Source organism: Lathamus discolor, chromosome 1, assembly GCF_037157495.1.
Source record: "Lathamus discolor isolate bLatDis1 chromosome 1, bLatDis1.hap1, whole genome shotgun sequence".
Taxonomy (NCBI): Eukaryota; Metazoa; Chordata; class Aves; order Psittaciformes; family Psittacidae; genus Lathamus; species Lathamus discolor.
Window position 1 is genome coordinate 141,419,311 of NC_088884.1, and position 72,089 is coordinate 141,491,399.

Below are 72,089 nucleotides of genomic sequence, written 5' to 3' on the forward strand. Positions count from 1 at the left end.
TTAAACATGCTGTGCAAAGCAGTGCAGCTGACAGAAGGCCTGGTGGCAGATGGCTTGCATTCAGAGCACTTGTTCAGGAGATGGAAGACCTAGGATTAAAACCCTGCTCCACATCAGGCAGAAGAGAAGGCATCTAAATCTGAATCTTCCACTTCCAGGGTTAGCTCTTTCGCCCCTGGGCTACTGGGCGTCCTGTCTGCCACCACATCCTCCTCCTCCTCTGTCTGTGTACAATCACTAACCTGGTTTAGCTTGACACTGATTGGAAGAAAGCATCTCCTTGACACCTGGACTCAGGCATCAGCACTCTGGAGGAAGCCTAGCTTAGTACTCATCCCTCTCCTGGCATTTCCTATGTCATGTTCAGCATCTCTGCACCTGTGCTGCATGACCATCTCGTTCTCATCATGTGGTGAATGAAGGAAGAGCTTGTGAAAGGCAGTGGGAGCCTGTGTGCCAAAGAATGAGAATGAAATCTACATACTACATGTTTATTCCTTAGTGAATTGCCTAAGTCACACAGGATGTCTCTGAAAGTGGAGGAAAATGCCAGAAGTTCTCACAGGTCCCATGCTCATGTCTGAACCAGTACCATCTGTCTCTTTTCTCTCTCTGGAAATCCATTTCTACCTTTGATGGTTTTCTTTGTTGATATAAGCAGCTCTCCATGCCTGGATTGTGAGTGTTTCCATTTGCCTTTGTAAGCCTTTGGGCAGGGTTTGTGTCTTCTTTGTTGTTCCACATGTGTGGTACTATCAGCATAACCTGATTTCAGCAGGACCTGATGGAGTCTTCCGGGATTTGTTGAGGTTCTTGCAGGATAGGGCCTTCGATAATAAGTGTATGTGGCTACTTACTCACTTGAAGTTGGCTGATTACCAGGCCCATCCTGTAATCTCCCGATCATCCCACATACCTTAATTTGGCAGAAGCAGAGCTATTGTTAACCTGTCAGAATTGCTCCTCACAACATCATGAACCTGAGATTTTTCATGAAACTTGGGCTTTTCTGTTCCTGAAGACAATCTTTCACAAATGAAAGGGCTACATTTCAGTCCGAAGATTTTTACTGTGGTAGAGAGATCTAATGAGATGGGAGATAAGGCGTATAGGGTAGGGCGTCTCAGGGAGGGGAGGATTAATGTCCCAGTGCCACAAGCAGTGATTTATTAAGTGAGCCATGGCTGCAGGGCCTGTGAATGTTGCGCATCCTCCTCATGTTCATCATATGTTTTTAAGTACTGTTTGTGAGCGACATCTCAGGAGAAAGGAACTCAGTATTAACGACACCTAACTTCTGGTGGTATGTAGAGCAGGGGAGAGAGAAAACTCCCTGTGGCTTCCTCCTTAACATCTGTTGCGAGCAGTGTTTTGGAGGGTGGCCTTGAACTCCAAGTGCTAACTAAAATCTGAGTAGAAAGATCAGTTTGGGTAGATTTTCTTTCTCAGGAAGTGACAGATGATGAGCGCTGATACGCAAAATCACTTCGTGTTTTGCCTGTGATAACTGGGATTCAGAACACACCGGTTGGCTGGAGACCTAAAGGCAGAAGCTTGCCACAGGAAAGTCCATAGTGTTGACAGTGAAAAATTAAAGCAGATTTTGCAACTAGTAGTGAGACATAGTTAGACGCTTTCTCACAAGCTTGAAATGGGCATGATGAATATAATTTTTCAGGCAAATTACCACCAAAATGCCAATGCTGGCTACTGGCTTTCTTTCAAAACTAACCAGCATTTTGGAGGGAAACACTAGGCCAAAAAGAATTTATCTTCTCTTTACTGCAAAGCTGAATACAGAAATACCAGCTGTCCCTTTCCAGCAGTCAGCATGTCAGTTTGTGGTATTCTGGGAATGTGAGTGCACTGCCTATACTGGCAGATGATGTAAGTGGAAAGAGGGATGTTGGCATTTGGCTCTGGTTGTGCCACAGGTACTGGCAAATATAAAGTGTGTGGAAGTGTATGGAGACAGTGAAAAAATACCAGCGTCTTGTGGACTCAAAGGAAAAAGAGTAGGGAGGGATAAAAAAAGTGAGAAGCGCCTGGAATTTATTGGCATTGGATTGGCCAGCAAAATAGATAAGATCTGGGCTACGTGTGACAAATGGGGCTTCTTGATATGCATTTTATCACCGAGTAGTGGCTGTCTGAAGTGCATGCAATTAAGAAGGTTTTTTTTAGTTATACGAAGAGCAAGAAGTATCCCAGTTACGCTGTTTCACCCTCTGAAGCTCTTCCGAAGGGGAAGCTAAGCTGTGTTTGCCACGGTAGGTGGAGGAGACGGGGCAGGGCTGGGCTGCCGCAGGCTTGGCGGAGGCAGAGGCAAGAGAAAGGGAGGAGCAGGGCCAGGGAGCCCCGGGGGAGCTGTGCGGAGCAGGGCCCGGCTGTTCCCCGAGGAGCAGCAGGGCGGGAAGGGTGACTCCTGCGGCCGGGTGCGGTCCCGCATCCTGAGCCAGCAACCCCAACGCTGGGCCGCGCCCTGGCCCTGCCCCCGGTGCCGGCAGCAGGCAGCGCTCCGGCCGGCTCCCCGGCCCCCGCCGCCGGCGGCTGCTGCGGCCGCGGCGCTGGCACTGCCCGCCGAGTGCCGGGGGTCGGTCCCGGGAGCTGCCGGTGTCACGGAGGAGACAGTGCGGTTCGACTGGTTTCATTTGGAAGGAGATCAAGAGCGGTTTCTTATCTGCGGGTTGGGGTGAAACAGCTTCTGTTCCATCGGGACGCGGAGGGGAAGTTAAACATTCAAAGCAAGCCATCCAGATAACGTGCATCCAGACATTCAGCGGAGCTGTTCTGAAGAGTGTCTAATCACTCACCGCTGGTGTTCGGTGGCTCCAGCAACTCTGGAAGATCTGGGAATACAGATTAACTTATGATACGTACAGTAAGGCCTATTATGAATCATGAGCAGAAGAATGAGCAGATGTTTAAAGAAAAATTAAAGGATGAAAATATAATTAATGCCAGTGAACATTGCTGTATGTGAAATCAATACTGCAAATCTTGTTTGCCACCTTTTTTGATGAGATGGCAAGTTAGTTTGATAAGGAGGATGGAAATGACAAAATTTGACTCAACATCACATGAGACAGCAATTAGGAAAGCTGAACAATATAAAATTAACATGGCACATGGCACACTGATTGAAAGCTGGCCAGCTGACAGGTCCTGGAATACAAATGGAGAATAGAATCATCACAGAATCATTTAGGTTGGAAGGCACCTTTGCAGCCCAAGTAACCCAGCCCCTTGCTCAAAGCAGTAACAGCTTCAAAGGCAGTCAAGTTACTGAGGATCTTGTCCAGTTTGGGATATCGCCACAGGTGGAGATTCCACAATCTCTTATTTAGTGTGAAAGTTCCTCTTCCTTAAACAGGTTTGTTTAAGCAGAGTTATTTATTTGATAAATGGTTCTTCTATCGGTGATGTTTAATACTTCTTCCAAACATATGGGAGAAAGCACAGAATTAGCGCAAATGAAGTTTGCGCAGGATGCAAATGCTGAATAAACTAGCAAATGTCAAAGGGGTAGTGTCAATATAATTCAAGTGACCTTGGATTGCTTGTTTTAACATGGTTGAATATAAAGTAATTGGAGAGAGAACAAAAATCTTAGGTCATTCAGATGGAATGGACAAATCCACACTGGGGAAGAGTGATGTTTGAGGGACATGGTAAACAGGGTGAATAACTGTCTAAGCATGAGTTGTTGGTGTGGGTCAGCAAGAAACAAACTTTTGTGACCCTTGAAGTTAAAAATATGAGGAAATTAGAGAAGCTTATGGAGTCTATGTCTACACTAATCAGTGAAGCGTGCCAGGTTCAGTTCTCTGTGAGGGCAAGTGGGGTAGCTTCCCTCCATGCACAAACTCAGTGCATCCTCCCCCAAACACAGTGGCCTCACTGCTTGCTTGAGCAACTTGTCTCATGCTATTCCTCAAACCATGCTCAGGCATTATCTGGTAGAGAGCTGGTTCACATATTCCCAAAATGTGTTGTGAAACTAACCATGATACAGTGTGAGCAAATGTGTGCCCATACTTGCACCTGTGTTTAGGTTTCTCATGCTCTTAGTTTTTTATTTAGCACAGGTTTACAATTGCTGGTGTTCAGTGTCAAGTCTGGACATTCACAAGGCAAGAAGAATGCTATCATGTTAGGAAGGGTGCAGTTGAAGTCCTAAGGAGTGGCAAAATGTGCTTCACAAAGTTCATACTTTACTGGGGAAAAGGTAAAGGAGGGTCCTGGTTGTAGTCTTGAGAACAGTGCTTTGAGAGTATTGTAATGAACTCCTCAGTGGATCAGGTATGTAGGAGGCTGTAATGGCCAGGACTTGAATCAAAACAAGCTTTGACAAGAAGGAAGTTCTCAGTTTCATAGTTCTAGTCTTTTTAAGTAGGTGTCTTCCTAGTAGACTTTCTGTAGTTTAAGATGGGATTCATGCAGCTCCTATGCGCTGTGCAATGTAGGAGGGCAGGTTAGATGAATCCAGTGGATTCATAATCTTTGAATTAATTAATGAGATTTTGAGATATGTATGACAGTTTGGCACTTCGATTCTGTTGTTCTGCCAAACAAGGGGACTGATAGAACTTCAAGGCTTTACCTTTCATCACGACCTATATACTGACTGGGAAGATTCCCAGCAGAGAAGTTAACACTTCTGCTTTTTGTATACTGCTACTGATAATTTTACCATTCTCATTTCATTGTATGTTATAGAGGCACTGTAGAATCTAATCATTATAGAAGATTTTTCTTCTTTGTAGCATACTTAGTGACATGGCTTTTTGGTCACTTATGCATTTATTTTTCTATCAATCCGTATCTTCTGGTTGGCAATTGTAGTGGGTATGTATGGCAAGGTTTTGGTGGGGAGGGGGCTACAGGGATGACTTTTGTGAGAAGCTGCTAGAAGCTTTCCCCATGTCCTAAAGACCTAATGCGAGCCAGCTCTAAGACGGACCCACCACTGGCTAAAGTGGTAGTGCCTCTAGGATAACGTATTTAAGCCAGGGAGAGGACTGAGAATGTGTGAGGAACAGCTCTGCAAGCACCAAGGTCAGTGGAGAAGGTGGGCAGGAGGTGCTCCAGGCTCAGGAGCAGAGATTCCCCTGCAGCTCATGGTGCAGCCCATGGTGAGGCAGCTGTTCCCCTGCAGCCCATGGGGGTCCATGGTGGAGCAGAAATCCACCTGCAGCCTATGGAGGACCCCATGCTGGAGCAGGGGGATGCCCAAAGGACGTTGTGACCATGTGGGAAGCCCACGTTGGAGCAGGTTTGCTGATAGGGCTTGTGACCCTGTGGGTGACCCATGCTGGAGCAGCCTGTTCCTGAAGGACTGCACGCCATGGAAGGGACCCACACTGAAGCAGTTCGTGAAGAACTGCAGCCCATGGGAAGGAGCCACGTTGGAGGAGTTTATGGAGGACTGTCTCCTGTGGGAGGGACTCCAATGCTGGAGCAGGCTGAGTGTGAGGAGCACTCCCCTGAGGAGGAAGGAGTGGCAGAGACAACATGTGAACTGACCACAAACCCTATTACCCATCCCTTTGTTCAAATTTGGTTTATTTCTTATTATTTATTTCTCTGATTTGATCAGTAATGAATTACACTAATTCTCCCCGAGTTGAGGCTGTTTTGCCCATGACAGTAACTGGTGAAGGATCTCTCCCTGTCCTCATCTTGACCTATGAGCCTTTCATTGTATTTTCTCTCCCCTGTGCAGCTGAGGAGGGGAATGACAGAGCAGCTTTGGTGGGCACCTGTGATCTAGTCAGGGTCAACCCACCACAGTAATAATTACTATCAGCTTCCTTTTGCCTTCATAGGAGCTAATTTAGTATCTGGCTTTACAGTTCCTTCCTAAGGGAAGGGATGTTTACCCTTGGCATTTTGGGACTGTGGCTTGTTGAACATAGAAAGTACAGTTTCTCAAGAATTTCCAGTTACCATTCACACATTTTTGTTTACGTTTTTACCTCATTTGATTTAGTTCATAACTATTTTCTACTTAGTGGCATTTGTCATTTTAAATCACAAGGTGAATAGATTGCTGGTTTGGACTTCACTGTCCTGGCATGTAACTCATGGCACATAATTCTTTTTGCCAAAAATACAGTTCTGTGACCAAACTATCTTCAAACAAATTCTAGTATAGATTTACCTTATATCAGATGTAATTAATTTTCAAATTATGAAATTATTATCTGTACTTTTGCATTTGTTTAGTGGCAATAGCAAATATTCAGCATGCTTCATTCAGATTGAAGATCTGGGTGATAATGTGGTTTTCTCCTCTGGCACCACACATAGCTTATTATGGATCTAGTCATCTAGCTAATTGATTTGATTTGACACTCTGCAAAACAGACCACCTGCTCATTCATCTTGAGCTTCAGAAGTGACAATATTAATTCATAAGCTTTCAAGATAATTTTCTTCCTTAGTGCCAGCAACTTGGACATTATTTGTAGGGGTACACCTTTAACAGGAGACAAAGAGAGCAGCTTGGCTGCAAAGAGCCTGCGGTGGCCAGGCTGAACACACAGATGAAATGGGCAGATCTTTGCCAAGCTCTTTAGCTGTGAGTGGTTTCTGAGCTGCATATGTGTAATGTTGTACCTTACATAACATGCGAGGCCATCTCCCCTATTCCTGTGCCTATACAGATCCTAACAATTCGCGTTAACATAGTCATCATGCCAGGCTCTGTAACACTGTCACGTTGCTCATAGTTGTGTAACTTCAGTCCCTCTCATCTATTATCCCGCTCTTGGTTCCGATGATTAGGCAATTATATTTTTCTTCTTTTTGTGTCCTTTGGCTTCATGACTAATTTTGTTCTCAACATCTTGATTTTGATGAGTGTTCTTTGGGTCTCCCTTTTCACTCACTCCTTTTTAGTTTGCTGCCTTCCTAACTCCTACAGCAGACTTGTCTCCTCAAAAGTTAGTTTTTCTGCAGGTGTGGAGGCCAGCTGAATGCCCAGCCACTTCTCCCTCTGTTCCACCATTTCAAGACCCTATAGTATTTTAAATCTTGAAAAATTAGGGAACTGTTTCCCGTCTATTCTCCTTTGGGCATGAGCCATTAAGGGTTTCTGAAAATGCATTCTCTGGTTTATCCATCTTTTGTACAACCTCCTGAATAGGCAGCAGGTCAGTCCCTTTAGGATGGGATAATGAGAATTGCTGGTAATTACTGCTTGCAAGTATAAACAATCATGCCCATGTGCTGAAGGGACTTAACTAATGCCAGCCAATTAAAAGCAATGAGGGGAAGATCACAGTTCCTGGGCTGGTGCAAACACTGGTAGCCAGTAAACACAACTCTTTGCCTGGAAGAACTTAGCTGACTAAGGATGCTTTTGCTAATGTTACATGACCTCTTTTGAATGTTTCAGCTCTTCAAAGGAGTCACGATCCACACTTTGAGAACCATTACTGGAGAATGATGAACTTCATGGGAGACTTGTCATTAGTAAGAGAAAACAAATCAAAGAGGTGCCTCAGTCCTTGTTAAGAAAATGGTATTTCTGAAATCCATCTGGATCATAAATCATCAAAGGACTTTCTGCAACAGACCCACTTGCCTCTTCATACACAGAAATGACAGTAATGTCCCATATATGCTGACAGAGCTCTCTCCCTTCCTGTAAAAGTATTAAAAATCATCTGCACAGTGTTAACGAAGTCCCAGTCTGATTCCCATTAGAGTCAATAGCAGGTCTTCTGTTAGGCTGAGGGATGCAGCAGCTTGCAATTTTTTAAGCATTGGGATCCCGCAGAGGAAGATACTCTTTATAGGTTAAATTATCTGCATGGAAAGCACATGAAAGTGCAAAAGGCTTTCCTTAGTCTTGCTGGAGGAAAAGAAGGCCAGGGCATGCTGCTGCTGGCACTAACAATTTTCGAGGATGGCATACTTAAAAGAGGAATTCTAGAGTGGAACTGCACATGACCATTTTCAGCAAAGCTTTTCAGATGCATCCCGCACCACTGACATCAATGGGACATTCACGGGACAGGATGGAGCTTTAGTGGTTTGTTGGCTGCAATTCTCTGTGACGTTTTCTGGGGCTGCCTGAGGTCAGTGCAGTAACTAAGGATAAAGAGCGGCAAAATTCAAGCACTAAATAGCAAAGTTAACTACATTTTACTTCAAAACCTTTTCATCTTGAAAATTTAGAGAAATGGTGCACTTACTGCAAGTGAAGTTTTTGCTCAACAAATGAATTCCTTGAACTGTTGCTAGGTGTGGTTCAAAACAGTCCTAATTCTACCAATATATCCTCTTAAATAACAATAAAACATGACTCTTCAAGGAATTAGAAATGTGTTTCAACACTGTCCATTCTGCTGGCATAGCTTTGTTGGTTTGTTATGCTTTGTATTTGTACTGTACATAGATACAAGGCTAATACTCATATAAAATTACTGTCTGCTATCAGAAAAGGCATTTAATACAAATCATATCAAAACTCTGCATCACATACTGTCAATCCTTAGTGATTTAATAAAACGTCCATTATCTACTATGCACAAGTTTAGAAGTCACATCCTATATGCATGTGCTTAACAATAAGTTATTTCATTATTTCACTGAATTGGTGAGGCTAATTACAACTTAAAATTGCAAATCATCTGTGGACCATTGGAGTCCTAAATTAAACATTCCCGTTAATTTAACTGTGTAAATCTATAAATTTAACACTACTACAACAGAGAAAAGACTGTAATATATGGCTCTTACAGAGAGTCTATAAATGCAGTTTTAGAAATGAATAGTTTGCTTTTTTTAAAACCAACAGAAACAAGGAGAATAAAATAGCATATTTTACAGAAAAATTATTAGGCAAGTAATCCTGTATTTAGTACTACATTTAGGCTTTTAATACATTAGCAAAAGGCAAAGGTTGTAACTATATTTTCAGTAGTTTATTTTGTTTCAATTAACAACAAATACTTGCTTCTAGGAAGTTTCAATTTGGACTAATTCACTAATTAATTAACCTTGGGGGTGGGCAGGGGTGTAGGTTTGAGAGCATTTTGGCACATATTAATCTATACAGTGGTACCAACCGCTATGCTCTTTCTGGATCACAGCTTCATATTTTGAGGTAGTTACAAAAAACAGCAGGAGACAAGATCGGATGAAGGGCTTTCCTAAACCTGGAATACCGAAAAGCAAGACAGTGCTATTTAAAAATAAACTTAGATGTGGCTTGCAGCTTGGTAGGCAGCTCCCACATTTCCAGGGAGCAGGAAGGGATTAATACTGTCACCCTGCAGGCGGGAAGGCAAGTTGCCACCCTTCACTCTATACCTGCCAGTGCAACCCAGGGAGGAAGGAGGGGAGGATGTTTGGATGGATGAAACAAAGAAGAAAAGAATCAGGGCTGGAACTGCACTGCTACGTGGATGGATAATGGATGATGTCTAGGGCAGAGATTACCCCAGGGGATGGCCCCAGGTTACGATCAGAGTTGTTAAAAAGAAACATGAAGAGTGGGCTGAGTCTGTTTATTTTTCTGGCAGCAGCTGGAGGAGTTTTAACATGATCTTCATTTATCTTTGGGCTTGCTGATTTTGACCATATCTGAGTAATTTAGCAGGTGTGCCCACCACTCCCCTGACTTGTTTTAAATCTTTTTTTCATGTAAATCCATTTATTCCAAGAGAGTTTTTAAAACTCTGTCTCTTGTTACTTGTGATTTCCCCAAGGCCGCTGGGGTGTGTGTGTCCTGCTTTGGATTCTTTGTGTACGTTTTATGGGTGCACACTCAAATAAATTTGGTTTATTATTCCTTACACAGCTTAGTGTGAAAAATGATGGCATGCTTAGGACATTTCAGGGAAGTTTTTGGTCATTTTGGGTGTTGTGCTGAGCTCTTGAATGATAAAAACAGGCGTCATCTGTGGCAATCTCCACAGAGGAGCTCTTCCCTTGTTATCTAGTTTTTCCTGTCTTAAGAGCGTTTCACAATGAACACTTAATGTGAACAAAAGCGATGCAATCAGGTAAACTGGGCTGCAAAAAGTCTAGGATTACAAGACAGTGATGGCATGGTTACATGGGCAGCTTGTGAGTAGCTCAGTTACTCTTGTTTCTTGTGGCAGACAGGGCTGTAGAGCACATAGACATTAAGGAGAAGTGGGTGCGTGCAAATGGGTGCAGCAAACCAACCAGAGATCTGAAGTGATATTTCTAGCCCAGTGTCCCAAAAGCCTTTTGAAAGTTTCCTTATTCTGGACTCTTTTTCTGGATTCCACAGCATTTCTTCTTCTCCCCTTGAAAGCTGCAGTTTAGCACCTTATTCCTCCCCAGCACTACAGGAGGATGGAAACACAGTTCCTCTCTTGACAACTGATCTGGATCCAGCCAGATATTAGGATAGATTCCAACCACCATTTCAGCTCAGCTGTTTTGCTCCTTCACTTCCAATAGTGTGGTATTGATATGACTCCAAATTGCTTTCCACCAGCCTTGTGCGTGGTTTCCCAAACAACGTTTGAGTGTGGCCATTAATTTTGTCTTGGTAATGAAAAGTGTGAGTAGGATCCTTTAAAATACATTCCTTTTTTTTTTTTTTTTCTCTGAAAATGTTGAAACGAGGCTTGCAGTATGTTTTTATGCCTTGTCAACTGCTTGTAATGTTACATTCCCCTGAGACTGGCTTCATATTTTAAAGTCTGTGTCTGGAGTGCCTTCTGGTTTTTACTACTCTGTGGGGACAGTAGCATCCCAGTGCTGCAGAGCGAGGTGCTTTGAACAAAGACAGTGACAGGCTGCAAGCCCAAAGTTAGGCAGCTTAATAACTATTCTATATGGTCATGGCTTGTGAAGTTCCTTTGATTTAATGACTATAGGCCAAAATCATATACCAGAGTATCTCCTCTGGAGATGTGCCCCCTGTGTGGGACTCTTGTACTTAATTTTTTACTTTTTAGAGATACATACTGAGCACATGCTGCATTGAGCAGAGCAGCATGAAAACGACTGAAAGAAGCATTCCATAACAAAACACATTCTGCAGTAAATCTGGTGAGAAATTATATTGGCCAACTTGCTGTGAGTAGATTTGACCTACTTGTATGGCTGCTTCAACTTGGACACTACTTTTTCTACTTATTGAACTTCTTTTTCAGATTTGTGTTCCATTCACATTCATAGCCATGCCCTGGGGTGTTTGCACAAACGATGTTTTAGACATGTAAATCTGACTAATAACATACCCACCCATGGCTGGCAACCAAGCTCAGCAGCCTGACACCAAGGGATGATCTAATCCCGGGAGGTATCTCTGGCCTGAAGGAAAGCAGGGAGGGAAGGGTGGCTTCTCCAGTGGGTGGCTCTTAACTTAGGGCTTTCTCATCAAGCAAAGCACTGAGAGAAGTGTGGTCCTTTCAACAGCCATGTCTGCTTTGTGAAACACCTCCTGTACCATGTCTGCCTGCAGTTCTAACACACAGTGAATATGCCTCCTCCGTCTGACACTGCTTTTTCTGGATTTCCAGAGGTCTCTTCCTTTTACACAAATTCATTCGGGTTTATGGATGGGCCAGTTTAGAAACTGAAATTTTATCTTTTCCAAAGATGGCTTTTTCCTGATGCTCTGCCAATTTGTTTACTGCTGATCAGCAATGACTACCTGAAGGGGGAACCGGTGATTTGCTCCAGCAGGCACCTGTGCCATTGTAGGAATTGTCCTCAGCCTCACTAGGTACTGCCAGCTTTGGCAAGGTGGTGTCTGTGGAAAGAAAACCTTGCCAAAAGGTGATCAAGCACATTGTATGTGCAAATCAGGATACCTCCATGAAAGTCAGCAGAGATAAAAATCTTGGGCCTCTGTTGTGTCATTTCACACCCTCTACTCCCCCTACCCCCAGATCAGCATCAGAACTAATAGAGAAAAAGCATATTTTTTGGTTCAGTTTCCTATTTTCAGATATGACTAATATGAATGTAGAAAGATGGGAGAATTTGGAACTCGTGAGAAAACCAGCATAGTCTCTTCCATCGTAATTGAAAAATCATGGCAATCAGGTGAAGTTCCCAACGACTGGAAAAAGGGAAATATAACCCCCATTTTCAAGAAGGGGAAAATAGAAGACCCAGGGAACTACAGACCAGTCAATCTCACCTCTGTGCCTGGCAGGATCATGAAGCAGATTCTGCTGGAAACTGTGCTAGGGCACATGAAAGACAGCAAGGTGGTTGGTGACAGCCAGCATGGATTCACTAAGGGGAAATCCTGCCTGACCAATTTGGTGGCATTCTATGATGGGGCTACGGAACTGATGGTCAAGGGTAGAGCAGTTGATGTCATCTACCTGGACTTGTGCAAAGCATTCGACACTGTCCCACACGACATCCTTGTCTCTAAATTGGAGAGATATCAATTTGATGGATGGACCACTCGGTGGATAAAGAACTGGCTGGCTGGCCGCACACAAAGAGTTGTGGTCAATGGCTCGATGTCCGGCTGGAGACCAGTAACAAGTAGTGTCCCTCAGAGATCGGTGTTGGGACCGGTCTTGTTTAACATCTTCTTCACTGACATGGACAGTGGGACTGAGTGCGCCCTCAGCAAGTTTGCCGATGACACCAAGCTGTGTGGTTCGGTTGATACGCTGGAGGGAAGGGATGCCATCCAGAGGGACCTCGACACGCTTGTGAGGTGGGCTGATGCCAACCTTATGAAGTTTAACCATGACAAGTGCAAGGTCCTACACCTGGGTCGGAGCAATCCCAGGCACAGCTACAGGTTGGGCAGAGAAGAGATTCAGAGCAGCCCTGAGGAGAAGGACTTGGGGGTGTTGGTCGATGAGAAAATGAACATGAGCCGGCTTCAGTGTGTGCTCTACTGCTCTTCCACTCTGCTCTCGTGAGACCTCACTTGGAGTATTGTGTACAGTTCTGGTGTGCTCAGTATAAGGACATGGAGCTGTTGGAGCAAGTCCAGAGGAGGCAATATGGATGATCAGGAGGCTGGAGCACCTCCTGTATGAAGACAGGCTGAGGAAGTTGGGGCTGTTCAGCCTGGAGAAGAGAAATGGGGCCTACAAGGATGCTGGGGAGGGACTCTTCATTAGGGACTGTAGTGCCAGGACAAGGGATAATGGGTTAAAGCTTAAACAGGGGAAGTTCAAGATAAATATAAGGAAGAAGTTCTTTACTGTAAGGGTGGTGAGACACTGGAATGGGTTGCCCAGATAAATGGTAAATGCTCCATCCCTGGCAGTGTTCAAGGCCAGGTTGGACAGAGCTTTGAATGACATGATTTAGTGTGAGGTGCCCCTGCCCTTTGCAGGGGTGTTGGAACTAGATCATCTTAAAGTCTTTTCCAACCCGAACCGTTCTATGATTCTATGATTCTTGGAAAAAACTCTTTCCTTGTCTCAATCAGCAATGGGTTGTCTTGTGACATGAGGCGAGTGTACAACCATCCAGTTTCTAAGAAGGCTCTTACCTAATGCAGTTCTGGATCCCTCACAGTTCAAGACAGGTTCAGGTCCTTTTAAAAATCCTGTCAGTCTTTTGCCTTAACGACTGAGCATCGCTACTGAAGTTGCACTGCAGTAGGTAAATGAATACAACTGCCTGTTTATTTTTTGTTTATGGATTGATGCTGCAGTATCCCAGGTGATATGTCCTAGAAAACTGCATAGCTCTGGGAACTTGGCCAGGGGTACAGTGAACTTTATTTCCTCAGCCATTTCCCTCCTTTTCTTGGTTTTCCCTTCATGTGCATTTCTTTTTGGGTTTATGCTCTGAGCAGCAGGCACTGGTGCTGGGTGGGAAGCTGGCCTATGGGATTATGGAGAGGAGGGCTTGGGTACAGCCTTTGCCTCCCTCCAGGGCTGCTGTAGGTACTCCCTCCAGTGCCTATCCCAACCTGCTGGCTGGGGTTTGGCAGGGAGAGGCCTCTGCTACATCCCATTCCTAGCAGGTATGCTCTCCCTTAGGGTTCCCGGTGCCTCTGGCTGTGCTAACAAGCCACCGCTTCCCCACTAGCAGGCAACACTAGCCTCAGCACTTTGCCTACCTCCTGTGCAGTAATGCGGAGGAGAAAAGGCTCCCTGGTTTATTTGCCTTTCTTGTGTATTATAGATGCTGTGACACTAAGCCAGACCTCATTTACATGTAACTCACTGCACTTGCCCCTTTAAATTATAAAGGCACACAACTGTGTATAAAATGGCTTAACATGTACCTGTAGTGTATAATTAGCATTGCATGGGCTCCTCATCTGTTTGTTGATGGGCTAGTACAAACAAGCGCAACCTTCCAAATGATGACACCAGGCATGGGCTCTGTCTGGAATCTGCCTCTGTCAGGCATCTAAGCCTCTGTCTGTCGGAGGTGAGGTGGACCGAAGCAAGCTCTTGTCGCCACTGTGATTAACACAGAGCCCCACACACCTGAGTGCTCCTAGGGATGTCTTGTTTTCCTTGCAGACATGTCTTACAGGCAGAGCCTTGGGGTTTTTATGCTGGCCCAGGGTTTCTAGCCAGTGGGTAGCCCTGCTGAGCACAGATTAGCTACCCGGCATGTGCACAGCCAGCCTGAAAGTCCTGGGGATTTCAGACAGTGTTGTTCTGCTTGTGTAAATGATAGCATGGTAAGTCTGGAGTGCCCAGGATTGTGGCTTTGCCATGCTCACTCATGTTATTCAATGAAGGCAAGCATGCATACTGTCAGATCTACTGAACATACACAGAACTGTGCAGTCAGTCTGGATGCTTCCTGAAATGATGGGTTTATAACACATGGTCTATAGAGCTCATTTACACATATCTCCATCTGGGAAATCCCAGAGTAAGGGTTATGGCAGCCTGACTATTAAATTAATTTAATTTTCTTTCCTTAAGGGCATCTCCATTTGCCAGCAGTCACGTTTTTATCCTCTGAAAAGAAATTCTAAAGTTATGCTTAGCTAACCCTAATTATTTGGCAATTTGTGTTTGCATCCTCCTTTGACCCGTCTTCTGATATGAGCCTGCTCTCAGGACTCAGGAGTACCACCAAGAACCCAAAGGCAAAGGCTTTTCTGGTTCTGTTCCTCATTCATATCTATTACTACACTTCTGTTTTTTTCTTGAATTTAGTGGACTGATTGGTGGCTGTCTGCGAGTCTAGCAGACCCAGACTCAGGTGGGATGCTGCTAGAAGTGGACACCTGATCCTGCCCTAAATGGGGAGTCACTTGTGAGGCCAAGCTTGCGTGGTGACCTCAAATGGTGTGGTGCCACCATGAACAACAATGTAAGGAAGCTCATCACCTCATCATACATGTGAGCCTGAGGAAATTGGACTGTTTCCAGTATTAAATATGACATGGGTGAATTCAAGGGTGTGTGTCATGTCACGCAACACAGAGCGTGAATCAGATCATATAGCAGTGGGAGGAAAAGCCGTTGTGGGTGCCTTTGAGAAGCAGCTCCTGGGGGACCTGTGTGCAAATGCAGTTCCAGGCTGAGGTGCAGCATGTGATGAAATTAGGTTGCCCAAGGGCAAAGTGGGCAGTCCTAGGTCTTCCTAAGTGTGTTGGGGTAGGTAGAGCGCCTTGTCTGCATGTCTGTGCATGTGCGGATGGGTACATAGATTTATATGGGCTGCAATGATTTGGAAGGGGCTGTGTGTGTGCATGATGTGGCAGGGGTCAGCCCTTGGTGAGTATGGGAGATACACAGCGAGAAATTCCTAGGTATGTCATGGGGATCTCAAGGAAAGTGGGATTCCTTCTTGCCAGAGGAGATGGGGCTTCCTGCTGAACAGCTTCACTGTCAGTGCAGGAAGGAAGGGGATGTGGTCGTCATAGGAGAGGTGGCACCTTCTCCCACCTGTCAGATGGAAATGGGGAGCTCAGCCTTTGTTTGTGCTGTGTGTTTAGATTTCTGGCTTAGCAGGCAGGCACTGTCCCTCACAGTCTGTCCTTGGCCAGGTAAGTCCAGATCTACGCCAGGGCACGCAGGTGCCTCTGCAATACTAATGAGCAATAACAGGAACAATATTCAGTGCTCTCTAAGGCAGCCGCTGGCTGCACAGTCAGGTGGGCTCACAGAAGAACAAGATGAGCGGGAGGGTAATTCTGTTTGTGTATGAAGGAAGGGTTGTGGGTGCCCACCACTCAGCCATTGTGAGCATGAACAGTTCCTGGAGGCAGCTGAATGAGATTTGACCAGTGACTAAATCACAGTATGGAGGTGTTTGTAGGCCAATGGGGGCAACTGTGAACTGGTTTCTAAGGGTCCGTGTAATAGGAGAAGTTTTTAAAACACTGGAGAGTTTTTATCTGAAAGCATGAGAGGGGGTGGAAGTTTGGCTGAGGAGCAAAAATGGAAGTAAGGAGGTTTAGGAGCCTGGTTGCTTGGACACAGTCAGGGTATCATTTCCTCCTCTGAGCTGTGGTTCTACAAAAACTAGTTAGCTTTATACATCTGAGATACCAGGTCAATTAGATTCATGATATACTTGAAGGGAGCATGAACTCTTGGCAGGAGGAACTCCAAGCCCTTACTTGCAATGGCCTTCAAGGGCAAGTAATTACACTTCGCTCAGTTTATGTGTCAATATTTCACAGAATTAATGAGATACCTCTCTACTGAGTGTAATGGTACTCTGCCCTTTAGGTTAACTCAGGGGAGGGCTGATTACCTCTCGTCCCCAAAGTTCAATACTATTAGAAGGGTCTTTATTTCTCTTCCAGCTAAACTGAAGTGGTGTGAATTCAGTGAATTACAATAAGCGAGACACTCCCTAGTGCTATTTTCACTCACTCTTTGGATTAGACCAAGTTGTCCTTTCCTTTGAAACGAAGGTAATCCATTTTTATGTGTTTGTTGCACTCTCTGTGCTACTAACATGAGAAAATCAATATCAGGGCAGTCAGTCATTTTGGTGTTGTGATTATTATGGCTAATACGCTATATTCTATCATTGAGGGAGTTTGGAGACGTGGATTCTTTAGATGCTGATGATAGAGGGCTCTTGAAATAAAAGGTGAAAAGCAAAACAGCAGAAATGAGGGAAAATAAGCCAGTTAAAGTCAGGTGCTGGCATTATTTGACATATTTTTTAGAAGTAATTTTTTGATCAAGCAGAGCATTTGGGCACTGCTGATAGCATTAATTCTGTTCTGTTCTTCAAACACACATATATTCATCCATCTTAAATTTTATTTTGCATCTATATGCACTGATCTGTTGTCAGGTTGAAGATGTGCTCATTAAAAGAACTAAAAATCCACCTAGCTCTCTGTGAAGGGCAACTGATAGCCTCAATTCACTGGAACCATCTGGAATGCCATTCCCCATCTTGCCATCTCAGAGGAAGCTTTGTTATCTTTAGAAATTTATCAGGCAAGGCGTAACTGACTTAATGGCTTTTAATCTAGATACTGAATGGTCCCTATCTGGGCCCTTTTTATTTTGATCTCACAGCCTGGGTGTGGGACCTTGTTTCCTTCTTGTAACCTGGTTTCTCCTGGGCTGGTGGGACATGTGTGACAAGGTGTGAGTCCCAGCTTGACCCAGGGGGCTGCCTACTCACCTCCTTTGTTGTAAAAAATAAAATCTGGTCACATTTCCCTGCATTATCTGCTCCCCAACAGTGATAACATTTCAGGGTGCTACAGGATGATGTACTGCACTGACTATTCCAGTTATGTCTGCTGTGTAATTGTAAGAGTCAAAAAAAACCCAAAAACCAAAAAATCTACACCTGAATTCAGAATTCCTTGGGTGGAGAAGCAGCCTGGAATTCAAGATTCTCATAAAACCAGTAAAGATGCCATCATGCATTTCAGTGGTGCTTCTTTACATAGCTGTTATTAATCAGCTCTGTCTTTTCCTTATTCTTTTTCATACACTCATTGTATTTTCCCTTCCCTTTCCTCACAGGTTTGCTCCCTACAGCTGTGGGAGCCGCACAACGAGGTAGAGTCAAGAGGAGGTTAAAACAGGGGAACGCTAGCATTACAGGTAGCACAAGAATTAGTTGTAACCCACCCCTGGGTATGAAGTTATGGGACATGATGAGTGTGAGTAGTGGCCCACCATGACAAAGTGGAGGAAGTAAGGAAAGAGATGGCAATAAAACTAGGAAATCTTGCAGTTTGGGTGGGTATGCTTGTTCTTGGATCAGTTAAAAGTCCTTTCAGAACTATAGTTACTAGTGACATACTACTCTGGTGGAAGAGGAGAACCTCCTGAAGGGTTTTGGAGAAAAAAAACATGGTAATTGCCATGATCTACCCATAGCAGGGAGTTCTTCCAGGAGTAACAGGTGAAATGGAAGTGCAAAGGCTGGTTGTCTTCAGCCAGTGACATATTCACAGGCCAAAACTATTGCTGTACAAAGCACTCTGCAGAAACCAAATTAGTATAGTGGCAACTTTCTTCTGTTTTGTGCAGAAAAAAACCCCACAGGGTATGATTCAATTCCTGTCTTGGATTAAAGCAGATGGCCCAGGTTTGAACCCGTATATCACTTTTTAAAAAAATCACAGTCACTCCTCTACATTTGTTTCTTCTTTCAGGAGACTGGAAACTGGGTGTGAATTCCAGGGAAAGGGTTAAGAGTATCAGGAGATTGTCAGCCATTGGTCTGCCTTTAAAACAAGGTGCTGGAGGGCATATCTTAACTTGACGTGTTGCATTGTTAATTTACAGTTTGGGTGTGGAGGGACCTGCCTTCCCTTCTTTGTAATCTACGCAGGTGTGCACAGGACTTCAAAGGCAGTTGCAGTGGAGCTTATGTCTGTGAGAAAGCCTCGCTGAACAAAAATGTGCTAAGAGATTTGAACCCCAGCTCCCTTGTGCAACTGCCTGCAAGTCTTGGATTTCTGCGGGATGGGGTTTTATCCGTTCTCTGCTGACCACCAGCCCCTTCTGCAGATTTTAGGTCTTTTGCTACAGTGAGATTGTTAAATGATCTTTACTGATCTGTTTGAAATCACACAAGAAAACTAGTCACTTGCTCTATTTTTTTTTTTATTCTGCTTCCACATCACTCCTGAAACACTCTGGATTTCTGCCAATGTTTTAATCAGCACTATTTTGAGGCATCTCAGAGGAGGGAGTTTAAACCCAAAACCAGTCACAGACTTTTCACACTGGGAATTCACTATTGATGATTTATCACACGAAACTGGGCAGCTAAAAGCTATTCTGCTGGTCTGGACTGGTTGGCTAAAGCTCTTTAAACTTAGAATAACTCATGCACAGAAACAGCCCATAGTGGGTGGTGCAGCATGAGTGCTCATGCTCCTCCAGACCCTGTGTGCAGTTATTTGTAGGAACTGGACGCACAGTTTTGCTCACACAGGCATTTACACACAGGTATCTAACCACTGACATTTCGCAGTGGAGCAGAGCAGAGGTCAGTCTACCCCATTTTCTCTCCTGCAAGCTGGAGAGAAGAGATTTCAGCTCTGTATTCAGAAATACTAAGCTTCCCCCCACCCCAGCCCCCATCTTTGACTTTAGCATAGAAAAGTTACAATGAAATTAAACATGTCAGTAAAATTGAGCCTCACAAGTATTTCATGATTAATTTAATGGCTCCAGTACTTCATTGTTGCTTATTGTTGTGGTCACAATTAAGGAAAGAATAACGTGATTGATTCCTTATGGCTCTGCTTTTTTTGGTGGTTTCTTTTACAGCTTTATCTGTCCATTTTATGTTTTCACTTATCAATTTTTATGGGCCTCCCCAAACAAAATTCAACATTGTTGTACAGGAGAGGGTACCAGAGCTGTGGTTGTGCAGCAGACAACATTACTCTCTGTCAGCAGTTTTTGACATTTGGCTTCGGTCTGATGCAGAATGAGACTTGTACCTTTCAAATGCTTTTGGGGAAATGCACAAGAGTAGCAGTGTCTGATGGCCAGGTAGGCTGGTACATTCTCATGCTCTGTATATGACTGGGGAGGCACAGGGCATCCGAAAACTGCCTGTGAAATGCTTCCCGGCTTCAGTTGTTGCTAATGCCTGGCTGCAGAAATAGCTGGGAGCTGGCAGCAATTGCCATTATTTTTAATTAAAATGTGTGTAGCTATAACAGTAAAATTCTGAGTTTGTAGAACAATTGTTTTATATAACTATATTTATATAGTCTTTCTGCAGTTCCTCTCATCTCCTGACTGCCAAAGACTAATGGAATACAGAATGGCCTGGGATTTTTTAATTTGCTTGTTTTTCAGAGGTCATGAATCTCTTGTAAAAAAGATATGCTAGTGTTTGCAGCCATCTTTTGGGACAGAAGAGGTCTGAACTGAACTTCTGGGTATTGCACATTCAAACACATGGGCTTTTTCTTGTCCAGGGAAGGAACTAAGTCCCATGATACTTGTATCCTGGGTGAATATTCAGTGTACCAAGCTATTAAGTCTCTCCTGTAGAAGCAGTTCCAGTTTGAATTAAATATTCATTAGGCAGAAAGAGGGAGGAGTTGCTCTTTCGCCAGCATTCAACCATAAAATGCCCCTGAAGCCTCTGCTGTTAACATTCACCCCATTACTTGTGAATGGGACTGACGAACAGAGTCCTTGATATACCCTTATATATCTTATATAACTTATATACCCCTGTATATCTTACATAGTATGCCGTATTCTTGTAATGGTGTTCTTACTGTCTTTGAATCTTTGGAGAGTTTACAGGCATTGCATTGTGCTAAATAGATTTGAGAATGTGGTTTCTGTGAGTGGGAGCTTAAATCAGTGACCAGCTTCTTGTGGAATTCTGTGGAAGCCTTAAAGGTGGTCAAGAGCTGAGTTTTAAGTGGAAACTTGGCATGGAAAACAGAGCCCATGCAGCTGAAATGACAGCCTCAGAGGATGCAGATGATATCACTGAACTGGTCCAGGAGAAGAAAAGACTGCCTAGAAAGACGGCTAAAGTAAAACTAAACTGTGGAGTTGGCTCCGTAGCTTGGTCTTTTGGGGGACTTCAGTTTATCACAAACTCTGCACATAAATGGAGCAGATGTCCAAGGTGTGAGAGATGGCAGCTGGCTGCCAGGGATGGGTGTGCACAGCCCACTGGGAGGGTCCCCAGGCTCCAGTTGTGCATGTTCTTATCTGTTACTGTCTGCTGGGGTGTCAGATGAACACAAGTTGTCCCTTTTTAAAGGAACAGTCCAGTGCGAAAGACTCTGTGACCTTTACAGAGAAAAATACTTGCAAGTCCCTGACTTTTTTAAGAGCTTCAGAAAAATTAATCTAGAACAAAACTCAGAAAGGTAAGAGGGGAGTTAAGAGGAAGGTATAGAAGAAAATAAATGTGGTGAGAGAAACCAAGAGAGAAAAGAACAAAAAGGAAATTGATTTTAGTAACTACAGGTCATTTACTCCCCAAATGTTACCCATTTATACCAGAGCTGTAAAGCTAATAGCCTTTTTGCTGAAACAGGTTACACGTTCTCCTGTCCAGTCATTGCTAACCGGCTTCTGAATGTGAGGACCAGACAGAATATGAAGCTACAATTAAAAATCAGAATAAATTTAATCATGGCAAGCAGAGACATTAACATTTGTTCTTGAGTTTGTAGCTGAGATGAAGAAAAAGCATGTGTCTTTCTCTTACTGTGCACTCAGAGATCCCAGAAGAGAAAGGGTCCTAGCTGAGGCAGCAGAGAGCAGCAAGAGACATAGTAAAGCCAGTGAGAAAAGGTTAACAAGGAAATTTATGGAGGGAGACAAACATGAAGCACTTTTTAAATGGGATTCTGGGCTGAAGAGAGAGCAGTACACTGTGAACGTGTCAGCAGAACTTTTCCATGCCTGCATATCCATACACATACCAGGGAGCACAGATTTTGGGGATTTGGGAAGGGAATTTCAGTATGAAAGTTGAGTGGAGATAAAGATGTAGATGGAGAACACTGGCAGAGATAGAGTCAACGTGACAGACTACAGGGTCTGGACAACAGGGGTGGGTGGATTGGTCCTGGGGAATCTGCCCTTTAGCTCATTTCCACTCTATTTGAAGGAATGCCCAGTGATGTGATGGGGCCCGCTGATCTCAGCAGTTCCAAGGACACTGAGCACATGTGGCCATGGCTGATTAGAGTATCTCAGAAGATGAGTGCATTATTTATTCCTCTGCTCACCAGCAGCTGCACACAGATCAAAGGGAGTCGAGCACATCTCCCCATGGAGCAATGTCTATCTTTCTTTGTAATTCCCTGGGCTGAACAGCACTTCGGGGTTAACATCCTGCTTGCCGACCTCTCGCGGGAGCTCCTCCATCTCTGCCTGTGTAGGCCACTGCTGTCTAGGCCCCCCCAGCTAGGATCAACCCAGGCACATCTGTACTTAAAAATAATTTACAGATGTTCATGACCCACGAGGTTTTCTGAAAGGTTTTGCAGACAAAAATCAGCAGTGGATGATGACAATTCATGGCATGATATTAAAGTTATAGACACAGTTTTCCACTGGGAAGCTAGGAAGATGATATGCTTCTAAAACATTTAACAAGACACTGTCCTCTTTGCTGTGACTAGCCTGCCTGCGGAATGTGTTTTCACAAGGTGCACAGCTACGTCAAATGGGAAACTTATTTTACTACTCAGTTTCATTTGTGTGACCCCTTTGACCATTTGGGAATTGGTTACGTGTGAAGATAGGAAACGCAAAATGGAGTGCATTAGAGGAACAGCCAAACCTGAGATCTTCTCCAGGCTTCCCTCATGGCTGTGGGTAATGTGGGACCTGATGGTTGGGAGCTCCAATGTTCAGCCTTGCTTTTGTTCATTGTGGCAGAATGTGGTATATTTTTGTTTCTGAGGGAGAATGTCTTGATGAAGGAGCAAAATCTTCCATCAGAGGCAACTAGGTTTAAGAAAAAAACAAAGCAACAACAAACCCCCCAAATGAATAATAGGATAATTACCCAAAGCTAATTTTCCATGGGGGACAATAAAATAAAATAAACCAGATTTTTTTTGGATCAATTTTAGGTACCACGAGTCAAAATGAACAGAATACTTCTCTGTTTTTCAGAATGTAATTTTCAGAAATTAGGTATCAATTAGGAGCCTAAAATCAGAATTAAGGACCTCAGTGTTTTGTCTGATATGGGTCTATAAATATAAAATCATAAACAGACAATTGCAGAGACACTCCTGACTCTGTGCTAGGGAAGCTCGTTTCCCCTTTATCTCTGCTGGCTTCACTGGTCTTACTGGACTTCAAGCATCCTGCAAAATGGCATGGTCAAACTGAAGCACTTTCAGAGAGCACACAGGTGCCTTGGCCACAGTTGTCTCACCACAGCCCTGGTCCCTACTGGTTGATTGAGCTCAATCTAATTCTAAGCCTTGTTTAAAAAGTAACCTCTGATTTACTGTATTTGTTTCCCGTGGACCCAGTATCTCCCCTGGCTTGCATGCTGCAATGTCCTTCCAGCGTGCTGATGGTTTTCACCCAGCTGTAGCTGGTGGCATGCTTACAGAGATGGAGGAATTAATCTGGTGCTTAGTTGTTGGCTCTGCCTTCTAATTCCTTTCTGTGAACTTGTCCATGACTTGGATTCATGCCACAGCCCAGTACAAATGGGAATGAAATATAATAGATTTCTCTTAAGAAAAATGCTTTATTCTAACATAACAGGCTGGCTTCTTAACTACCTCTGCATCCAACACTTTATGATTTAAGTGGAAATTGGGACTTGCTTCTAGTCCCAGCTCTTGGGAAATTTTTGTTTTAAAGGTTTTTATTATTATTAATCTCTAGCTTTCCTTCCATGCATTCTCTGGTTATCTTAGAGCTTTCTGTTGCTGGTAACTGTGAAGTCATGGTTACTCCAAAATTTGACTTTTTACTTGCCTCCATTTGTACCATGTTGGAAAATGAGATAAAAACTGCCTTTTCTCACAGCAAGAGACTGAATGGACTCCTTGGGATCTCTGTAACGTGCCCCTTTTGTTGTGGCATATGCAGGTATGCACTCACCTCCTGAGGACCCTGGGCCACAGATTCCTCCAGCCAGGACTGCTCAGCCAAGGAAAAGGTGAACTCATCATGGGCGTGCACACCTTAAAGAATGCCCAGGGAAAACATGGGACTATTGCAGTCTACATACCTGTCTACCAGCTCTAAGTACCTATCAGAACTAGCCAAGCAAAAACCACTTTAGACAGGTTTTTCCTATGGAATTCTGCACCTTGACGATAATAACATATGAAATATCAACAATCAACAATAGCAACAAATCACAGCAGCAACTCGTAAAGCTTATTCAAATGGAATGAAAAATAAAAGCAGTGCTGAATTATTGTTTTAAAATGCAGTAAACAGAAAGACATAGACATTTTTTATTATCCCAATGCTTCATTAAGCAAGGAAAAAAGAAAGCCCTGCATGATACTACTGCCTGGTTTTATTCCCCTGCTACCAGGTCAGGACCTGATGTTCTCTGCAAGACTTTGATTTGTAGTATGTTATGCTTCTCAGGTGAAGATGTTGTGTACCATGCAGTGAGCCAGTCTCCAGGAAGGTGGAAATCTCAGACATACACTGCCATAGAGCAGTGCTGAGTGTTTGCTTGTCTGGGGAATCTCCTAAGCAGTAACCTCTGAGTGTCAGGCATTTTTTTATTTGTTTAAATTCCACTAAATAGAAAATAGATATAAAAAATATTTTAGATGTGGAAACAGAACTTCAGTAAAAAAGCAGTAAGGAAAAGCAAAACCAGGGCAAAACCCACAGCTAGGGTATTTCTAACAGTCTGTAGTGCATCATTAACACTAGAAATGCATCCCCTTGACAGCAGAGCTATGGCTTCTTTACCTGCAAGTGACAAACGCCACCAGCTGTGTTACAGAAATAACAGGCAGGGGGAAAGGAAACGAGCTCAGGATGTTTTACTGGGATGTCTGGTTCCAGCGCTACTACAGTTACCACCGAGAGAGGATGATTAATTGAGCCTAGCACTAGCAGCTTGTATGGGAGGCAGCAGGGCTTTGGCAGTCTCAAGGGCAGCCTCCCAGAGTCCCAAAAAGCTATTCAAGGGGGAAAAAAAATGGCTTTGCCCTTTTGCGCCTGGAATCCGGATGTCTGGCAGAGGGGGCAGGGGCGGAAGGGAGTTGCAGCTCTGCATTGTCTTTCGCTGTTCACACTGTTGACACACCCTAGTAGCCTTCTGCTGTGCAGAACCCTTTCAGCTGCCTACCACTTTTGGCTAGAGGAAGGGCCGAATGCTTTCCCATGCAGCTTCCTGGCAGTCCACTCCCTCCTTACCCTTGCAACAGTAAAGCTTGGCATTAACGTTGAGTTTGATGGTGTCCCTGGTTTAGACATTTTCCTGGCTTGTTTTACTTGGGCAATCTCACCTTTGCACATCCTCATTGTGTACTACCAGTCTCCTGAGTGGTTTTGCTGTTGCAGGTGCTGGAGAGCTGCTAACCCACTACCCACTCATGCTTTCTCGTTCCTTCCATCCCCAGGAGACATGTCCTGCACCATCTTGGCCAATCGCAGCATCTCCTTCACAGTCCTCTTTGCTCCACCAGGTCCCTCACCAGCATCACTCCAGCCCTGCTCCAATTCCTGATGGTCACCAAGATGATCACTTCTACGTACATAGTTTCTGAGCCTTCAGGGCCTTCTGGACATGGGTTGCAAGCTGGGGAAGCCCTGAAGTTTTGTGTACATCTCAAGTCAAGGACAGAGCTCCCACACCATGGGTGAGTTGTGCATGAGAAGACAGCTGGGGGTCAGAGCTCTGCAGCTCCAGTGTCAGCATCTCACTGATGACCAACTTGAAACACATGGAGGCATATAGCAAGTCATGGGAGCATATAGCAGCACTGGTGGAAATTAGCTGATCTAGGTTTAGTTTTAAGCCATTGTTTGCTCAGAGTTTTCTAAGGAGTGGTTTCAAATATAATTCTTTGACCTCGGCTGTCGAAGGGCTCATGAGTTGCAGTAACCACTGCTTACAATCACATTTCCCCCTTGCTGAGCAAGGGTGTGGGGAACGGTTTCTAAATAGGTGCCATCAAAGTAAAAACACCATCATTCATTTTGAAAAGAAAAGCAGTGCTGCCCATGGCCCCTCAAACTCAGGCTGTGGCTCTGCGGCTGGCTGCTGGGGCTCGAGGTGGGTATCCCACAGTCAGACAAATCAGGCTTCTCACTGCAGGCACACCAAATCCCTGTGCTGCACATGTGATGAGCATTTTTTGACACCATCTCATGCCCTCTCCCTCTGTTCGCTTGCATTCATACATTTCGGTTGCAGTGGCACCACCACCATCCCACCCAGCCGTCTGCTGGGACTTGCAGGGGTGCTTGGCATCTTGGGTCTGCACAATGCAGTGACGGGGACACTGGCAGACATACTATAACACTTGCTTCTGAATGCATCCAGTCATTCAAACGAGACTCTTTGCTACCTAGTTGTGTAGGTTGCCCATTTTCCTTTTGGTTCTCTGTTATAGAGTTGCTCTGCAAAGTTTCAGTATCCCTTCACATCCTCACCTGTTTTTTCAGCCATTCACAACAGCAGTGAGCAGTGTTGACCTGTGGTTTTGAAGTCTTTGTGTAAATGCCTTTCTTTTTTTTTTCCCCAGCCTGTGATCTGTAATGCCATGAGGATATTTCTCTATGGAGCAGTTTCAATGCTCATGGCAGTTTCGATGACCAACTCCCTTTAGGAGTCATTATTTGTAGAAGTCCTGCTATAAGACACCCTCTTTTACCTCTTCTTTCTACATTTCCCATTTTATTTTAATGCGTTTTCAGGACACTCTTTTTCAGCAAACCAAACAGACCTGGTCCATAAATGAAAGGTGACCTTTATGCACAAGGAAGGAGTTCTTCTGAATTGCAGGAAGTAATAGACTATATGGGAAAAGCACCTCCTGCTCCTTTTATTTTTTTTATGTACAGTATTTCCCCCTAACTTCATGACTATGAAACACAGCTTTAAGTACCAGCTAGAAGCAGACTTCTGAGTATTTCATATTATTCAGCTTTACACAGTTCCCTGCCTTTGTCCTTAGACAAAAGGCTGCAGTCTATTAAATTCGTCTGCTCAATTTGAAATGAAGACCATATTAAATAGACTTCATTGTGCATTTCTATACATAGAAAGTACTTTGGGGATTATTGGAATGCCTGCTGCAGCCATCTACAGCTATTTGGTATAAGTAAATGCCTATTTAACCAGGCTTTGAAATGGAATATGACTGACAGAGTAACATTACTCTTTTCATATACCCACTTCCATTATTTCACCTATTCACCATGTTTTTTTCTAAAAGCCTTAAACTCTATACTAAGGCTTCCAAGATGTATTTTCCAGGCCAGTTCTTCTTTCTCACCATCTCCAATGCCATCCTGATTTCCTTTGCTCACACACTCCCACATCCAATAATCTGGCTCTTCCCTTACTACCACTCTGCATTACAGACATTCATTTACTTCTAGGCGTGCTATTTTTCTTCCTCCTGTGATTGTTGCCTCGGTGCCTGGCTAAACCAGCCCAGCTTCACCAGCCAAAACTTTATGGCAAGCATATCCTCTCCTTTTAGATAAAACAGCAGAAGCACTCCTCCCCCTCCCGGCCAGCAGGAAGGGGCTTTCATCTGTTCCCCCCTGCAAGAGCTGAATACCAGAAACTGACTGCTTAGCGCCTCTCCCTCCCTGCTGCTGGTAAAATTCGTGTCATCTCCTTTTCCACACTTCTAAGAGCCAAATAATGTTTGAGGAAACCCTTATCTTTCCGTTTTCCCAGTATCTGTGTTGTCACGGGTAGAGCATTTTGAAGTACTACCTCTGGAAAACCGGTATTTTCGGGTAAACAAGTATTATTCGGTTGCCTAACATTCTTTTCTGACCTAGTCCTCCCATTTGTTATTCATGATGTGAGCAGACAGAGAGGCATAAGATCAGGTTTCACAACAGGGGATATTTACCATATAGTCACTTGTGCTGCTTGTTTATCGGAAGCATGCCTAGTTTATCTAAGGGCTAGGATGTTTGATCCTTGATAAGATGCTGTGCTTTCTACTGACAATGAAATTTTCAGAAGAGAATCACATTCACAAAAAAAAACTCTAAGCCCCAAAATGGCTTAGTGAAAAACAAGGAATAAATCCTATGCTTTTCTAGTGTGAAAATTGAAGGCAAGCTTTTACTATCCAGCTGACACACACTTACATGCAAGCAACAGCAAACAAAAAACAACCAATGCAGGGAGGGAAATCTGTGGCAATACCACAAGCAGCAACTCTGACGCCTTCCAGAGGCACTGTGCCAATATAATGTGCTATAACTTTTCCAAAATTTTTCCTCCTTGACTTTTACCAAGTGGCATCCTGACCCACATACATCTGTACCCAGGTCAGATCAATGAGAACCACACATACCACTGGTCACTGATTTAAGTAAGTTTTCCTGACTCTTATTGTGTACTTTCATGAGGTACTAATGTGAGGAAACTGAGAGAAAGCACTAGTTGGCCTTGGTATAGCTCATTTTCTAACACATTTTCAAATCATCTTCTTAATGTATAGATGTAATAAACATTCTTTCCTGGGCTCATTTTCATGGCTTCATGTTCAAAACCTACCATTTCTAAATGCAAAATGCTCAGTGGCATAAACTTCCATTAACACAGTATGGAATGAAGCCCAGTGGGACAACAGAAAGTCAAGATCAGATTTATTTCTTTCATCATGAAATGATCACTTTACCAAAAAAAGCCCAACAAAACCAAAATATCATATGATATAGAACTGTTAAAAAATGTATTCATTATTATGTGCTAATAACATTGATCTGCAGAAACAATGCTGGAAAAGATAAAAAACTGTAACTGTGTTGTGGGGATGATTTCTTGCTTATGATTTACACTGTTATCTGTGAAATCAGAATAAAGTCCATTGCAATTGATTCCTCTTTCCAAGATACTGCCTGTTTCCAGGCTGTGAAAGACAGCTTTAGTGTAAAAAAAGGTTGACATTATTACAAGTCGCATAATTTCAGCCTCAAATTCAGTGTTACGAGAATCACTTTGAGTTGTTCAATTCATTTCAGACTAGAATAATAAGAAGCTGTAATGCTCAGCAAACTGAAAACACAAACGATCACTGAACTCCTCTGAACCAGAACATCTAAGAGTTGCTCTCACAAAAGTATTTTCCCATGGAGCAAAATGGAAGGAGAGAAAGAAAACACAAGGTCATCCAAACCTATTTTTCAATCTTTCAGTGATTATATTCTCAGACTTTCCTCTTTCACTCTGTGTCATTTCAATTCTATGTGGCTGAATGAGATAAGGCAGGACTTCATGAAAACGAGGAAACAAACAGTTTAAATGGAGAAAGCTGCCGTAGCAACACTGAAACAGTTCACATATTGATGGAATTTTTTCAGAGTTATTTGTGCACTATAGAAGTGTTCAATAGTTTGTTAAATACTAAACTTTGATTTTGTTGGTACTTCTGGTTCATCATTATTTCGTTTCAGAATTACCTTTAATGGTATTTAAAACATTTAAAATGTTTGAGGTAGTCAGACTCCAGCCAAAATGTTTTCATTAGCCAAAAGCATTTTGTCATAACAAAACATCCTGGGAGACTTTTGGTGGTTGATTGTATTCTCAATTTGCCAGAACTTAAAATAGGGTTTTCAAACTTACGTGATCTTAAATAAGTCACAAATGAGAGAAAAAGAAAGTCCTTTGCTTCTTTTATTCTACAGAGGGATGTTTATAGTAAAAGTTATGTGAACTGATGGGCTCCTGGAACTGACTTTGGCAGGGAGATGCCAATGATTCTGTGACTTGGGAAATTTACTTCTCAAGCTGATGCTTGGTGTCGCTGAAGTTCCTGAAGTTTAGGGAGGTGCATCTTTGGACCCAGCTGGTGGAAAGGTACCAATGTCAGTGGAAGGGCAGGGATGACCTCTTGCACTGAGAAAAGCTGAAGGCATTGCAGATGGCAGGGCCCAGAACCCCAGCTCTGGCAATGCTGCTGTCCAACCTGCACCCCTTTTCCCCTGTAGCTCATTTCTACAGGTGATACATACCTGTACTGAACCTTAGAATAAGGGAGCCATCATCCCTGCTCATTGCTATGCATAGAGATAGGATTTAAATATTTTATTCCCATCCCATAACTACTAGCTGCATTTCCCACATTTGTGTCACTTGGCCAGGATGCTTCTTGTGTGCCTGTTCATCCTGGCCTCTTGGTCACCACTCAAGATGTCATCCAGGACTGCAGCAATCAGAAAACATACAGCACATTAGTTTTGTAGCTGCAGAGAGACAAAATCAATAGCAAAAATATAGTGGCTCACCATATCATTAATGTCATTGGATTATAGAACAGATGATCTTTCATATGGTAGATGAACCAGAGCAGGCCACAGGGATATTTAAAAACGCATAGACTTTATAGTACTCTGGAGTACATATCCTTAGAAGAAGCAGCTGTGGATGTGAATGCACTCTACAGTGAACAGAACAATCAGGAGAAGTAAGGGAGAACTGCAGCACACACAGGGCTCAAATTCAAGGCAAAGCAGCTCTTTTTTGGTGATGATTTCCCGGACAGCCACTGTTTCATTTCTACAGCAGTGAAAAGGCACCACCCAACTAAGCAGCAGGTCTGTGTACCTTTGTAGTTCAAGGCCTTTAAGAGTTTCCTGTGGATTTATTGCAAAATAATATAATCCTAAATTGGTGTAACATTGCAGCTCTTGTCCTGCTCATATCTATATTCAGTGTGTTTCTTGCACTTCTAGCTAAAATGTCCACTGGCCAAACAACCTGACAGCCTTTAATTTAATGGGACTAGGACTGAGGCTGGAAGGATCTCTGCTCATCCAGATTTCCTCTAGCATGTGTAAAGTTACAGAAAGGACAAAGTCTCCAAAAGGGCAGAGTCACTCTTCATACTACCTCCTTTCCCTGCAGAAGAATGGGATGCAGCTCTCACCTTGGTTTTTTTTGATTTACTTGGGACTACTTTGCAGACACCTCTGTCTCTTGTGTCTTTTGCTTTGTCTGGGCTTTCTTCTTTTCTGTCACAATTGTGAAAACCAGTGGATATAATAATGAGAAATATCCAACCTTTCAAAAAGCAGAACTGTGTAACCCACAGACTGTCATAAGGACTCATGTGTGCACCCTGCTCTCCTTCCTCCTGTCTAAACATCCCATGAAGGGCTTATAAGCTGAGGGAGCAAAGGGTGCTTAAGAGTGTAGCTGTCCAGAACCATTCATTTGACAAAGTGCAAAGCAATATGCATGCAGTGATTAATGAGGAACATACATATCTTAGCACAACAAAATGGCATGGAAGCTCCTCTGATATCTAAAATGCCTCAGAAAAAGCTGGTTTAATTTATTGTAGGTTTTACACTGGTAAATTGTGGTTCTTTTGCACAGGGTTGTCCCTCTAATTCCTATTTATCTGTTCTGCTGAAAACTGTGACTGGAGTTTGACTTATTAGATATAGGAAAGTCTTTCATAGAGTAAAATGTCCAGTGTCACTTGGTACCAGACAGGAAAAACAGCAATTGTACTGAAGATAATTAAATATGTCTTTTAACAGACTGTTAGTTTATATTCTGTGCAGAACATTTTTAAAACGTTGACTTGGAACCCAAAACGGTTGAAACAAATTCCTCTGTGTACCAAAAGCTAAAAATTGACTGAATACATAAATTTTTTTAGGGAAAAAAATATAGGTGTATCCTTACTTCTTACTTCTGGCAGACCCTTAAATCCACAGAAAAGGAAGAAATCCATTCTTAAGCTTAGAAAGCTGGAAACACTGCGCTGTAGCACACTTTTCCTTTTTTCCAAGAGAGCACAGTGAACTCAGATGGTCGGGTTCTGAGCTTTAGGAGTAAAACTTGCAACACAAGAATCACAGGAAGGTTCACAAGGATAGGCTTCCCTTCCTTTTTCTCCATGACTTTTTGGGTGGTCTCAGAAATTATGTTCTTGTGTTTTCCCACCCATAGCAGATGGAACAGGGTGTTAAATCTTTAAGAAACAATTGTTCCCCTTAAAAATGCTTGCTGAGTATTTGAGTTGAACAAGAGGTCTGAGAAACAAACAAACAACTGATTAAAAGGCAAAACATATTCAGCTGCATTGATTAAAAATTACCAGTCATGTCATCATTGCATTTTTGAGAAATAATATGAAGTCACTCACAGATGATTTGGGGTCCAATTCGTAAAGTGGAAAATAAATTAGGACACAGAAGGTGTAAAAAAGGGGAATAAAATTAAATCTTTTGGTCCTTCAGTGTATGAACAGTAAAATAGTATATAACCTGAGCATATTCATAGAGGTAAAACACTTCTGCTTTTTGATCCTACTACAAAAATGGATTTTTTTTTCAGATTAATTTTTTTTTTTTTTCAGATTCATGTATGAAGACTGAACTGCAGTCCTGATTTGACTGAAGATATTGGGGAAATTGTACTGAATTCAGTGAACAGCCATATGAAATATTTAAAAAAATGTTAAAATAACTCTTACTTTTAAAAATTATGTATTTTGGGCCTTTCCAAAGGAAGCCATTGAGGGCTGCCTGTAGTTATATCTATTTTTCACATTATTTATGGAATGAAATAAAATACTACCTTTGACTGTCTCGCCCCAAATGATTTTCTTACTTTTTAGCTCTTACCCAGATTGTCCTCTCATGGTATTGCACATCAGCTACCGATTAATCACACAGCTCCAGTCACATCTGGGATTCTCTGCTCCCTAGTTAAAGAAGAGAAAATAATGTTATTCTGGGAATGGGAAGATGCAGGAATGTAAGCTCCCTTCCTGAAACCAACAGTGTCATCCCAGATTTATTTGAGTACAAAGGGAAGCAGGATTTATCCTGTGCTATTGTTTTATTTGTATGAGAATGGCATAAAAAAAGAGGTTTTCTGGCATACAGCAGGAAAGGGAGTTTTGATGCAACCCACAAGCATGTCACCACTGTATTTAGTAGCGCTGTGTAGGTGTTGGCACAAGAGACCTCCCTAGTGTCTCCAACGGATCTCCTGAGCCCCCTGTGGCATCCCTCTGGCCTCTGGATCCACTCCAGTCAGCACTCACCCCATGCACATCCTTCCCGTGGTGGACATGTGCCCACATGTCCTCTGCTGCTTGCTGGGGAACAAGCAAGGATGGAGGTTCCTTAAAGACTCTGCACAACTCCAGAAGCTAATTTGACATTTATAGGGTTAAACCCTGAGACAGGTCAAAATAGCTAACATCCCCTCAAAGATCTGAAGGTAAAGTGACATTAGCTGGCTGAAGATCTGGTCAGTAACTACTCAATAAACATTAAATAGAAATAAATGGTCGTTAAAATTTTAGCCACTGCTTGCTAGGTTCAGCCAAATCAGTCCTCCTTCTGCAAAATGAAGGCAGGAGCTTTGCCTTCCTCTCCGCTCACAGGAGGTGGTGAAGAGGCATGCATTATGGAACACAAAGCACCGGCATACCTGAGCTGTAGCAGCTCTCTGAGCCTCACGGGCAGAAGGAACATGCATACTCAATGAAATAGAGGGCTCAGCTGCAATTTGGGGCGGGGAGTAAATTTCTTTCTTTCCTCAAAATGCTTCCACAAGTTACATGGGAAAAATGTGGAACTTTCTTCTCAGGGTATAAACCAGTCTCTAGGCATTGCCTTTTCCTGATGTCCTGCCTGTTCCGTACCTGCCTGCAGATGGGACAGCTCTGAGTTCTGAACATTTTCCACCTTTTCTGATGCTGATGACTGGTGCACTGAGTGGTCCTGATTGGGCATGGCCAGTGCAATGCTCAGAGATCATTCTGTTTTCTTTTTGCTTGTGCAGAGTCGTTTGATGAGAACAATTTTGACTGTGTTCAAGAGTCCATGTTAACTCGCCTGTAAAACAAACTCAACGTATCATCACTAGACAGACCGATCGATAGATTCACATATGCGTATTTTTGCCGCAGGAAGTACCTGTGACTATGAAAAGAGACAGTTTAAGTAAGACACCATCTAGAGCAATGCCGTGCACTTTCTTCAGCACTTCAGTTTTTATTGAGAAGAGGAATTTCTGAAAATGGAAGTCCTACAGTGTTTTGGAGCTTGCACAGTGCCAATGCGACCTCTGATCTCTGTTAAGGCCAGGAAGTTCCTGGGTGCTTAAGCAGGAAAGAGAGCACAGAAATATGTCTCCAGCCCGTGCTGGTTTCATGCAAGGTGAATCCTATGGCTGATGGAGAACGAAGACTACAGACCTTGGATGGAACGCAAAGGAAGTGGTCGCAAAGAGGTGGATCACTGTGCCTCCGAAGGTGAACCAGCTTTTGTACTCTAGGCTTTTATCACAACATCACCCTGTGCCTGCACTAGGTCTGTACAGAGTTACACACCCCAAGAAAGAGTCTGTATGCCACATTACACCATCAGTCTGCAGACTGCCAGAGTTTGGTTAGGAAAGCTCTCACACACTTTCCAGTCCTTCCTGCATGTTGTTGGTTTTCCATTACTCTGCTTCTGGATGGCCCCAAAAACCACAAGAACTTCCTTTCTTGTAGTGTTTCATCACTTTGGCCTCAAAATGAAACTAACCAAAACGAAAAACAGCCGGATCAAAAAGAAATCTAGTAAACAAACAAACAGAAAAAAAAAAGGGCAAACCTCTAGAAACTCAGTTGTTTTTAATTCTGCATCTGGTTTTGGCCAAGATGTGCATTCACTATTAGTTCTTTTCTGCCCTGTTAGTTCAGAGGTTCTTCACAAAAAGAATCTGATTTGTTTTCAGTCCCTTACCAACCTCTGATCTGTACTTCTGTTCTACTGCTGTTCAGCAATTGCTTGGCTGCTATGCTACTGCTTACGTTGTGAGACCAAATCCCTAGTGATTCATGATTTAAACTCCAAGATTTTGGTCAGCACCTAGTAAAAAATTATGAGTTGTTTCTTTTCATTTAGGATCTGGAATACTTTTGTCGCTTAGGTTGATGTGAGTACAAAGAGGTGTCTTTTTTCTAAACCCACTGAAAAGCTTTGTGACTCTCCTGCCCCATTAACCACAGTTTAAATTTTAAGACAGGTAAAAGGTCAGCCCTAAAAACTTCACCGAACAGAGGCAAATGCTGTCAATCAATAATTAACAGTGTTCGCTGCCAGTAAGTCCAAATTCCTGTATACAGAACTCTTCTCTTGGCACATCAGGTTCATCAGCTTCCTTTTCAGTTTGACCTGCCGGCGAGGGATAGCAACAAAATAATAACAGACATTCTGCAGTTTTTTACATCGTGGGTAATTTTATGAATTACAGACATTAATTTTATGAAATACAGACACAACAGGAAGTAACTCAGAAAAAGCAGGAGTTTCAGAGCAGGACTGCTGGGAAGGGCCTCTGCCTAATTACTTTTAATACAGATTATTGAAAAGTAAGCTGTTCTGTGCCAAAGGAAGAGTGTTTGGGGACATGAGAGAGGAGGTGAATGACGGTGTGTGTGACTGGAGGCTGGGGAGTCCAAATGGGTTTATTCAAAGGAGAGGTACAGCCTGACAAGTTTTTTCCCCACACTGTTCCCTCCGTTAACCCCAGCCTGATGTGAAAGAGCCATTATTTCAGGTCTGCTCAGCGCTGAGCCTCTCCTGAAGGAGAGCTGAGACACAGCCCATGCGTGGGGTGCTCTGTGGGTGGATGCCGGCCAGGAGAGGTCCAGGCTGCGCCTTCCAGACCCCACTCAGGCAGGGCCTCGGGAGGGACTTTAGCACCGGCCCCACCATGAAGGCAGAGCGTGCTGTCCTCCTGGCCTCACAGTTCCTAATCTCTCGCTGCTTTATGTTTTCGGTTCTTTGTTTTCCTTGTCGTGCTGCCAGCCGGGCAGACAGTGCAGGCAGTCAAGGAGCAGCTGCCGGCCGGGGCCCTGGGGTTCACGTCACACAGGCAGAGCTGCCGGGGCAGAGCGAGCAAGCGGGTGAGATTAGGTGAAACATTAGCCACGTCCTCTTGGCTTCCCTCCAGAGCCTTTCAATTATTTCTTTATGTGCTGGTGGTGCTGTGCTTGTTTGGCATTTAAAAGGTATGCTCGGAGAGTATTTCACAACGAGCTGCCATTTTACAGTTCAAAACAGATGCGGGCTTATCACCCATGGAAATTTATGTCTCTGTGAACCCCTTCCTCTCCCCTCCCTCGGGGCTTACAGCAGAGCCACTCCAGGGAGATCAATCATGAGGACTCTGTAATAGGCTAAAAATAATGCAGGTTATAAAAGTCTGGAAGCTGTCGCTCATTTGGGGATTTAAAGATTCAAATGTCAGCCAATATCAATGACTCCAGGAGCTGGACAATAGCAGATAAAGGCCAAACAGTCTTCAAAGATGGTTAATGTGACCCAGAAGTCACTTACTTCGATGCCGGTCAAACTGTGTCTCCTCAGTTTCCCAGGATGCAAGGAACAGGAAATATTTGTGACTGTTCATCAGGAACAGAATTTCACCTCGGATACAGAAATACAGGGTTGGAAGGCAGAATGAACTGTGCCTATGTTGTTCCTGACAGATGCCAGTCTAACCAGTTCTTGAAGACTAGATGGAGACTCCACCAGTGCCCTGGGCAATCTGTTCCAGTGCTTTCTTATCCTTCCCATTGGAAAGTTCTCTTTATCCCAATGGGAGCATGGGCTGGGTTCCTTATCTACCTATAGGGAGTGGTATGTTGCAACTGCTGGTGACTTGCAGTGTCCTAATGACAGTACTTCATTTGGGTCAGGGTGGGGATGGTGAAAAGCACCCTTCAATAAAGCTTGGAGTGCAAATTCAGATGGATGAAATGTATTTTCTGCCCAGGTTAACAACCAAGAAAACAGAGAAATAAGTAAATGCAGGCATGAGCTTTCACAGTTGTGTAAGCGTTGCAGGATTATATCTTAATTTTGTGCTGGGATTTGTACTATTGCTGTCAAGGGAGGCTAGCGCACTGAAGATGACTCTAATGAAGTGCTATTTTTTAAAGGAATAGGAGATTGGAGTGCTCAGAGATCAAATATTTTATGTTTAATCTCGACTGGCTCTTTGTCAAATTTTGTTAGCTGAATTGTTATGCTAGTGCTCCGTTAACACTGTAAAAATGGGCAGAGGATTTTTGGGGATTTGTGAGGAATAGGTAATATTCTGACTAACTTCCAGGCAATTAGCACTGCTTTTCAGTTGATTTTGCTTTTGCATCTCCTGGCAGACATCATGCAAAGAGTAGCTGGAGAAGAAAGACATGCCTGCAATTTGACACACATGTAGCTTGCCAAGAGAGATCACTGCGGCATCTTCAGTGGATACATTCACAAAGGCATGAGACACATTCGGAACAGTAGTCCGAGGGGCCACTGCCTGCTTGTAGGGTTGGATCTCACTCAGCACTCTAAACCACAGAAGTGAAGAAACCTCAGCACTCTCCTATTTGTGGGAATGACCTTAATATCAAGAGTTATTTTTAAAAAGGCTGTATTTCTCCGCCCTCCCTGTGTGTGCAAGAGAGAAAGGCAGAGAGTGTTACCAGTTCTTTTAGATGGACAAAGAGTGCTACCCTCTTCTGTAAGAGCTCTCTGGACACCTGAGTAGAAAGTTTCCAGCTGGCTGTCAGACTCTTCATTTCTAATAAACTTATGCTAGATCTTACCAGTCGACATCTGCTCTCTTCTCTTGCTCAACAACTAGTTATGCAACCTGAGGGAAAAGAGCTATTAATTCCTGAATTTCCAAGCTCAGTTCTTGCACTGAAGACTTCTTATCCATCTCTCTTTCCCCCTCCTGCTGTTCCTCAGTTCTCCATACCAGGGTGGAGGAAGGCAATGCTGGAGATGCTTCACTTCACAGCCACTCCCTACAGACCTGATACTGAGGGATAGAGGGTGAAGTGGATGTGCAGGATCCTCGCTTTTCATTGACCAATACCCAGAAAAAAATCTTGTGGTACCTTTTGTATAACATGGATCAAAGGGCTTCCCTTCATTGGTTCCTGTTTGAACTATTGCTTTTCTTTGAGTAAACCAGCCAAGTTTAATTAAACTGTGCCCAGTGACAAAGAATCTAATCTTCTCTGCTGAAACCACATGCCTTATTTCTAAGGCAGATTGTCTAGACAGATGCGTGTGAGAGCCCACTTCCAAAGTTCTGCTCCAAATACAGGTACTCCTAGATTACACCTGTATGAGCCCTTTGCTTTGCTCTAGTGAAGAGCTTCAGCTTTTAGAAGCTCTTGCTGTAAGACACGTTTTCCACTCCTCAGTCTTTCAGTGAACTCTTTTCTGAAACCTCATTATCTATAAACATTCTTCTTGAATGGCACAAATGAGGCCAGGACACTTTTAAACAAAGACCAGTTACAGACTTTGTCCATAGCATCCAGAGTTCCCAGGTTCATATGCACGAGGATTCCTCTAGTCATTTTGTTGAAGCAAACCTTTCCTCCTGCTGGGTTATCTGCTTCACCCACCCTGCAGACTCGCTGTTCCTAAGGGCTCTATTAACCTATGGGGGTGCCCTACAAGATTTGTCCTCTGATGAATGAGTTTACTTTTGGCTGTGCTAAAGTTCATATCAAAAATTGGTTGCTTGTGTGCAGCTTGCCAAGCATATCCCATTGCTCCTTTTCAGGGACCTGATGTCTTCATTATTGACCACTCCATCATTTCATGTGACCCCTGGTCTGCCCCTGCTCACAGGGCTATCTGTGCATTTCACATCAGATAAAGTATGTAGGAGGACTAGCGTCAAAGGCCCTCCTGTCCCACCTGTGCTCAGGAATCACAGGGCCAAGTCACATTTCTTAGACTTATGTGGGCTACCTAGTAGATACAAGAGAGCTGTGGAGGAGGACCTCTAACTCAACTCTCCTACTTAATGGACAAGTGGTAAATTTGCCTAGGCCTGCCTACCAGTGGCCTGTAGGCTAATGTCAGCTCTGGTGACATTGTCATCTGTCTCATTGTTCCTGGAGGAGATGGGGAGTATCACTGGAGCTGTTCCTGTAGGGAGCCTTTGTAAATCACCACATGAAACCTCATCCCACCATAGACTGGAGAGCAGCCTCCACCCCCATCTCCCCAGTCCTTCACCACAGCAGTGCAAAAACCTTGTTTGGTGGCTGATGATGGATGAGGGCAGAGACAGCTGTTTGCTTCAGGGGACACTTCCTGCTCCTGTGTGTTGTGTCAGTAGAATTAGGTCCCAAAACTGATAAAAGTGAACTGCTGGTTATTTTAGAAAATACTGGGCTCCCCACAAAGCATATGACCCTGTCTGTGGTGTTCTGCATGAAACTCAATGCTGAGGTGTGTTCAGAGTGCAGCTGCTTGACTGAGCCCTTCAGAAGACCTTGGTGATGGGATGCCTATTCTGGAGTGCCATTCAGCTGTGGGCATGAAGTACTGAGAGCTCAGCATGTGTGAGATGGTGGTGAACCTGGGCTGCACAGGAGCCCAGCAGCACTGAGGTCTGATAGTGTGGTACCACCTGAGATCGAGAAATATCAGACTTGGTTTGAGAATATCTCAAACAGCTTGAGCACTCCCTTTTATTTTGCCTCCCACTAGACACTTGTATTCTTTACTGGACCTAGCCATGGTGATTTTGACTGCAGACCACATGTATTGTTTCCATCCACACAGGGACTCTACTTGCTCAGTTCTGCCACTGTCTAGTCCCCTTCAGACACTTCTCATCAAAGCAAGCTTTTCCTCAAAGAGGTCCTACTATTTGAAAAAGTTTAACTGGTCATAAACACAATGCGCCAGGTTCTGATCTCATTTACTTCTGTGGCCTTAATAGTTTCTCTTACTTGTACTGATGCACATGAGAACAGATCCTCTCCCATTTAATTTGTGCTACTGCCTATTTGCTAAGTGCTAACTGCATAGTTGGCTCAGTTCAGAACGCAAAGGACAAAACAACTAATGCATAAGAGAGAGCTGTTACCTCCCAGATGCTGCTGCCTGGGCCGTTCACACACTGCTGTAGTCTTGGCAGTGGCTGGCTCCTCCCACGGTGCTCCTACACGAGCACCAAAATTACTGAGAGAACTTTTTCTCTAAACACCTTGCTAACCTCTAGGTGTCTTGCTGACTTGCATGTAATCAGATTTAAATGTCAACACGATGTTAATATTTAACAATTATCACCAGGAGCTTCTCACACCTCTTCTTTAGAAGATACAAAGAAGCCCAATGCCTACCTATTCCTAAAGCTCTATCACCAGTTTGAAGCAGATTCAGGTGATATGCTGGATCTTTATCAGTTAGTATCACCTGCAGCAGCTCCTGCACAGGATTGCCCTAACATATGCTTTCCCTGGACACCTTCCAGATTTTTACCATTGCGAGCCAGAGAGAACTTGTATTGTGCGAAAAAAAGAAATAGAAAAACAAAACCAAGGATAAAAAATAGCTCAAATAATTTTAATTTCTGTTTTAATTCCAAAAAACACATGAGGCCCCTGACATTTCCCACATGCAACTCTTCTCTCTGAAGCACAAAGATGATATATTTTAAACGGTACTGTTAATGGCATTGTATGTTGCTACTGGATAATGGTCTGCTGTGGAGAGATAATTGTTGAGGCAGAGAAGATAAACACTGAGGCAAAGCCAAAATGTTTATTTTCTAAGCACCAGACTGTAATGCAGGCAAAACATACAATGTCATTATTGTTGTTGGTAATGCATTGGAAGCCTGAACATGCCCCATAACAAAGTCTTGTTTGGGCCCCAAGTGGGAAATGCACCCAGGCTGATGCAAATGCTGATGCCAGAGGGCAGCTGTTGACAGTATCATGGGCAATACCATGAAGTATATACCTCTCTGCTGGTGTCTGCCCTTCCGTAGTCCAAGAAGGTGGCAGAAGTGCTGCCTGAAGACCTAACTACTCACATTTGAAGCACCAGGAAGAACAGATTTCTTCTTTGTTGGTTCAGTGAGAAACTAAAAGCATTTGCTGATTCTTCAGCTTTGCTTGCGGTAATGAAACCATGGGAGATAGGACCAGCCTGTCATCAGACTGTTATTTTATGGTTTTCAAATATAATTTTACAGATACCTGTGAATAAGTCATGCACATGTTTGGCTCTGAACACTGGTGAAGTACAGGTCCATACAAGCACATGGGCAGCTTCAAGCAGAAGCAGGGCCTGGTACCATGCGGTAACGGAGGATGGGCTACACCTGGGCAGCGTGTGCAGCTGCCTCTACGTGTTTGGGCACATGCTGGTGCAGGTTTTCCTTTGTGCATGGCCTGTGGAGGCTGAGAGCCATGGCTGCGTTGGCTTGTAGGAGGGGATCCCAGCAGGTGTTGGGTGCCCTTTCAGCCTAGCGATATCCACCCTGCGCCTTGCAGCCGTGCTGAGCCAGGTCCCAGCCTTGCTGTTGGCAGCAGTCACTGGTTTGGGCACCTTGATAAAGGCAGAAAGATGGCTCTTTTCTACCCTTCTGCCCAGGGATGGGTGCAGGTCCCAGGTGTATGAAGATAATTAAACACCTAGCTCCTATTAATTGTATTGGTCATCAAGTACCTAAATACACTCATGGGCCTGGGCAACTCCCTCAACCCGTTCAGAGAGGGCAGCAACATCCTTGAATGTTATATGATCTGAATGTATTGTTTTCAGATAGGCTGTAAAGCAAATGTGTTCACCCACAGAAAATACCAGATGCCACTCTATTGTACAGAATGGAAAGACAATATAAACTTTTCACAATTATTCTACTTCTCAAGACTGTAACCTAGATCCTTTTAAAATATAACTGAAAATTAGACACTAATGTACATATCTTATGTGTGTGACCTGATTTTCAAAGGCATTGACCATCCAAGGTTGTGTATCAGTATCAACTGAAAGAATACAAACTTCTGGGGTCTCCATCCCTTAGAGAAAATAAACCATTTTCAAGCAATCCAGCCTTTCCATGTACATACTGATGTCTTTAAAAAAAACCCCAAACACAAAAACAAAATGAAAAGTAAAAAAATAATTTAGTTCTTCATTATTTGAACTATGATGGATTCCTCCATTACATCTCTGTCATTGGCACTTTACTTGATAAACCCAAATCATGGCATTGTCCTGAACTGCAGATTTGTTTCATCCTGCTACTGTGGATTTAGCTGCTGTGTAGCACTGTGTAGTTCACTGCAGACTGCTGTGCTCCGCAGTGATGTGCTGCATCTCTCTTTCTGACTCTTTTGTGGGTTTCCAGCAGTAAACCAGGCACTGAGGGAGATGGTGATCCCCAGGGCTTACCCAAATGTACCATGGTGGTGCAGCCAGGTGTCCTCGCAGGACTGACATGGAGGGGTTTGACACAGCACAGACCTGCCTGTGGGGTATAGTCAGTCTTACCGGGAGCTACGGATTCATCTTAATTGTTTGCAAGGCTTTTTACAATGTCTGTATATAAAAAGATGGCAACCACAGAAATGCCAAGGGAACATGATGTGATTCATGCTTTTACAAGTGCTATGAGGTAAGCTGACCTGATTACAGAATGGTGTATTTCTAGCTTTTCCTTCAGTTTTGGAAAACTCCCACAAGAGTTGTAATTTTGATTTCACTTCTTCACCAAGGAGGCCGTATCTGACAGGTAGATATTAATTGTTATTCCTTGTATCTTGATAATGTTAAAAGTCTCCAACAAGATCAACAACAGCCACTGTATGCTCATATACTTACAATCATGTTTGTCCTAGATTGTCCCAGACTAGCTACAACTGTCAAAGAAAACTGAGTGAAGGGACATGATGTACAAGCAGAAAAAATATTGAGAGTTTACAATTGTCAGGTTGTTCTCATGATTTTGTCATTAAACTATTTCTATAACTATTCATATGTTAAAAGAACAAATTCACAAGACATATAGCATAAAAATGAAAGTTGTATGGGAATTTCTGGTAGTTACCTGAGTTTCATACCTTATGACTGCTTGTACTATGTTATCTTCCGAATCATCTTTGCCTGTCATGTATTTGACAATACATGTTTTGTCAAGTCAAACAGGCTTCCTTAGAAAGAAACAGATGATAGTATTATTGCCCAAGTAGGATTCCGTGTTTTTATTGCTGAGGTAGTCAAAGCTGTTTCAGGATCTTACAAAATAGAGTTCACACGATGTTTTTCAGAAATTAACTTTAACTTGTTTATATGAGTAAATGCATTTTCAAATAAAGACATAAAGGCAAGTTGGTTTGCTTTTGAGAAATCTCGGGATTGTCTTAATGCCAACTGCGTCAATGCAATCCAGTAGACTTGAAAAGGAAAACTGTAATTACTGGATTACATGGTGCTATAATATTCAGTATTATGGTAATGAGGGATGTATTAAAGATGCTATTGGACTGAGGAACTCTGCCTTCTAGACTCTACTTCACAGAGACTTTAATTGGGTATTTAGCAGAAGGCAGTTGGATACATATTACTCAGGTAAGCAGTCTGACAACATTTTGTCTAATCTTTTCTGCTTCCAAACCCCAAAAAGTAGATGTGAGTCTTGCCCTCTACTTCTGAACTGCATAGATGGAAAAAATATGAGAAAAAACAGTTGTCATTTTGGTGTGACCAAATGTAAATTGTGTGACTGTAATATAAACTGTTTTGATCTGTCAGTGTTTTAAAAACCGTTCTTCAAGCAGGACAAATGTGGTGATAACTTTTTCAGTCACTCCTTGGACAACACTGATTTCTCTCTTGGATAGCTGAAGATCGCATACAGCAGAAGGAACATGCTAGCTGTAAGTCTCTAACAGGGGCACCACTCCACTTTTTTCTTTCAAAGCTTTATTGATTTAAAGGATATTTCAATAGTCATTGGCCTGTTCAGAATATTTGCTGTTCACACATGCACCCTGACTTTCCCATAGTTGATATGGGCAGTGTATTCAGTTCTACACAGCCTCCACAGACACAGGTATGATAACCATGCTTTGTAGCAGTGGTGGGCATGCATGCTATGATGTGGTCTGCCAGCAACCCCATGGGGGTGGGCTTTCTGCAGCAGTCACTTTTGGTGGGATACCAGCTGGCACATTTGTTTTTATTATTGTTGGAAAAACAAGGTCAAGTACAGTTGAAGCAGGCAGTTCTTTGGTTTGCGGTGGTCTTTAGCTCCTTGGAAAGTTAATTTTGCAGATCCAGAGCTCTAAAATGCTCTAACTTCTGCCCAAAACCTCTTACCATAGCGATTTCTGTACCCCAGAGGACTGTGGCTGAAAGCGATGAAACTGATCATACTCTTCACTCTACAAACTTCTGTGGCCTTTCATAGTGGCCACGAAGGTTCTCAAAGTGCTTCAGCTATGCTTGAGATGTCATGGATGGCTAGGGCAGAGAGTAGGGACAGGTCAGATTCATTCATAGCAACCTGTGTTCCGCTGCAGTCTTCTGTAATGTCTGGAGCTTGGTATCATGACAAGTGGGGTGAAGAGGATCACCTCCCAAAACCCCATCATGGAGGGTGTCGGGTGGAGATTTCTCACTAGGGACGGAGTGTGCCAAACACTATGGACAGAAGCTGCTCTGTGTGATTATTGTCAGTCGGGAGTTGAGACACCACCAGGTTACAGACTGACTTATCCAATAGTGAGCTTGTGCCATTGCTTTTACCATTGGCTGCACAGTTGCTACAAACTTCAAAACCAAAAAAGTTTTCCTCCATTTATCAGAGACTTCTCTTTTAGTGCAAGTCAGCCTCAGATACCTGTTCTCGTACACACAGAGGCTGCTGATTACAGCCAAGGTCAATAGGCATTTTGATGTTGATTTCAGTAAGTATATGTTTGAGTACCCTTTGCATATGCTATTGTGCTTTTTCTTCATCAAGGCTTGGATACAATGCTTGCTAGGTTTGAAAAAAGTGTATTAATTATGAGAAACACTGAGCCCAGCCCAAACATCAAAAGGGCTTGTAAGTGCTCACCTTCCCACTGGAGGTTTGCTTGATGAACACAGTGATCTGTGCCATGCTATGCATGATCATATTCTTTGTCCTTCTGCTGGTTTGCATATACGCAATAGATCTGAAATCATTACAATTCCCATGACAGTTCCACACATTCCTAATTGCAAAATTCATGCTTCAGTTAAAAAAATTTAATTCATACTAGAGATGTTTTCATTGGAACATTTTGAGCTTCAAGGAGAAGGAATGGAAAGAAGCATGGACTAGAGGTGGCAAAAGTAGAAGGAAAAAAAGGACTTTTATGTCTTTGTTTTCCAGCAGAAGACAATTCATTGATATTTACTAGAAGAATTAATAACATATTTTAAATTAATTTTCACAATCTTGACAATAGCAGTATTCACCAAGTGGAGGGGTAGTCCCCATTTCTACCAAATTCAAGCCTACTGACAGTACATTTCTCACCTACCTGTTGAGAAAATTCTGGGCACAAGCCTTTTTGCTCTGTGTTTCCTAGGGGGTTGGAAAAATCACTGAAATAAGTGAAAGAAGTGACGCTGAGGTGTGGAAAAATCTCAAGTCTCCTCTTGATCTCATGTTTGAGCCCATTCTCCTGAGGGAAAGTTCAGAAGGAGACTGAAATCAAGGGATTATGTCTCTTTAGAAAATGCAACTTGCTGAAAATACTGCTATGCATTGTTGACACTCTTTTAAGCACTAGCAGGGGGCAACGATTTGGACCCATTTGTCTCTCTTTAAATGAAATTATTAGTAGGACTGTGCTAGCATTAGCTGATGAATTCTTCTAAGCAACATCAACTGGTGGCAATGACAGCATTCCAGAAGGCTTATTTAAAATATAGAGTGCATTGTGTAATTCTTTTTATTTGTCTGTTGCACAATCTATTTGCTGATACTTATTTCTTTCCCTCCCTCTCTCTCCCCCCTAGGCTATCAAACAAAGCTGCCCAACCTTACACTCATCCATCAACCTTGAGTTATTAAAAGAATAACTGCAGAACATTTACAAGTGGATGGGATGGAGTGCTGGCTGCTTTTCAAGAGCACAGAGTCAGTGCTACAAAAACTTTGCAAGATGGCAAATTTTCTCATGCTTCCTGTTCCTTGCTTTGCTAGGACCTGCTAAAAGGAATGGTTTCTTGAATTTAAGGTAACTGATCTAGGTTGATGCCAAAGCTGTTAATCATATCTAGTACCAGATCATGATTTTATCTGAGTAAAATATCTTGGTTTCTTTTTTTTTTTTTTTTTTTTGGTTACTATTTCTTATGAATTCTTTAGGATATATTGGAGGGAAGGAGGGGATCAGAATAAGTGCAGACATCTGAGGGCTAGTGTTATATAACTTTCTCAAGGATAGGCTTAAAAATAATGCATGAGAAAAAAGGTGAAGAGATGTTGTAAGTGTCTCAGACCAGAAATGAAGGTAAAATGGATCATACTAAGGGACTCTTCGTCACTGATTAAAAGACAGAGGTTGCGATGGGATGAAGTTTCTATGTAATAATCTAAGAATCTGATCAGCAATTTAGGCTGTGCACATAGACGTCTAAACTGGTGCAGTACATTTTACTCCCACCGCGTGAGGAGCTGGGAAATACTGTGCAGAGGCTCCATGCAAGCCAGCGCTGAACCAGACGCGATGTAGCCCTGAACACTGCCAGCTGAACATGAGTATTCAGCCTTTCAGTCCCTCTTGGCATATATGCAGGGTACTTTGTTGTGCTGTGTGGACTTGCCAAATCAGATCAGTACTAGCTTGGGAATCTCTGCATCATGTTCTCTGCGATGTAAATGTACCCTTGGAAATAAAGCTAATCTGTTTGACTTCTAGAGGGGTAGGAGAATGCTTCCTGGCTAGCCAGCATTGCTCTAATTAAGTGTAACTGTGGGAAGAACAAAACATGTGAGTCTGTATAGTGGCTTTCCAGACAATAATATCCCAGCGGGCAGTGAAAAGCAGAGCCCTTTGAGCATCCTGTACTCTGTTCAGTGAAAAGCTTCATGCTCTACTTTGCTGGTTTAGAGGCTTGCAAATCCAGAGATCAGCAGACAGTTAAGAACTTGTTCCCAAAAGGAGGCAGTCAGCTGTAAGGAGCTGCCACTCAATGAAGTGAGGAAAGGCTCTGGAGTCCAGAAAAGCAGCCACCACAGTCAGCCTTTGTGGGAGGCACACAGACAAGCTCATATAGATAGGTCTTTTGTTGTGGGTCCATTTTCTTTGCCTTGCCTTTGTTCTAAACAGATCAGGCTCAGCTTTAGCAAGGCTGTTTGGTGGTGGACACCGCTCTACTCCTGGAGGCAGAAGAACTGAAGATGAGTCAGGACCATGAAGTCATCCTGGCTGACCACAGGGAACTGGAGCCTGGGAGAATCATGGGGCTCTGCAGCAGGAAACATCTAAGCTGGGGACCTGACACCAGGAGAAGAGGCATCTGAGAGATCAGGAATGTAATTTACACAATTATAATGACAAAGTTTATAGGCTTGGATTTTTAAGTTCTTGGGGTTTGTGTCAGTTTAGAAATTGCCCACAAAGTTCTGTTTACAGTTCCTGGTAAATTTGGCATGTCAGAGGGCATTTAATATCAGGAAAAGTAGCATAGTTACACTACTAAAATATGACTAATTTTCAGCAGCTCCCACACTGTCTCTGTGTTGTCCACTCAATAGCAACACTGCTTGGTGACTCCACCCTTCATGCACAGCAATTAGATGGCTTTTCATAGAATCATAGAATAGTTAGGGTTGGAAAGGATCTTAAGATCATCTAGTTCCAACCCCCCTGCCATGGGCAGGGACACCTCACACCCCAGGCTTCATCCAGCCTGGCCTTGAACACTGCCAGGGATGGAGCATTCACAACCTCCCTGGGCAACCCATTCCAGTGCCTCATCACCCTAACAGTAAAGAATTTACCACTCTTCATGTTGTGAAGGTACTCAGCAGCAGCAGCACAGAGAGTAATGTTAGGGAGCATTTACCAAAGTTGTTGTTTGTGAAGAAATGCCATGAATTGAGCTACAAATACATGAAACACAGAGGGTAAATTCCTGTGATAGCCTCTACACAGGAGGGAAGCTGAATGAAAACCGATTCCTCCCCTTCTAGCTGTCCTCTTCTCCCTTTTGTCAGTTCATTTCATATCTGCCCTCTGACTTTTCTTCGTAGTGCATGTTGCTGTGATGTACACCACACCTGATACTAGCCAGCCTTAGCACCCCCTTGCCTTAACATCTGGCTCTCGTTGCCTTCTCACACTCAATGACTTGTATTTTCACCCAGAGACCCTATCTCATTAATTAGGCTTCTCTGCTTCCCCTCCTGCCTGATGTGCCCTTCAACTCTGTCTCAACACTTTTAACAAAATCCCTGGTTATCAACCTGATACTCATCAAGCATACTTCCCCGCCTCTTGTTTAAGTCTCCTTCAGCACTGTCCTTATCCTTTGCTTTACTATTTGATTCTTCCCTTACTCCCAGGCGTGAATTCCCTTAAAGCCTTCTTTGCTCTTGATCTACCTCTTCAATGCTTCTTTCTGAGCTTCTGTGTTGCACTTGGCATCATGAGTGCTCACTATAACCCTGATCATGATCTGAGGAGCAATGTTGCCACATGAAGAAGCCCTGAACTTTTGTAGGAGTTCACCCCAGTTTTAGGGGCAATTTTCACTCTCCTGCTGGTACATCTGGTTCAGAGAAAAATCAAGTACCAGTTGTCTACTTTCAGATCTTCTACGTTATTTCAGTTCTATCCCTAAGCAAATATTCCTGCCTTTTCCCTTAAAATACTTAGCAAGTACACCTATTACATTGATTCTTCTGCTCACTCTTTGATTCCTTGGGCAAAAAATCTGCCCAAGCAGTCTAAGAAAAATTCCTCACCCCCTACCTTCCTATTAACCCTCCCTAGATTAGCACCAACCCAGGGACCAGCTTCTTAGACCTCATTTCTTTGCACTCTGTTAAAGTTCAAAAAACACTCTCTAACAAATTACTCCTTGTGCTTCCTCTTTTGTCACTGTTGTCTCAAAAGCTGTCCTACATATAGGTGCCTAGAAAGGCATAGAGGCTTGTTCTTTTCAGGACAAGCTGTGCCAGGCCAGAAGAGTGCAGCACATATTGTTTCAACCTTTGAAATTCTTAGTATATCAAAAGAAACATAGAATAATTGGAAAAATCCTTTAAGATCATCAAGTCCAACTGTTAACTTAGGTTAATAACGATCTTATGCTGATGCTATTTTCTGTTCATTTGTATTTTAGCTCTCGCAATAGTTTTTCCCATCTTCTCCTTCCCTATGAGGTCCAAAGACATTACCAGTTTGCCAAGAGCTGTGGTGGAGGCTAATCTGGGTCATGCAACTTTCACTCATGTATCTAGGCCATCCAGTCCTAATTTATTTTAGGTAATGAGTTTAAGATAAATCTCCAAGCCATTAAAAAGATGGTATCAGTTACTGCTGTGTTGTTTTCTCTGTGAACAAAATTCCTAGGAGCATTGACTTCCAGGCAGATAGGAGTTGTTGTTGGTCTGTTTTGATATTGTCTCATAGACTAAAGCAGTCACTTTCCATGACAAACCAGGAATGGTTGCAAGAATTTCCCACAGAAGAACCATTCACATAAAATACTTGCATCAGGCATCTGTAAGAAATTAAAAATCCTGTTGTATGATACTGAAAAACTTCAACAACCTTCTGCTGAAAGTTGTTTAGAAGAAAACAAAGTTTTAATCCTCTTTCTCTCCTCCCCCCCCCCCCCCCCCCCCCCCGTTTTTAATGTGAATTTAATTGTGTTAGAAGGAGCAAAATGAGAACATGATGAGAGAATGACCCAGTGCTTTTTCTGAGAGTGCAAAACCCCTCTTGCTGTACATGGTTGGTGAGCACAATCCATCCTCAAAGAGCTGCTTTCTACAGGTCACCATCACGAGCTAAGTGCATTAGAGCCATGAAACACTTGAATGTAAAAACGTGTATCTTGATTTAGCATCATCAGTCTCCCGAAGTGCCTGGCATTGGCAGAACAGCTCTTTTAAAACTGTGGACCAACTGTTTCGCTAGTGTAAATCAGCATGGGACATTGTGAAGTGGATAAACATTGGTACTACTTAAAGGTTGTTTTAAAGAGATCAGTGAGTAACTAATGTTTAACACACCCACTGGAAGTGAATAAAATAAGAATCTAGTTTGCAGAAAAAAATGTAAATTATACAGGGGAAAAAAAAAAAATTAGTGGCTAAGCACCAGGCAGGTTATGTTCCTCCACTTGGAGGTTTGTAAGAACAGATTAGACCAGCGTCTGTCACACATGGATGGATTCGGCTATGGTGGAGGGGCTGAACTGGGTGTGCTCTGGAGCTCTCTTCAGTGATTGCACTGCACAAAGAAATGGACCTCATTACTGAAGCACAAATGAGATTAGCAAAACAACTTTGGCTCCTTGCTTCCTGCTCAAGACAGGACAGAAGATTTGCAAATCGGTTCAGTCCTGTGTGTGAACCTCCATGTTATTCAGCCAAAGTTTCTTAGCCTGCACTTGATTTCTGAGCCCATTTGGGAGAGAAGACAGGCAGCGCACTCAAATCATTCTATCAAATTCACTAGCAAATGTTAAATCATTCCAGTAAAATTTTAATGTTCTTTTTCCTGCTCAAATGAGCTGTAACAGCCATTTAAATTTGTAGTTAACTATACTGTGTATCTAGTTATTACTGTATAGATGTATAAAATATAGTTATAAAACTGTATACTGTAGTTACCTATTAAGTAACTATAACAGCTATGTGTGGGTTTTTTTCAGAAGGTGTTTTACAGACTTCAAGCAATGGAAAAGCTCCATTTGAGTTAATGGAAAATGTGTCAGAATTGAAGTGAGAATATCAGTGTATTCTGACATAAATTAGTTTCAAGTGTAAGTGGTGGGCACAGCAGAGATGTAACAGTATCATGTAACTAGAATTTTCAGCATACACTCTTCCAGTGGATTTTGCTAAGCTACAGTAAAAAAAGATACTCTTCCATCTCAGTCTGTCCTCTGACATTTGTTCTAAGAGGTTATGAGTATCTCAGTAGTGCATGAGGCAGATTTTAATGGCTCTTCTATCAGATAGATAGATAGTCTGTCTTCTGTGGGGTTCTGTGATGGCTTGCCCAGTCTCCTGCTTTGTGTGCAGTTTAAGGATCAATATGAGAAGAGGGACAGGACAATTGTACTTCGAGAAAAACACTGCAGTTTCTTCAGATCCCTATGTTGTTCAGGCCACCTGAGTGGAACAGTTTTGAGGCAGGAAAATGCTTTACCATGTAGTGCAGTTAGGGCTGAGACATAGTTTGCATAAGGGTGTTTCTCGAATTACTCCTGTGGGATGGGTTGTGCAGGCACCTGCAACCTCAGAGCAGTTTTCAAGGCTAAGCCCCATGGCCTGACACTGGACAGATGGGGAGACCACACTCTGTGCACAAGGGAGAAAGCAGGCCAGGTCCCTTGTGAAGCCTAGAGGGAAGCCTCCCACTAATCCAGTAGTGATCAAGGCCAGGCATGAGTACCAACACACATTAAACCAATGTGTCTGCATGCCGTGTAAAAGCCAGAGGAAGTCCAATGAGTGGGTAACAGCACCCATCGTAAGCACCCAGAAAACATAATGTAGATTCTTGGTTTCATAGGAAGGCACTTGAGCCTGTGTTATCGGAGGTTTTCAAAAGGATCCCATTGAAAGATGACCCTGACTTTTTTCTGCTAGTTGTAGTCTGACAGGGTAGAGTACAGTAGATTGTCATGTCCTGGCCTTCAATGGTAAAGGAAAACTATTCATGGTACTTCAACAATGAAAAATAACAGGAGAGAAGCACATGGAGATTAAGGGTATTTTTAAAAATAGGATACTGAAAGATGAAACTGTGAAATAGGAGTCTGGGTGTGAGAAAAGACTGCAGCTGATTTTCAATAAAATGATTGTTTTTCTGAAATTTTATTTTTTTCAAGTCAAAATATTTCCAAAGCCAAATCAATTTTGCCAAGAAGAGTGACAAAGTAATTGACAAGTACATTATGCTCTGTGACAAGATGATTAGGTAATTTCTGAGACTAATATCCTGACTCATTCCCTGCTTTGTTGTAATACAAGTGTCCAAGGATGGCAGGATTTGTGAATGAGCAGCATAAAAGAAACTTGAATAGGTGATACTGGAAGACCAGTCTTTTACTGCCAATCCACATGTGCCTTCCAAAGTAGAAAAGCAAGAGGCTTAGTCTGTAAATTGCTGTCCCAGTACACTTTTCACAGAAGAGTTATTTGAAAAGCGTTATTTTCATTTCTGAAGAACAAAAGCAGAAATCAGATTTCAACACTTAAACATGGTCACAAACAAGTTAGGTGGCACTTTTGGCCCATGCTAGTCTTGTCATGGGATTGCAGTAATGCTTCATTGGAACAAGTCTGGAGACAGTAATAAAGTAAGTGATAGCACATGGTGTGTACAGGAGAAGGCAAAGGCTTAGCTAAGGTAGAGACAGTGGGGTCAGAAGCTGGTGAACTTAGGGGATAGGGTTTTGCTCAGTCTAGACCTGAAGTTATTTCTACTCGTTTGAGAGATCTATTAGCTCCTTGGAGTCACTCTGAAGCAGTCTGTAGATCTTGTGGGCTACTTTAGCAGCTGGGGTGCCAGGACTGCCTCTGGTCACACAAACACAGAGGGCCTGGGAAGTACCAGTCCTGCCCCATACATGCAGATCAACTCTGCTGGGGAACTGTATGGAGAGAAAATGCCAGCTGAAAAAGGTGCATGGACAGTATGGCTGAAGGGCACCATGGCAGGAGAGAGGGTTTAGCAGGAGAGAGAAGACTCTGGCATGGTGCCCTAAATGTGCTTCAAGCAGAGCACAGGATGTGGGCACGAAAGCCTCAAGAGGCTGTAGGTGTGCAGGCTGGCTGTGTGTGCCACAGGGCCTGAGGGTCAGAAAGGCACGTCGTGTGGGCACCTGTCTCTGGGGCAGTGATCCAAGAAGGGCCTGTGCAGCTGCTCCTGAAGCTCCAGGCTGCCTGCGCTCACAGGGAGGTCCTGGCATGCCCTGGTGAGCCCATGCATCAGCCTCACTGCTCAGCCAGCAGAGCGCAGCCTGCGTGGCTCCGTGTCTGGGTGCCAAGAAGGGCTGGATGCAGGAAGCTGCAGCTCTCCGCCCCGCTCCCTGGAGACCTGTCCCACTGCATGTTCCCAGAGCACACCTAACGCCTACAGACAGCGTTCAGCTGCCCATGGAGCCCAGCAGGACTGAGCTCCTTGAAAACATGCCTCAGCTATGATGGAGGAGGCAATGGAGATGGCACTACTGTGTGGGGTTTTTAGTTAACAGCATGGTGGGTAGGGTGCCTGCCAAGGGAAACATCAATATCACGTCTTCCTCAGCCTGGAGAAGCTCAAACATACATTTCCCAAGACAGCAGCCTAATAAGCAGGCCAGCTGTGGGAGGGGAAGAAACTCGGTTTGTTGTTGAAGCTGGGTCTTGGCAGAATAAGTTGTACATGACTCAAAGGTCCATGAAGGGAGCATCCAGGGGACTGCAGCCTGCAGGGGCTACAGCAGAGCTAGGAAGGGAATAAACTTGGCACATCCCATCTCCATGGCTGTTTCTCCATCTGAGCCCGTGCAAAAGACACTCCAGCACCAGATGTGAAGATTGCCTTTCTTAGAAGAAGACATTTCACCACAGCGCTGGGCTCCTTCATGTCCCTCAACCTTACTTCAGAATTGTTATTTCTTGGTGGTTTCAATATTTGCAATGCTTGAACCTGCTCAGATTAGCACCCCCAAGTCCTTCTCCACAGGGCGCTCTGAATCTCTTCTCCACCCAACATGTAGCTGTGCCTGGGATTGCTCCAACCCAGGTGTAGGACCTTGCACTTGTCATGGTTGAACTTCATGAGGTTGGCATCAGCCCAGCTCACAAGCGTGTCAAGGTCCCTCTGGATGGCATCCCTTCCCTCCAGCATATCAACCGGACCACACAGCTTGGTGTCATCGGCAAACTTGCTGAGGGCACACTCAATCCCACTGTCCATGTCAGTGACGAAGATGTTGAACAAGGGTAAAGCTGTTGACGTCATCTACCTGGACTTGTGCAAAGCGTTTGACGCTGTCCCACACAATATCCTTCTCTCTAAATTGGAGAGATATCAATTTGATGGATGGACCACTCGGTGGATAAAGAACTGGCTGGCTGGCCGCACACAAAGAGTTGTGGTCAATGGCTCGATGTCCGGCTGGAGACCAGTAACAAGTAGTGTCCCTCAGAGATCGGTGTTGGGACCGGTCTTGTTTAACATCTTCTTCACTGACATGGACAGTGGGACTGAGTGCGCCCTCAGCAAGTTTGCCGATGACACAAAGCTGTGTGGTTCAGTTGATATGCTGGAGGGAAGGGATGCCATCCAGAGGGACCTTGACACGCTTGTGAGGTGGGCTGATGCCAACCTCATGAAGTTCAACCACTACAAGTGCAAGGTCCTACACCTGGGTCAGAGCAATCCCAGGCACAGCTACAGACTGGGCAAAGAAGAGATTCAGAGCAGCCCTGCAGAGAAGGACTTGGGGGTGCTGGTTGATGAGAAAATGAACATGAGCTGGCAGTGTGCGCTCGCAGCCCAGAAAGCCAACCTTATCCTGGGCTGCATCAAAAGGAGCGTGACCAGCAGGTCGAAGGAGGTGATCCTGCCCCTCTACTCTGCTCTCGTGAGACCTCACCTGGAGTATTGTGTGCAGTTCTGGTGTCCTCAACATAAAAAGGACATGGAACTGCTGGAACAAGTCCAGAGAAGGGCCACGAGGATGATCAGGGGACTGGAGCACCTCCCGTATGAAGACAGGCTGAGGAAGTTGGGGCTGTTCAGCCTGGAGAAGAGAAGGCTGCGTGGAGACCTCATAGCAGCCTTCCAGTACCTGAAGGGGGCCTATAGGGATGCTGGGAGGGACTCTTTGTCAGGGACTGTAGTGACAGGACAAGGGGTAATGGGTTAAAACTTAAACAGGGGAAGTTTAGATTGGATATAAGGAGGAAATTCTTTCCTGTAAGGGTGGTGAGGCACTGGAATGGGTTGCCCAGGGAGGTTGTGAGTGCTCCATCCCTGGCGGTGTTCAAGGCCAGGTTGAATGAAGCCTTGGGTGGGATGGTTTAGTGTGAGGTGTCCCTGCCCATGGCAGGGGGGTTGGAACTAGATGATCTTGAGGTCCTTTCCAACCCTAACTATTCTATGATTCTATGATTCTATGAACTAGACCGGTCCCAACACCGATCCCTGAGGGACACCACTCGTTACTGGTCTCCAGCTGGACACTGAGCCATTGACCACAACTCTTTGTGTGCAGCCATCCAGCCAGTTCTTTATCCACCGAGTGGTCCATCCATCAAGTTGATATCTCTCCAATTTAGAGACAAGGATGTCATGTGGGACAGTGTCGAATGCTTTGCACAAGTCCAGGTAGATGACATCAATTGCTCTACCCCTGTCCCTCAGTTCTGTAGCCCCATCATAGAAGGCCACCAAATCGGTCAGGCAGGATTTCCCCTTAGTGAAGCCATGCTGGCTGTCACCAAGCACCTTGTTGTTTTTCATGCGCCTTAGCATGCCTTCCAGGAGAATGTGCTCAAGATTTTGCCAGGCACAGAGGTGATACTGACTGCTCTGTAATTCCCTGGGTCTTCCATTTTCCCCTTCTTGAAAATGAGGGTTATATTTCCTTTTTTCCAGTCATCGGGAACTTCACCCGACTGCCATGATTTTTCAAATATGATGGGCAAATATGATGGATCAGCATCGCTGTGAACATTTCTGGTCTTGTTTCTAGCCAGAATTTTCTTTGACACATCTTGTGATAATTGCCATTGTCCTTTCACTGTGCACCTCTGGGGAAAGCCTGGCGCTGTCTTACCTTAGGTAGCTGATGGCAGGAATTAGGTGCCCTGTTGCCAGGGTTTGGCACTGGCGCAGCTCCCTGTTCAGCACTGCCATTCAGAGGTGCCTAACCCTCCCTGCACACTGCAGTTCAGCAGCTAGCACGGCATCCTGCAGTTGGTCTGGGGGGACAACCCTACAGCTGTGTGTTGGATTCACATTGTGGTGAGCTAACTATATCATATCCCACTGAATTTTCACCTTTGGTGTCTGTTCCCTTGCAGTTTCGCCAATTCTTGTTTAAATCTGCAACATTGCCTTAGTAAAGAACCATACAGAGTGGCCAGTTACTATTTTTTGTTGAAAGAAAGAGATGCTTTAAAGCAGGTAGTGTTGAACAGTTATGAATACTCTTCTACACCACAAATGTTTCCAAATATAAGGAGATACTCAGGAATGAATGTACAGGAAAAGAGATTCTGTTTATTATGTTGTCATCTTATATAGCTAAACCATTTACTGCCTTGTTTGCACTGAGATACAGATCATTTGTAGGTAGCAGCTGTGCACCAGCTGCTTGTGTAGTTGCCTTTATAAAAATTATGGAGGGAATACACACGCTGCAATGTGGAAAAGAAGTTTCTCCTATTGAGCAAAGGTGCAAAAGACGTGCTGGACATTGTCCCTCTATGACACATTCAGAGACACTCATCAAATATGGTGTAAATGGGACTAGTCAGTTCCATTTCCTCTAATTGGGTTACCTGTTTGGTAAAAGGATTATGGTTCAGGAGTCTCTGAGCTGGCTGCATGTAGGGCTGGAGCAGGTCCAGAAAGGCTTTGACTGAGCCTGAGCAAATGAGCCCCAGTAAACTCATGTCTGCTCTTTGTGTGTACTAAAGTGGTGTTATGCAGGGGCAGCTTAGGTCTGTTGAGGGCTGACTACTAACCAGGACCTGCTGTGTTAGGATGCCTCAGCCCCCAGCTCTTGGGCTGGCGAAACCTGCAGCCATTTGGCTGGCTTGAACCTGTCAGTTCATGCATTTACACACTGTTACTTTTGAGCTAAAATCCCTTTTCATTAAAATTCAGTTAAATTTAATCCTTTTCCATTAAACTTCCTATTTAAAATAATTCATGATTATCCATCCCTGTGGAGCCCCAAACAGAAGCTGCTATATCTCACATCTCTGCTACTGTGAAGTTTTCCAGCTGCCCCACGTCTAGGCAGCTACTCACCTTCTGCAGAGTGCTCGACCAGACCTTGTCCTCCCATTCACTGCAAGGTTAAAAGCCAGTTTCTCTGCCAGGTGGGGCTGCCAACACTCACTCCTGGATGATTATCACCAGTTTCTGATACTTTGAAGAATAAGCTGTATTTGGTGTAATATCAAAAACAAAGTGAAAAATCACAAAGGACCAGAGATTACCAGGAATGCAAAAATGACTGGGCCAGAAAACCCTTGTATACGCATGGCTGAGAGTTACACGCTGGTGGTGAAAGCAAGACAATACAGTCTTCATGACAGCAAATCCATCAGTAACGTAAAGTGCTTCTGCCTGTTTGTTTTTTAACTCTCTCTTACATGGGTTAACTTGCTAATGTTTGCTTTAATTGTTTTCTGCAGGATTTATCAACAGTGGATTAAAGACTAGATTATAGGGCATGCAGTTTTGGTTTGCTTCTTGTGGTATCCAGTGCCTGCTCTATAGTTGTTTGCAAGACCAGGTCTACCTAACAATATATACAAGCACTTGACAGCAATCTTTTCTTCAGACTTTCTGTCTGAGATGATTCAGCACTGAAAGATGCAGTCTCTAATACTGCATTTTTCTTCTTGAGCCAGAACTTTATAACTCTTCAAAGAAACCTTACCCAGTATTAATACAATACACAATTACAAATGCTTTTACCTCACATACTGTGCTGAATGCATTCATAATGTTAAATGTGGTGCTTTGAGCTGTTGCTTGGACCTGTGTGGTTCCCTAAAGACATCAACCCTGCTGTCAGAGACAGTGATGACCTGGTAGAAGATCTGACAACAGAACCTACAATCCTCATTTACTGTCACGCCCCTCCTGGCCCTGACCACTTAAACTTGTGCGGATGAACCAGAAGCCTGTTGCCAGATATTCTCAGGAGCCCCGTAGGATTGGCTTGGCAGACTCATTTGCTGACCTGGAGAACCTCCTAGGAAAACTATCTCAGGAAAATGAGAATAAAATATAGGATAAGCAAATACCTTTTTGGCAATAAGAGCAAAGCTATGCCTGCTTAGTTTCAGAGAATCAGTTTTTAATGTGGTATTTGCATGGGTTCTTCTGCTGTTCTTGTCTAAACTGTCACCTGTGCAGCTTCCTGTACCAACACACAATTGTATTCTCAGGAAATATGTTGGGTGCTGAATACAATTCAAATATCGGTTTGAGAAAACAAAGACTCTTAAAAAAGGAACTGGATGTACAAAGATACATGTTGTAAGGCCACATTCTTTCTAAGGGTAGCATCTAGGCTGCTCATGACACACTAGGTTAAGAAAATAATCAGCCACATCTCCAAAGAATGTTCCCTTCTTCTGCATTTGTTTAATTCTTTGGGACCTACATGTAAATACAGAATTTAATTCTTTAAATATAGAAGACCAGATGAGCAATCTTATTTCTTTCACTTCACCTTTCAAATCACAAAGTTAGGGGGCCATGGCTTTGTTTTATACTTTGCTACAGGACAAGGAAAACTTTTCTGGGCATGATCTTTAAGACAGAGGATCGATTCCAAGTCATTTGTGTTGAAAGTTATAGTGAAACATCCCCAAATGCTTTCTCTGTGTACTGACCCCTGCTATTTTGAAAATTGTATGCCTTGAGCCAAAGGTCTGGGGTGCCTGTTAAAGCAGCAATGTGTGCTCTTTTACCTGGGATTTATTAAAACCAGTGGCAAATTCTGAATATATTGTCAAGGGTTAATTTTGTATCTCCCTGGGGCCTCCTCCTAAACATTTTTTTCCAGATCGAATGATGATCTGACTACTATTAATGGCTCTGTAGCACCTTCTTCCCCCCACCCCCCCAACCTCCCAAACATTTAGAATGCTGCCAAGCTCTATTCTGCTTTCACTGAGTGCATTACTCCTCAAATTTCCTTAATGCGACACGTGGCATGTGCTGATGTACCTACCCTGTGCCTTTGATTTCAGCCAGGAAATCTGCCCTGCTTTTCTCTCAGAGGCTCTTACATCCACTGCAGAGGTGTTGTAGCTGCTCAGGAGCAATTGCTGAGCTGCCATAAATTACAGGCAGGTATATTAAGGGAAATTGAAATGGATCCTGGTTTCCTCCAAACTTGAGTGGTGAAGGAGCTTCATATGCTGCTGAGCTACCCTTGGAGCAAGAGGAAGAGCTGCCAAGAGAAACCCAGGACAGAAAGCTGAGAGAGGAAACCACCAATGTTGTCCCAAGCTAAGCCATCATTGCTAATGAGTCACATGTGTTTAATGATGCGCATTTTAAAAAAATATGCTGGGTGCTCAGAAGCAATAAGGTTGAAAAGTTATTATGCAAAAGTTCAGGAAAGAGTTACATTACTGCTCATGTGGAAGCTGGAACCACAGCTCCAGTTAGAAAGGGATGAAGGGTGGGGTTTTAATTGTTTTTTTTAAGACCCGAAAAGGAACCATTTAGGTGTTTATCTTCTTTTTCAACTTGTAACAAATTTTGGACACTCAGAATGGTAGTTTCTCTTAATTTCTTCATTTTTTTCCAGTAAGTACATGAAGGTAACTGCCGGCAGGTTAAGGTTTTCTTTCCTTTCACAACAAGCAAATGATATATTTTTCTTTCATTCTTCCGTAACTTTTCTAAAATTAACAATATAATTGCAAAAATATAAGTGGCAGAAAGGAAAATGAAATTAAGAGATGTTATTCTGCCGTTTCTCAGAGCTCCTCCTGTTCCCATAGTAATGCTTCCAAGGATGTGAAAGCTTTGAGAGGCTGCAGAATAACAAAGCAGGGTGAGAAGAGGGAGAAAGAAAAGGAGGGAGGAAAAAGCCCCAAACACACACAAAAAACCAAAGAAAAAGCTTCTTTTAGCACTAGTTTTCCGTCTGTCATAATCTAATGGACACTGAGGAATGAACTTCCTCCTGACATCTGGAAAATCTGAAACAGAAAGATGTTTCATCTGATTATTCAAAGCTTTTTCAAAACTATCAGGTTTGAGAGGAGACTTTGAGGAAATTTTTTATGAGCCCAACTGAAAATTTATGGTCCTAATAATAAACATGGATCAGAATCATTCTTGTTCTCCTCATGCTTATCAGAGTGTTTTAGAGTTAGAAACTTATATAATTATGCTAGAAGACACCGGTGCATGTCTTAAGATATTTTCTGGATGCCATTGACAATGATGTGTAGTGCATTGGGCCCAAAATGTACTGTTTATATATTATTTGATTCCAACAGTTATGTACTGATATATGCATATATACAGTGATATATACATATGCACACATACAAACATATCTCCATACACATATCTGCATATTTATACATGTTTGTGTATACATATGTATAAAAGATTTATGAACTAAATTAGAAATTAATGTTCGAAGCTACAACCTGTGAAAGAAAAATAAGTGTCAATCTTTATGTTCTTTTTCTGCCTTTCAGCTTCTTGCTGTGTGCTTCTAGGATGCAAATCTAGGAGAAGTCAAGAACTTCAGAGATTAGAGAAGGTGAGGGCTTGGGTTTGCTTTGGGCTTTTTTTCCAGAATTCTGGAACAAAGTTCTGTGTCAACTTACTGAGATTTCCAGGGGGGAACTGTGAACTCTAAACACTGTCTGAGTTGTGCTGCAATAACAAGATATAGTGAGAAGTAACTGCAGTATATGAAGTTGTATTTGGAATATCTCATGCACTTACATTTCAAAAAATGTCATATTAACCCAGTTCATACTTGCAGTCAGTGTGATTCCTTCCCATTGCCTTCAGAGAACTTTGGATAGCTTAGAATACTCACTTTACTATGTAGTTTGCATGCAACTGCAAACAAGGAAGGGAGGGAAAGAAGCCCAAAACTTCAACGTGTGGAGAAATAAAAGAAATCCCAGTTCCAATCAAGTGCCTATTTTCATCCTCACCTTTCTTCTTTTTTCTCACCTGGCTGGCATAGAAACAGCCTTGGAAATAATGCAGTTTTGTTTCTGACTTTTAAAGCCAGTCTAATGTCCTCAGTCTTATGAGATAACATAATCAGTTTCATATGTATCTGTACTTCCTGAAAAGTTTGTGGATTTGAATATGAGGGAGTCAAGAACCTGAGAGAGTCTGGAATGTTAGAGAGCCAGGAGCCTCTTTCACAGTATTTGTGGTCTAACCTGAAATGGATGGTACCAGATGTTGCAGAGGAAATCCTACCACTAGGAATTCTAGGGAAAATTTGCAAATGGTGGAGTTTAATTCGTACAAGACTGGAAAAGGCCCTTTTTTTTGTGCATGTGCTATGCTAGAAGCCATTTAGACATGCCTGTTATTTTAAGACTTAATGCTGCTGTTCCTTTTGACCTCCCTGTACTTCTGCAGTTCAAAACAATCACACTCTTCTTCTAGTTGGTCCCTTCTGGCAGTGAGCAGATATTTGCAGTGGCCTGAGGAGGAGGTACAACTGCTCCCTACAAGCAGCCCTGGCCTCACATGACCTCAAATGCCACAGGTCTTTGACAGGATTAGTACCAACACTCCCACAAACCGATTTAATATCAGCTGAGAAGCTTTTTCTTAAACAGTCCTGGTATTCCGGAAATCTTCACACTCAGCCTTTATCTCACAGAAAAAATGACGAACACAAGAGTGGCCTCTGTACTGCCTGAAGTCAAGCCCTAAGAAATTTAGTGCTTCCACCTCTGTGAGCCACTTCTGACCTTCTTGTGATGGGATAATGCTGATATATGGTGCCATTTTTTCACCCTTTTGTGAAGCTGAGTTTTATAAACACCTGCAATGATTCCCATTTGTGTACTGGGATGTGTTCCATGAGAAAAAAGAAGAGTAGTTAGAAAAAGTAAGAATTAATTGCAATTATCTGTGAAAAGGGAGCTCACATTTGGTTCTGCATGCAGCAGGATATCTGTTTTTAGGCAATAAAGAACAATGTCTCTAGAGATGATCAACGGCCTCAGGCAAAGTCCATTTTCCTTGGTCTTACCAAAGAAACACCATCAACTGTAACATTGTACCCGAGGTGAAGATTTTAAGGAAGGCACCAGTTAAGGCACTATTTTAAGGAAGGCAGAATAATTAAAATAGCCTACTGAAAGCCTGGGGATGGCGACTGGACCTAAAATTCAGTGGGGAGTTTGCATAAGAGACAGCATTGACCTTCTTATCAACCCATATTTATCAACAGCTGTGCTGCTGTATTGCATCAGCTGGGATTTCTTCATTTTATCAGGTGCCAGATACTGGGAAACATGACAGGACTGGGTGCTATGGTTAAGTCTGGGTGACTCTTTTTAACTCACTTATTTAAAAGGTCTATTTTCTTGCAGGTGATTGAATTTTCACCAGGAAAGGAAAGCAGAGAAGATGCATGATGTTTTGATGCCTCAAAGGCTGCAGTGCTATGAAAAGTTACCTCTTTGTCAAAGAGAGGTAGTCACTGGTTCTATGATGGTTTGTCTAACTGTGAAAGGACTGAGAATACGTAAGGAATGGGTCAAGACAGGCGAGGCAAAATTGCTCCATTTAAAATACTATCCTCAATAAAGACACCCTCATTGCTCTACAAAGTCAGCTTTCTATGTGCATTAGGTTTGAATCTTTTCTACTGAAAGGTGTCAAATGAAGAAATGTTTCAACAGGAGAAAAATCTATCCTATTCGATGAATGTCTATAGGTCTGCATAAAGAAAAACCTGAGGGCAGAGCTGGTATAAATGGTGAAAAACAGTGATGAAAAATCTGTTTTCCTGTTCAGTGTTTTTAAGAAGTATTTATAAGAACAGATGGTGGGCAACAGCAGAACATGTTCACTTTTATCAAGACATTTGGCTGACAAGCACAGACTGAAATGCATTTCTTTCCTTCTCGACTTAATAATTTTAATTAGAGGCAAAAGGTGTGGCAATCTCATTGTCTGGAGGCGTATGTGCAATATTGTCTTGGTTGGGCAGGACTGGGTGGGAGAGAATATCACTGCCTCTAATGAAGGGTGGTGCATATCTGTGCAATCTCTATTTTTTTTATTGTCTGGTAATCTAAAAAATGCAAATTCTGAATCTGCTATTGCACAATGTACATAGACATACACTGAGGCTATGCTTTCAGTTAGTCAGAGAACAAAAACATGACTACAAAATGTGTGCAAGCAGTACCACGTCACTGGAGAAGAAAGGCTTTGTAGAAATAGTGGGACATACACTTATTATCTTGAGGGGGAAATTTCAAAGCTACCTATGTAACTTAGCGGTCTCTGGAACTCCTTCACTATTTAAATACTTTGAAAATCTCACTTATTAACTAGTCATTTCGAACTTCATATACTCTCTCCCTAGGAACATCAAAGTGTTCTGGAAATAGTAATTAAGAATCATATGCTCTAACCAGGTTTAATGGTGTTTTTTTCATTTACCCTACTTATCTCTGGTCAAATTTAGTTTTTCACAGAGCTGCTTGCATGGGTGATGCTGTCTTTTGTCCTTTACCAGCTCACAAAGCCCCAACCCAGAGCTGCTTCTCCTACTCTTGCACATCACAGTTGAGAGGTGAGGAACATACCAGTATTGGGCTGGTCCCGAACAGAAGCACTGAAATGAGATTCGTACCCTGAGCAGCTCTGGCATGACGTTCTTGCTGCGTGTTCCCTCTCTTGTGTATGGGTTATGAAAATATTCAAAATGCCTTCATCTCACAAACATGCATTTGTTAAGAGCTGTGCTTCTAAGATTTTCTGTGAGATGCTAAGCTGTCTTCATGCTTTGTCATCATAGTCCTTATGAAGGTGGCTGCCTGATATATCCACCACAAAGAAAGATCATAGTATCTATATAGGATACTTTCTAACTGTATCCTTAACAGCATCTGAAGCAGCACAACCAAGGTCAAGGGAGGTGATTCTCCAACTCAGCTCTCATGAAACCTCCAGCTGCAGTGCTGTGTTCAGCTCTGGGACCCCCACCCAGTACAAGAGGGACATGTTGGACCTGTTGGAGTGAGTCCAGAGGAGGACCACAAAAATGATCAGAGGGCTGGAGCACCTCTCCTGTGAAGACAGGCTGAGAGAGTTGGGCTTGTTCAGCCTGGAGAAGAGAGGGCTTGGGGGAGGCCTTAGAGCAGCTTCCAGTACCTAAAGGAGCTACAAGAAATCTACAGAGGGACTGCTTACAAGGACATGCAGGACAAAGCTGAAAGAGGGTAGATTTAGATTAGGTATTAGGAAGAAATTCTTCACTATGAGGGTGGTGAGACACTTGAACAGATTGCCCAGAGGAACTGTGGTTATTGCTGTTATTGCAGCATATGTGCACCCATCCCTGTCAGTGTTCAAGGCCAGGTTGGATGAGGCTTTTGAACTGCCGCTGACTTCAGGTCTTTGTTTCACACGTTCATAAAATTTTAAGCCAACAGAAGTATTGATTTTCAGAAGATTTTATTGAAGGTTTTCCCTTACTGACTGAAGTTCACTTCTTGAGAACTGTTTTAAGAATCATTATCAGTCTCCTGGCAGTAAAAAGGCAACACGGCTCTATCAGGTGTCACTTTAGTGCCTTATAGTCACTCCTGTTAAGAAGAAAGTTCAGTTCACTGCATAAAGCTACTGATACGATGTCTCTTTATGACTAGAAACTTGCTTTTGCAACCCTTGTGAGTATAATCTCTGAGATTTACAAGAAGTGGCAGCCTGCACTGCATTTCGCTGCTGTCCGGTGGGGACAAATCCTCAGCACGGAGGTGCAGGCAGGAAGGTTGCTGCTGCCCGCACCCTCCATCTCAGAGCAGCAGCCTGTGGGGCAGAATTTTTCCTGCACACTGTTCGAGTGGGAGAACTGAGTTTTTGTGCCCATGCACAGCCATCAACCTCACACAGGTTGCATCAACCATTTATCAAGATTTACGTTCTAGTCCTTACGGTCGGCCAGGTAAATGGTATATGGTCCGTGTGATGTGTCACAGTACATATGCACCCAATAAACCGTGGTGGTTTGTTACGTAATATGTACATTCAAACTTCAAGTACATTGTTAAATTTTGGCAGGGGGGACTGATCAACAGTCTGATTACCAGATATGTCAGGGTAGTGAAAACTAAATAAACCAATATCCATCACTTCCCCCTTCCATCATAGACCTTTCAACTATCAGATACGTGACTGAACCTGGAGGAAGAGGCAGCCACATTTTCTCATGATGACAGTGCTTTGGGAAGTGCCAGTGCTTAATGATCTTCAGTAAAGCAAGGGAAGCAAAGAAGTCAAGGCCAGCCTCCGAAAAAGATAAATGCACAATGTTACTCATATCAATCTGTCTGCATTTACCAAACTAGCAGAATGCTGGGTTGCTTATCTGTGCTGGTTAACTGAGCTGTTAAGAGACCAATGATAACAGAAAACAAGCTGAAGACAGATCAGAAAGTTTAACAGCTAAAGCTGAGAATTTCAGCCTATATTTCAGTATGGAACTCTGTCTGGGGACAGGTGAGCAGTCAACTCAGTGGGTCAGGGTTAAAGGGAAAACAGCCATGGGAGATATTATTGTGGGGATCTGTTACAGACCACCTGATCAAGAGGAACCTGCAGATGAAGCACTCTACAGACAGACAGGAGAAGCCTCACTCTCGCAGGCCCTTGTTCTCATGGGGGACTTCAACCACCCTGACATCTGTTGGAATGATGGTACGGCCCGGCACAAACAATCCAGGAGGTTCCTCGATTGTGTGGGAGACAACTTCCTTCTGCAAGTAATAGAGGAGCCAACAAGGAGAGGTGCCATGCTTGGCCTCGTGCTCACCAACAGGGAAGGGCTCATTGGAAATGTGATGCTCCAGGGCAGCCTTGGTTGTAGCGATCATGAGATGGTCGAAATTGAGATCCTCAGGACAGTGAGAAGAGTGCACAGCAAGCTCACTGCCCTGGACTTCAAGAGAGCAGACTTTGGCCTCTTCAGGAGCCTGCTTAGTAAGGTTCCATGGGCTATAGCCCTAGAGGGCAGGGGGGCCCAAGGCTGTTGGTTGATATTCAAGGATCACCTGCTACAAGCTCAGGAGTGCTGCATCCCAACTAGAAGGAAGTGCAGCAGGAGGGCCAGGAGACCTCCTTGGATGGACAAGGAGCTGCTGAGGAAAATTCAAAGGAAAAAGAGGCTTATAAAAAGTGTAAGCAAGGACAGGCAGCCTGGGAAGAACACAGGGGTGTTGTCCAGGAAGCTAGGGACCAGGTTAGGAAACCTAAGGCCCAGTTAGAATTAAACTTGGCTAGGGATGTTAAGGATAACAGGAAGGGATTCTACAGGTACATAGCGAATAAAAAACAGACTAGGGACAACATAGGCCCCGTGAGGAAGCTCTCGGGAGAGCTGGCTACACAGGATTTGGAGAAGGCTGAGGTTCTGAATGACTTCTTTGCCTCGATTTTCACTGGCAAAGGCTCCAACCGCACCACCCAGGTCTTGGAAGGCAGACACAGGGACTGTGAGAGTGAAGACCTTGGGCCCACTGTGGGAGAGGGTCTGGTTCGAGACCATCTTAAAAATCTGAATGTGCACAAGTCCATGGGACCCGATGAAATCCATCCGCGGGTCCTGAAGGAGCTGGCAGATGAGGTTGCTAAGCCACTGGCCACCATATTTGAAAAATCATGGCAGTCGGGTGAAGTTCCCAATGACTGGAAAAAGGGAAATATAACCCCATTTTCAAGAAGGGGAAAATGGAAGACCCGGGGAATTACAGAGCAGTCAGTCTCACCTCTGTGCCTGGCAAAATCTTGGAGCACATTCTCCTGGAAGGCATGCTAAGGCACATGAAAAACAACAAGGTGGTTGGTGACAGCCAGCATGGCTTCACTAAGGGGAAATCCTGCCTGACCAATTTGGTGGCCTTCTATGATGGGGCTATGGAACTGATGGACAGGGGTAGAGCAATTGATGTCATCTACCTGGACTTGTGCAAAGCGTTTGACACTGTCCCACATGACATCCTTGTCTCTAAATTGGAGAGACATCGATTTGATGGATGGACCACTTGGTGGATAAAGAACTGGATGGATGGCAGCACACAAAGAGTTGTGGTCAATGGCTCAGTGTCCAGCTGGAGACCAGTAACGAGTGGTGTCCCTCAGGGATCGGTGTTGGGAAGGGTCTTGTTCAACATCTTCTTCACTGACATGGACAGTGGGATTGAGTGCGCCCTCAGCAAGTTTGCTGATGACACCAAGCTGTGTGGTACGGTTGATATGCTGGAGGGAAGGGATGCCATCCAGAGGGACCTTGACACGCTTGTAAGGTGGGCTGATGCCAACCTTATGAAGTTCAACCATGCCAAGTGCAAGGTCCTACACCTGGGTCGGAGCAATCCCAGGCACAGCTACAGACTGGGCAAAGAAGAGATTCAGAGCAGCCCTGCAGAGAAGGACTTGGGGGTGCTGGTCGATGAGAAAATTAACATGAGCCGGCTTCAGTGTGTGCTCGCAGTCCAGAAAGCCAACCGTATCCTGGGCTGCATCAAAAGGAGCGTGACCAGCAGGTTGAAGGAGGTGATCCTGCCCCTCTACTCTGCTCTCGTGAGACCTCACCTGGAGTATTGTGTGCAGTTCTGGTGTCCTCAACATAAAAAGGACATGGAACTGATGGAACAAGTCCAGAGGAGGGCCACGAGGATGATCAGGGGACTGGAGCACCTCCCGTATGAAGACAGGCTGAGGAAGTTGGGGCTGTTCAGCCTGGAGAAGAGAAGGCTGCGTGGAGACCTCATAGCAGCCTTCCAGTACCTGAAGGGGGCCTATAGGGATGCTGGGGAGGGACTCTTTGTCAGGGACTGTAGTGACAGGACAAGGGGTAATGGGTTAAAACTTAAACAGGGGAAGTTTAGATTGGATGTAAGGAGGAAATTCTTTCCTGGAGGAATTTCCTTTTTAGGGTGGTGAGACACTGGAATCAGTTGCCCAGGGAGGTTGTGAATGCTCCATCCCTGGCAGTGCTCAAGGCCAGGTTGGATAAATCCCTGGGTGGTATGGTTTAGTGAGAGGTGTCCCTGCCCATGGCAGGGGGGTTAGAACTAGATGATCTTGAGGTCCTTTCCAACCCTAACTATTCTATGATTCTATGTTTCTATCATTTTACTTTGCTTGTTTTGGGGAGACACTGTCTGTAGGCACATACGCTTGTCTTTGTTCAAAGTTTTTAGACATTAAGCACAACACCATCCTTAATCAATGCATGTTGGTTTTTTTGATGCTAGATCTGCAAATCCTGGTGGTTTATAGCAGATGGGCATCTCATCCTCTGAGGAACTGTTATGGGTTAGTGGATGCAACTCCAGCATTAAACTAGGTGCAGAGGTGGGACTGAAACCTTCCTTAATGTCCTCTCCCATGGTCCATGTCCCTTTTGGGAGACAGAGTACTGTACTGCTCTCCTCTGAGAATGGGGATTTTACTTGTGGAGAAGTAATACCAGGCTTAATTCTCTCTTCTTCCAGATCTGTGCTCAAGGATCGCAGACTGGGTATTCTCTGATAAACTGCCACTGTTCTGGGAAACCCCTAGTTATTAACAAATAAGGACAGACCTTTTGAACAACGTGTCTGTTGGTTATATTTGATTGGAAGGGCAGGTCAACGCTAAAACAATTTACATTTCAATAAAATAATATTCCTTCGTATTTTAAAAGGTTTAGAGTGCATAGAGTCCATTTTTTTTTGGTTGAGAGGCTGTTTTACAGATTGATAGCATAGTCTATGTTTCATAGTTCTTCTATGTGGACCTGCTTGTAAGACATCGTAATACATAAAATAGTAATTGTAGATATTAGTGTAGATATCCAAAATCTAGATAAACAAATCCAGGTTCAAACACAATGCCTTGCACCTGATTGAGGAAGTGCTAACGACTGATTTTCTGGCCTGTGTTAAGCAAGAGGACTGAGTAAAAGACCCCTGGATTCGTGACTCCTGCCAAGAGCAAAGTTTTTGCACAACTTGTTTTCTACACATTTTGAAGGCCTACTTCTGTACGCAAACAACTTCAGATTGCTCTTATAGTCAGATTGACACATGCATGGGGGTTTGAAGATCTGATCTGAAATGGCACAGCTGGCACTACTCCACTGCCTTGAGAAGAGCTACTTTGGTTTACATGTGGTGAGATGCTGGCTCTGAGCATCCAGTGTGGTTCATGCTATTCGTCTGAGATGAAAACGTAGATTTTGCTGGCTTACAGGGTAGGAGGGGTGTTATCTCCTATAGGGTGTGTCTGATCAGTTATGTTTCATAGAAGTTGTGTACTGGTTTTGAAAAGGGAGATAAATGGTTTACTAGTAACAAACCTGTCTCACCCCGTTTAATCACCTGGAGTAAAAGCTGTTGAAAACAAATTTGCTCTTTCCTGTGTGGCAAAGTAGCGACATCAAACCTTAACCTTTCCTGAGACTACAGCAGTCTTGTTATCACTTGTTTTTGTTGCTTCTCTTACTCATTGTGGCCAACTATCAGTAAATAAATATCTTCCTGACCATAAGGTGATTTATAGGTAAATCAGTCAGATTTTGCATGGCCTCCATCCCTGCCCTTCTGCCCTTAAATTGAGTAATATACCACACTGAAAATAGATCCACTGACTTCACCATTATGGATGCGGCAGATCATCACTGAATGCTTAGCTAATCCACATGCTGTTATATCAAAGGCAGGACATTACCTGCAAGTTTATTTTATCTAAGATGGAATTAACACAAATCAGCTGACTTTGTTTTAGGTGATATAAAAATACTGCAAGAATACGAATAAAAAGTAAAGCACCAAGTTTTTCCCAGTTGCTAGCACAGATGTAGGGATGACCTAGAATGTATAGCACAATTCACGTTTCGGGGGTGTGATTTCTACACTTCAGCCATTTTGCTGTTGCCTGGGCCTGACTGGTGACATAGGTGATGGACCTGTCATGGCACTGTCAGAGTGGCTGCCTAAAACGGACATGGAGCATGTCCTGCAAGCTGATGGCTGTACCCTGGTGGGTCGGTGGGATTCGCCAGAGGCTTTACTCCTTTCACTGTTGCGAAGGAAATACAAAGGCTCTCTACCTTTTCTCCAGCCACCTGTCTGCCTTAGTGCTGGGCTCTTGGATTTGCTCTTTGGGGGTTCAGAGGTCCAGCAAGTGCAAGATATCTTTCCAGAGAATTTCCCAGTCCAGCCCTGAGAGCAAAGGCTTGAAACTGAGCTTCTTGTCTCCTTTCCACCCCATTCATTCCTTCCAGACAGGCTGTAAAGAGGGCAAAGTCAGCAGAGGCTGGTGCTGAGCAGGCAGTTTTGGAGGTAAAGAATTCCAGTCTGACTGCATGCTGACAAGTATCAGATAAATTAATTGCCTGTGTCTTGACAATGAACCCTACATAATGCGATGAAGGAGGACTTGTGGCATGGGGAATGCTGTGCACTCACCTGACATCATCTTGGAAGGTGTTCAGAAGCAGGCTAACAATACGGTATTATTCCTTTAAGGAAAAGAAGAAGTAAGATTGTGAACCCTGCAAGAAGCCATCAGAGTAAAAACCTAATGAAAGCTATCTTAACACAGTGGCTGGGGATAGCAAAATGTTTAATTTCTCCTTTTATTACAGTTGACAGAATTACAGGGAAGAATAGGGTTGATGCATGGGTGCAGCCGATGAGCTATGCCTCTTGAAAAACTGGGCTAGTATGTTCTGACTTTGAGAGGCTCTGTCTTGCTCATGCTCTTTCCTTCTAACACACCCAGTACTGATTGTTGGAAATTCCTGTTCACTGTTCAGCCTCTCTGCTTTCTCATTTTTTCTTGTACAATTACTGTTTGTACTCTAGTGAGCTGTAACTATTAGGTCAGAGCACAAACGGTTGTACACATGCAGAGATGCTGAACAGGGACAAACCAGGAGGATGTTTCAATTCCACATACCTAGTTTGCATGTAACCATGCAATACATACTGCATGTGCAACTTCTACAGCAGAAATAGTTTGCTCTCCTCATATTATGTTGGAAATGCAGTTTTTCTTCTGTCATCATTTCATGATATCGTGACTTGGAAAAAGAGCATGCATCGGGCAGGGCAGCTCAGTGGGACCTCAGGGAGGAGAACGCTATGAAATTGGATTAAACTGGCTCTGAAGAATGAACGGTGGAAAACTGGCAGTTAATTTTTGGTGACTGGCATAGCATTACACTTTCACAGCACCTAAGCATGCATGCTACCAAAATGATTCAATAGGCAAAAGCTGAGGTGATATACAAAGCATAGAGCAGACTTTCCACATACAGTTTATTTAATTCCATTAACTGATTTAATGGTCATTTGTCAGAGGGAAGTCTATTTGCTAAAACAACCTAGGTAAATATGATTGATTGTCCTTTTCAGCTTCTGCAATTTCATTATTTGATGCTGTCATTTCAGATAGGATTTCAGATATCAGAAGGGATAGAAGGAATATGGGAAAGAAGTGACCATTTGACTAAGCTTTACATCATTGACTAAGCAATTAGAATATTTAGGAGCCACGTTTGGGACTTAAGAGACTAAGGAAACACTTGTTATATAACAGCTCCTCCTGTGATGTAAATTTCTGTATGCCAACTTCTATTTAGCATCCTTATTATTAAGTGATATATGAATGGTCAAGGTGAAGTCATATAAGGATTGTTTCCTGGTTTTTTTTACGCTCAACTATATAATGTATATATGCATTCTGCATGCTCAAAACATTAATTAAATTATATTAAGTAAACTCTATATTTTGGGAGGGAGAATTTAACTTGACTAAAGCATAATAGCTATTAAGTTAATTCACTGGAATTTAGAAAATGCTTCTATCATACAACTCTGTTGCTAGTACCCAAAAAGGAATTGTAAATTACATTATGGCAAGTTGGTGGCAAAAAGCACTAAACCCTCCCTGCCCCACCGCCTCCCGTCCCCCCCCCCCCAAAAAAAAAAAAAAGAAGAACTAGTGCAGGGCTTCTATAGTAAAATAACAGGAAAAAATACCCAAGTTTTGAAATATATCTTAAAGGCTG